The sequence below is a fragment of the Trachypithecus francoisi genome, unplaced genomic scaffold, assembly GCF_009764315.1.
Source record: "Trachypithecus francoisi isolate TF-2019V2 unplaced genomic scaffold, Tfra_2.0 Lachesis_group0, whole genome shotgun sequence".
NCBI lineage: Eukaryota > Metazoa > Chordata > Mammalia > Primates > Cercopithecidae > Trachypithecus > Trachypithecus francoisi.
The window spans coordinates 79,590,518-79,662,606 of NW_022681453.1; positions in this window are offsets into that span (position 1 = coordinate 79,590,518).

Genomic DNA, 72,089 nt, shown 5'->3' on the forward strand with positions numbered 1-72,089 from the left:
TATTCCCATTTTGAGTAACAGTGGCTGTGTTTTTCCACCAGACCACTTTTTTCCTGTCCATGTGAATCTGCCCCCAAGTTTTCTACCCACTTGGAGCATCTGTGAACTATCGAGTATGCTTTTTTTTTTCTTTCTTTTTTTTGAGATAGAGTTTTGCTCTTGTCACCCAGGCTAAAGTGCCATGGCACAATCTCGGCTCACCTGCAACCTCCACCTCCTGGGTTCAAGTGATTCTCTTGCCTCAGCCTCCTAAGTAGCTGAGATTACAGGCACTCCACACCATGCCCAGCTAATTATTGTATTTTTAGTAGAGATGGGGTTTCACCATGTTGGCCAGGCTGGTCTCGAACTCCTGTCCTCAGACGATCCAACTGCCTTGGCCTCCCAAAGTGCTGGGATTACAGGCTCCAATATGCTTTTAATAAATCCCTTTTCTGTAACTTGTGACAATGAACTCTGATTAATAAATTTGGGTTTGGAAGAGTCATCTTAGTAGTTTAAAAAATGTTAAACTATTATTTATCAAACTGGGCATGCTCTTCTATCCTTTATTAAAATCTCTGCCAAAAGTCACCTTATCAGAGAAACCTTTTCTGACCAACCTTTCTAAAATGCACTCCCTACCAATTGCACCCCCTTGTGCACTGCTGGACTTTCCTTGATATTATTTGTCTCTGACCTGATATTATTTTATTATGATATTTTCTCACTGATACATAAGACCCATGAGAGCATGGACTTGGTATGAGACAGTTTTCTATGAGTTCCTCCACTGCAGCTTTTTTCCTAAATTTATTATAATTTTTATTTCAACAGGTTTTTGGGGAACAGTAGGTGTTTGGTTACATGAATAAGTTCTTCAGTGGTGATTTCTGAGATTTTGGTGCACTTCTTACCCTAGCAGTGTACACTGTACCCAATGTGTAGTCTTTTATTCCTCACCCCCCTCACATCCATTCCCAAAGTCCCCAAAGGCCATTGTATCATTCTTATGCCTTTGCATCTTCATAGTTTGGCTCCCATTTGTAAGTCAGAACATACATGTTTGGTTTTCCATTCCTGAGTTACTTCACTTAGAATAATAGTCTCCAATTCCATCCAGGTTGCCACTAATGCCATTATTTCATTCCTTTTTATGGCTAGAATACCTACCATATCCTATGGTATGTATATATATACCACAATTTATTTATCCACTTATTGACTGATGGATATTTGGGCTGGTTCCATATTTTTGCAATTGTGAATTCTGCTGCATAAACGTGTGTGCAAGTATCTTTTTCATATAATGACTTCTTTTTCTCTGGGTAGAGACCCAGTACTGGGATTGCTGAATCAAATGGTAGTTCTACTTTCAGTTAAGGAATCTCCACACTGTTTGCCATAGCGGTTGTACTAGTTTACATTCCCACCAGGTTAAAAGTGTTCCCTTTTCACCACATCCACACCAACACCTATTATTATTATTTTTTTATTATGGCCATTCTTCCAGGAGTGAGGTGGTATCACATTGCAGTTTTGATTTGCATTTCCCTGATCATTAGTGATGTTGAACACTTTTTCATCTGTTTGTTGGCCATTTGTATATCTTCTTTTGATACATATCTATTCATGTCCTTAGCCCACTTTTTTAGACAATGGGATTATCTGTTTTTTCTCTCGCTGATTTGAGTTCCTTGTAGATTCTGGATGTTAGTTCTTTGTCAGATGTATAGATTGCAAAGATTTTCTCCCACTTTGTGGGTTGTCTGTTTACCCTCCAGATTGTTTCTTTTGCCGTGCAAAAACTCAAATTTGCATGGCAAAAGAAACAATCTGCAGGGTAAACAGACAATCACAAAATTTTGCTGTGCTTAATTTAGTTTAATGAAGTCCTCATCTATTCATCTTTGTTTTTGTTGTATTTGCTTTTGAGTTCTTGTTCATGAAATCTTTGCCTGAGCCAATGTCTAGAAGGGCTTTTCCGATGTTACTGTCTAGAATTTTTATGGTTTGAGGTCTTAGATTTAAGTCCTTGATTCATCTTGAGTCAATTTTTGTGTAAGGTGAGGGATGAGGATCCAGTTTCATTCTTCCACATGTAGCTTGTTAATTATTCTAGCACCATTTGTTGAATAGGGTGTTCTTTCCCCAATTTATGTTTTTCTTTGCTTTGTCAAAGATCAGTTGGCTGTAAATATTTGGCTTCATTTCTGGGTTCTCCATTCTGTTCCATTGGTCTTCATGCCTATTTTTATACCAGTACCATGCTGTTTTGGTGACTATGGCCTCCAGATTGGTTCTTTTGCCTAGTCTTTCTTTGGCTATGCAGGCTCTTTTTTGGTTCCACATGAATTTTAGGGTTTCTTTTTTTTTCTAGATCTATGAAGAATGATGATGGTATTTTGATGAGAATTGCTTTGAATTTTTAGATTGCTTTTAGTGGTATGGTCATTTTCACAATATTGATTCTACCCATCCATGGGCATGGGATGTATTTCTATTTATTTGTGTTGTCTATGATTTCTTTTAGCAGTGTTTTGTAGTTTTCCTTCTAGAGGTCTTTCATCTCCTTGATTAGGTATATTCTTAAGTATTTTATTTTTTGCAGCTATTATAAAAGGGGTTGAGTTCTTGATTTGATTCTTAGCTTGGTCACTGTTGGTATATAACAGAGTTACTGATTTGTATACATTAATCTTGTATGCTGAAACTTTGCTAAATGATATCAATATGGAAATTTAAAACTTCTTCAAACTGGGATACAGCACACGATTGCTAAGAGGAAAGTTCATAGCCCTAAATGCCTACATCAAAAAGTCTGAAAGAGCACAAATAGACAATCTAAGGTCACACCTCAAGGAACTAGAGAAACAAGAACATACCAAACCTAAACCAGCAGAAGAAAAGAAATGACAAAGATCAGAGAAGAATTAAATGAAGGGGGCAGAGCAAGATGGCCGAATAGGAACAGCTCCAGTCTCCAACTCCCAGCGCGAGCGACACAGAAGACGGTGATTTCTGCATTTTCAACTGACGTACTGGGGTCATCTCACTAGGGAGTGCTGGACAATCGGTGCTGGTCAGCTGCTGCAGCCTGACCAGCGAGAGCTGAAGCAGGGCGAGGCATCGCCTCACCTGCAAGCGCAAGAGGGAAGGGAATCCGTTTTCCTAGCCAGGGGAACTGAGACACACAACACCTGGAAAATCGGGTAACTCCCACCCCAATACTGCGCTTTCAGCAATCAGGCACACCAGGAGAATATATCTCACACCTGGCCGGGAGGGTCCCAAGCCCACGGAGCCTCCCTCACTGCTAACACAGCAGTCTGCGTCAATCTATCGGCAAGGCAGCAGCGAGGCTGGGGGAGGGGCGCCCGCCATTGCTGAGGCTTAAGTAGGTAAACAAAGCCGCTGGGAAGCTCAAACTGGGTGGAGCTCACAGCAGCTCAAGGAAGCCTGCCTGTCTCTGTAGACTATACTTCTGGGGACAGCGCACAGCTGAAGACCAATAGGGCAAAGAGCGGGGGCGGTGCAGACGCGAACGACTCTGTCTGACAGCTTTGGGGAGAGCCGTGGATCTCCCAACGCGGAGGTTGAGATCTGAGAACGGACAGACTGCCTGCTCAGGTGGGTCCCTGACTCCTGAGTAGCCTAGCTGGGAGACATCCCCCACTAGGGGCAGTCTGACACCTCACACCTCACAGAGGGGAGTACACCCCTGAGAGGAAGCTTCCAAAGGAAGAATCAGACAGGTACACTCGCTGTTCAGCAATATTCTATCTTCGGCAACCTCTGCTGCTGATACCCAGGCAAACAGGGTCTGGAGTGGACCTCAAGCAATCTCCAACAGACCTATAGCTGAGGGTCATGACTGTCAGAAGGAAAACTATCAACAGGAGGACACCTACACCAAAACCCCATCAGTACGTCACCATCATCAAAGACCAGAGACAGATAAAACCACAAAGATGGGGAAGAAGCAGGGCAGAAAAGCTGGAAATTCAAAAAATAAGAGCGCATCTCCCCCTGCAAAGGAGCGCAGCCCATCGCCAGCAACGGATCAAAGCTGGTCAGAGAATGACTTTGACGAGATGAGAGAAGAAGGCTTCAGTCCATCAAACCTCTCAGAGCTAAAGGAGGAATTACGTACCCAGCGCAAAGAAACTAAAAATCCTGAAAAAAAAGTGGAAGAATTGACAGCTAGACTAATTAATGCAGAGAAGATCATAAACGAAATGACAGAGATGAAAACCATGACACGAGAAATACGTGACAAATGCACAAGCTTCAGTAACCGACTCGATCAACTGGAAGAAAGAGTATCAGCGATTGAGGATCAAATGAATGAAATGAAGCGAGAAGAGAAACCAAAAGAAAAAAGAAGAAAAAGAAATGAACAAAGCCTGCAAGAAGTATGGGATTATGTAAAAAGACCAAATCTACGTCTGATTGGGGTGCCTGAAAGTGAGGGGGAAAATGGAACCAAGTTGGAAAACACTCTTCAGGATATCATCCAGGAGAACTTCCCCAACCTAGTAGGGCAGGCCAACATTCAAATTCAGGAAATACAGAGAACGCCACAAAGATACTCCTCCAGAAGAGCAACTCCAAGACACATAATTGCCAGATTCACCAAAGTTGAAATGAAGGAAAAAATCTTAAGGGCAGCCAGAGAGAAAGGTCGGGTTACCCACAAAGGGAAGCCCATCAGACTAACAGCAGATCTCTCGGCAGAAACTCTACAAGCCAGAAGAGAGTGGGGGCCAATATTCAACGTTCTTAAAGAAAAGAATTTTCAACCCAGAATTTCATATCCAGCCAAACTAAGTTTCATCAGTGAAGGAGAAATAAAATCCTTTACAGATAAGCAAATGCTTAGAGATTTTGTCACCACCAGGCCTGCCTTACAAGAGACCCTGAAGGAAGCCCTAAACATGGAAAGGAACAACCGGTACCAGCCATTGCAAAAACATGCCAAAATGTAAAGACCATCGAGGCTAGGAAGAAACTGCATCAACTAACGAGCAAAATAACCAGTTAATATCATAATGACAGGATCAAGTTCACACATAACAATATTAACCTTAAATGTAAATGGACTAAATGCTCCAATTAAAAGACACAGACTGGCAAACTGGATAAAGAGTCAAGACCCATCAGTCTGCTGTATTCAGGAGACCCATCTCACATGCAGAGACATACATAGGCTCAAAATAAAGGGATGGAGGAAGATCTACCAAGCAAATGGAGAACAAAAAAAAGCAGGGGTTGCAATCCTAGTCTCTGATAAAACAGACTTTAAACCATCAAAGATCAAAAGAGACAAAGAAGGCCATTACATAATGGTAAAGGGATCAATTCAACAGGAAGAGCTAACTCTCCTAAATATATATGCACCCAATACAGGAGCACCCAGATTCATAAAGCAAGTCCTTAGAGACTTACAAAGAGACTTAGACTCCCATACAATAATAATGGGAGACTTCAACACTCCACTGTCAACATTAGACAGATCAACGAGACAGAAAGTTAACAAGGATATCCAGGAATTGAACTCAGCTCTGCACCAAGCGGACCTAATAGACATCTATAGAACTCTCCACCCCAAATCAACAGAATATACATTCTTCTCAGCACCACATCGCACTTATTCCAAAATTGACCACATAATTGGAAGTAAAGCACTCCTCAGCAAATGTACAAGAACAGAAATTATAACAAACTGTCTCTCACACCACAGTGCAATCAAACTAGAACTCAGGACTAAGAAACTCAATCAAAACCGCTCAACTACATGGAAACTGAACAACCTGCTTCTGAATGACTACTGGGTACATAACGAAATGAAAGCAGAAATAAAGATGTTCTTTGAAACCAGTGAGAACAAAGATACAACATACCAGAATCTCTGGGACACATTTAAAGCAGTGTGTAGAGGGAAATTTATAGCACTAAATGCCCACAAGAGAAAGCAGGAAAGATCTAAAATGGACACTCTAACATCACAATTAAAAGAACTAGAGAGGCAAGAGCAAACACATTCAAAAGCTAGCAGAAGAGAAGAAATAACTAAGATCAGAGCAGAACTGAAGGAGATAGAGACACAAAAAACCCTCCAAAAAATCAATGAATCCAGGAGTTGGTTTTTTGAAAAGATCAACAAAATTGACAGACCGCTAGCAAGACTAATAAAGAAGAAAAGAGAGAGGAATCAAATAGACGCAATAAAAAATGATAAAGGGGATATCACCACCGACCCCACAGAAATACAAACAACCATCAGAGAATACTATAAACGCCTCTATGCAAATCAACTAGAAAATCTAGAAGAAATGGATAATTTCCTGGACACTTACACTCTCCCAAGACTAAACCAGGAAGAAGTTGAATCCCTGAATAGACCAATAGCAGGCTCTGAAATTGAGGCAACAATTAATAGCCTACCCACCAAAAAAAGTCCAGGACCAGATGGATTCACAGCTGAATTCTACCAGAGATACAAGGAGGAGCTGGTACCATTCCTTCTGAAACTATTCCAATCAATAGAAAAAGAGGAATCCTCCCTAACTCATTTTATGAGGCCAACATCATTCTGATACCAAAGCCTGGCAGAGACACAACAAAAAAAGAGAATTTTAGACCAATATCCCTGATGAACATCGATGCAAAAATCCTCAATAAAATACTGGCAAACCGGATTCAGCAGCACATCAAAAAGCTTATCCACCATGATCAAGTGGGCTTCATCCCTGGGATGCAAGGCTGGTTCAACATTCGCAAATCAATAAACGTAATCCAGCATATAAACAGAACCAAAGACAAGAACCACATGATTATCTCAATAGATGCAGAAAAGGCTTTTGACAAAATTCAACAGCCTTCATGCTAAAAACGCTCAATAAATTTGGTATTGATGGAACGTACCTCAAAATAATAAGAGCTATTTATGACAAACCCACAGCTAATATCATACTGAATGGGCAAAAACTGGAAAAATTCCCTTTGAAAACTGGCACAAGACAGGGATGCCCTCTCTCACCACTCCTATTCAACATAGTGTTGGAAGTTCTGGCTAGGGCAATCAGGCAAGAGAAAGAAATCAAGGGTATCCAGTTAGGAAAAGAAGAAGTCAAATTGTCCCTGTTTGCAGATGACATGATTGTATATTTAGAAAACCCCATTGTCTCAGCCCAAAATCTCCTTAAGCTGATAAGCAACTTCAGCAAAGTCTCAGGATACAAAATTAATGTGCAAAAATCACAAGCATTCTTATACACCAGTAACAGACAAGCAGAGAGCCAAATCAGGAATGAACTTCCATTCACAATTCCTTCAAAGAGAATAAAATACCTAGGAATCCAACTTACAAGGGATGTAAAGGACCTCTTCAAGGAGAACTACAAACCACTGCTCAGTGAAATCAAAGAGGACACAAACAAATGGAAGAACACCATGCTCATGGATAGGAAGAATCAATATCGTGAAAATGGCCATACTGCCCAAGGGTATTTATAGATTCAATGCCATCCCCATCAAGCTACCAATGAGTTTCTTCACAGAATTGGAAAAAACTGCTTTAAAGTTCATATGGAACCAAAAAAGAGCCCGCATTGCCAAGACAATCCTAAGTCAAAAGGACAAAGCTGGAGGCATCACGCTACCTGACTTCAAACTATACTACAAGGCTACAGTAACCAAAACAGCATGGTACTGGTACCAAAACAGAGATATAGACCAATGGAACAGAACAGAGTCCTCAGAAATAATACCACACATCTACAGCCATCTGATCTTTGACAAACCTGACAAAAACAAGAAATGGGGAAAGGATTCCCTATTCAATAAATGGTGCTGGGAAAATTGGCTAGCCATAAGTAGAAAGCTGAAACTGGATCCTTTCCTTACCCCTTATACAAAGATTAATTCAAGATGGATTAGAGACTTAAATGTTAGACCTAATACCATAAAAACCTAGAAGAAAATCTAGGTAGTACCATTCAGGACATAGGCATGGGCAAGGATTTCATGTCTAAAACACCAAAAGCAACGGCAGCAAAAGCCAAAATTGACAAATGGGATCTCATTAAACTAAAGAGCTTTTGCACAGCAAAAGAAACTACCATCAGAGTGAACAGGCAACCTACAGAATGGGAGAAAATTTTTGCAACCTACTCATCTGACAAAGGGCTAATATCCAGAATCTACAAAGAACTCAAACAAATATACAAGAAAAAAACAAACAACCCCATCAAAAAGTGGGGAAGGATATGAACAGACATTTCTCAAAAGAAGACATCATACAGCCAACAGACACATGAAAAAATGCTCATCATCACTCGCCATCAGAGAAATGCAAATCAAAACCACAATGAGATACCATCTCACACCAGTTAGAATGGCAATCATTAAGAAGTCAGGAAACAACAGGTGTTGGAGAGGATGTGGAGAAATAGGAACACTTTTACACTGTTGGTGGGATTGTAAACTAGTTCAACCATTATGGAAAACAGTATGGCGATTCCTCAAGGATCTAGAACTAGATGTACCATATGACCCAGCCATCCCACTACTGGGTATATACCCAAAGGATTTTAAATTATTCTACTACAAAGACACATGCACACGTATGTTTATTGCAGCACTATTCACAATAGCAAAGACTTGGAATCAACCCAAATGTCCATCTGTGACAGACTGGATTAAGAAAATGTGGCATATATACACCATGGAATACTATGCAGCCATCAAAAAGGATGAGTTTGCGTCCTTTGTAGGGACATGGATGCAGCTGGAAACCATCATTCTTAGCAAACTATCACAAGAACAGAAAACCAAACACCGTATGTTCTCACTCATAGGTGGGAACTGAACAATGAGATCACTTGGACTCGGGAAGGGGAACATCACACACTGGGGCCTATCATGGGGAGGGGGGAGGAGGGAGGGATTGCATTGGGGAGTTATACATGATATAAATGATGAATTGATGGGTGCTGACGAGTTGGTGGGTGCAGCACACCAACATGGCATAAGTATACATATGTAACAAACCTGCACGTTATGCACATGTACCCTAGAACTTAAAGTATAATAAAAAAAAATTAAAAATTAAAAAAAAAGAATTAAATGAAACAACAACAAAAAAAATACAGAAGATAAATGAAACAAAAATTTGGTTCTCTGAAAATATAAATAAGATTGATTAGCCCATTAGTGAGATTAACCAAGAAAACAGAAGATTCAATTAAGTTTAATTAGAAATGAAATGAAGATATTACAACCCATAATACAGAAATACAAAAGATCAGTCAAGGCTACTATGAATGCCTTTACATGCATAAGCCAGAAAACCTAGAGGAGATAGAAAATTCCTGGAAATATACAACCCTCCTAGAATAAACTAGGAAGAAATAGAAACTCTGAATCAACCAATAACAAGCAGTAAGATTGAAATGGTAATTTAAAACTTGCCCAGAAAAAAAAGTCCAGTACCCGACAGATTCACAGCTCAGTTATATTATAAATATATCAGACATTCAAAGAAGAATTGGTACCAATCCTATTGACACTATTCCACCAAAAAAAAGTCCAGGACCAGACAGATTTACAGCTGAATTATATTATATTAGACATTCAAAGAATTGGTACCAAACCTATTGACACTATTCCACAAGATAGAGAAAGGGGGAATCCTCCCTAAATCATTCCATGAAGCCAGTATCAATCTAATACCAAAACCAGGAAAGGACATAACAAAAAATTGAAAAGTACAGACCAATATCCCTGATGAATATAGATGCAAAAAATCCTAAACAAAATACTAGCTAACCAGATCCAACAGCATATCAAAAAGGTAATCCACCACGATCACATGGGTTTCATACAAGGGATGCAGGGATGGTTTAACATAATGCAAGTCAATAAATGTGATACACCACATAAAAAGAATTAAAAACAAAAATCACATGATCATCTCAATAGATGCAGAAAAAATATTTGACAAAATCTAGCATCATTTTATGGTTAAAACCCTCAGCAAAATCAGCATAGACGGGACATACTTTAATGCAGTAAAAGTCATCTATGACAAACCCACAACCAACATTACACTGAATGAGGAAAAGTTAAAAGCATTCCACTTGAGAAGTGCAACAAGACAAGGACACCCATTCTCACCACTTCTATTCAACATAGTACTGGAAGTCCTAGCCAGAGCAATCAGACAAGAAAAAGAAATAAATGGCATCCAAATCAGTAAAAAGGAAGTCAAACTGTTGTTGTTTGCTGATAAGATCACATACTTAGGAAACCCTAAAGACGCCTCCAAAAAGCTCCTAGATTTATTATTTTAAGTTGATGGATAACATTGTATGTTTTGTCATGTGTAACATGATGTTTTGATGTATGTATACATTATGGAATAGCAAAGTCTAGCTAATTAACAAATGCATTACCTCATGTAGTTGTTGTCGTGGCAAGAGCACATAACATCCACTCTCTACATTTTTTAAGAACACTATAGATTGTCACTAGCTATAATAACCTTGCAGTATAATAGATCCCCTGAACTTTATTCCTACTATCTAACTATAACCATGTATCACTTCATCAACATCTCCGTACTCTCCCTCTCAGTAACTACCCCGCCTCTGATAACCACCATTCTCCTCTCTACTTCTGTAAAATCAAGGTTTTTAGATTATACATATGAGTGAGATCCTGTGGTATCTGTCCATCTGTGCCTGACTTATTTCACTTCACATAGTAATTAAAGAAATTGAGGAAGACACAAATAAATGTAAAAATATCACATGTTCATGGATTAGAAGAATTAATATTGTTAAAATGTTCTTACAACCCAAACTGATCTACAAATTCTGTGCAATTTCTATCAAAATACCATTCACATTCTTCACAGAAGCATTAAAAAAAAAAGAACAAGTCTACAACTTGTATGGAACCACAAGAGACCCTAAATAGCCAAAACAATCTTGAGCAAGAAGAGCAAAGTTGGAAGTATCACACTATCTGACTTCAAAATATAATGCAAAGTTATAGCAAGCAAAACAGCATGATACTGGCATAAAAACAGGTAGGCCAATAGAACAGTACTGCTTTTAAAAAATTCTTTATAATTAGAGCTTGTAGGAAAATTAGACAATTATATTTTAATATACTGCATGGCCCCCTACTTATATCAGCTAATCAAGTAGCCACTGTAATTTGTAATTTCCTTGAAAACCAACATTGAGATATACTATGGGAAATTAAACATTATGGAAGCAATTTGACATAATTGTAAGATCAGAAAATGTAATGACAATGCACTGCTGGAATATGGAATATTAGTATATAAACATCCATTTTTTTAAAAAAAAAGGACAATATAAGTGTTAGACTTTCTCCTCCATTATTGTAGTGCCATTTTTAAATGTACATAATTCAACATGCTATTACGCTGAATTACTAAAGCAAAAAGATCACTGCTAGCATCTTGTGTTAAAAGTTTTTTAGGTTATTTCACATATTAAAGAATATTAGTGGTGGCCCAATAGTTTTATAGTGAAGAAAAGTTTTCATCCCATGTAATTTCCCTGGTAAGAATAGTGTTTTGCAGTCCCATACGCTGATTATCCAGTCTATTTCTTGAACTTGAAGGGCTTTATCACTCTGCATACTTTTCTGAGGACTTCTGATATTTTACAGAGAATTTTTAAATTGCAAAAATGTAACAGAAACTCCAAAAAACACAGGAAATGTGACATGCCCTCATCTCAAACCTTGAACACTCCTCAAGAGTCATAATATCTAAGTCTCTTGTCACTGTCAGGTAAGTGCTTTGAAGCAGTTCAAGGAACACTAGGTATGAAGACCCTGTATTTCAAATCAAGGTCTCAAGTTGTTCCAAGAACAGCAGCTGTAGTGGTGGAAAGAGCTCTTTGTCAGTGTTAGGAGGTCTCAGTTTAAATCCTAGCTCTTCAACTAACTAGCTTTGTGAATATGGGCCTCGGCATCTCATCCGGAAAATAGGGGAGTTGAATTTCTTCTTATTCTAAAATTCTACAAGATTTTTATAATCTGGAGAGAAGACCAGGTGTTTGCTCTAAGAATAATAATACCAAAACTGATTCCCGACCAGTGAATCCAAGCTAGTTGTACAGAAGAGCCTTGTCTATGTTTGGCAATTCAATGGCACTTAAACTTCAGTCACTGAGTGCAATCATGGTGATCAAACACAGAGCTCTTGCAGGAGGTAGGAGATGAAAAGGAGCAATCCTATTTTGCTCATCCTTGCCAGGGACCTGTGTGGCTATCTCCTAAATAAAAGATAATAATATTGTTGGCAAAATGGAGTGAGAAAAAAGCAATGACCTGGCAAAAGTTTCTGGGAGCTCTAGAGTACGTGGGATATCACACGTTCCCATGATCTCTAGTTTCCTTTCCAAGTACACTATCTATGATTGTGTTCAGCTTGCATTTTCTTGTCACTGGTAGCAAACACAAAGAGGGGCTGGGAGGAGATATAATACATTTGTGGTTTACCTGAATTGAAAATGGTAGGTTAAAAAATCGAGGATTTGCATTTCTCATATTAAGTTATTAAGTTCAAAAGCTTTTCTCTCCTCAGGCAAAGATCTAAATGTACCACTGTGCACAGTGATAAATGGGTATGAGTACAGAAACCTCAAAAACCTTATCGGCCTCAAATATCTATGTCCACAGGCAGGTTATAGGGTCAAATATTCCAACTGACGGCTGGGGCTGGGATTACAAATTATTTTTTAAAGTCACATGATAGTCCTCAAAGCTTTCAACTAGGTATTCAAAAGAACTAATATGTATCATTAATCTACTACAGGTCTTACCTTACTGGGACATAAGTGACGTAAACACTTTCACCATAAGTTGTGATTTACTGCAAAGCTATCTTGAAGAAATGCATGTTAAGGGGGGGAAAGTGTTGCTTTTGGCTTTTGCTTCCTATGGAGCAGTGGCTGAAAATATGACTGTACATAGGAATCAACCAGAGTTATTTAAAAAGAAAAAACAAAACTGATCCTTCTGTCCCAGTTTTGGAGATCCCAGTTTAATTGGTTTGGGTGCTGCCTCGGCGTCTGCAAGTTCAGTGCTGTTCAGTGCTGATGTATAGCCAGGGCTAAGAATCACTGCTTATCAAGGCTGCCAGCTAAGGGGCCAGTTGGTCCTTTTTGTGATTGTTAGCTTGGATGTAGAACACCTGTTTACTGAGAAATTGAGCAGAGGAGGCAATTCATTCTGTTCAGAGCACAAAATCACATTCAGTTGTTAATGGCTTTTTCACTGCACTGACCTTTGTTGGATTCAAACCAGCAATGACCTTCGCTTTCCACTGCCTGTAATTAAGGATGTCTACAACCACCATAATCCAGTTTGGGGCTTGATTAATTCTCATAATTACCAAAATGCATTTTTGCAGCTGTAGAAAAAGAAGGTCTAGGCCACTGAAATGAGATAGTTCCACAATGGGAAAAAAATAAACTACAATAATGTTTAGCCTTTATTTCATGTTTAATCATTATTTTTTAAATTCTTGACATTCATTAACTAGCTATTCCATATAGTGTTCCTGGGGAAGTAATGCAGAATTATTATTTGCATTTTATTCCAGTCAGTGGGACAGAAAAGTATTTTGTCAGGTCTTGGGAGTTGTAATTTTTAAATCCTAGTGCATGATTAAGCTTGCTGCCTCCCTTTAAAGAAAAAGCAAAATCAGAGCTGTGGTTACTCAGAGACAGTGAAACATGCACTCATCTCAATAAATAACCTCTATCAGAATGGACAAATTAATGACGCATTTTTATGACTAGCTCATCATTATGGTCTACTTTTCCTTGCAGGGTCCACTAGTAATCACTGAGGGATTTTTGAAAACTCTATGCTCAGGATAAAAATCCAGAATCTTTTCATCTAAATAATAATTCAAATGTCATACTCAAAAAGCAGATAGTATTATTTTTAAAATTCCAAGCCTCAGAGAAAGAGGAAGAGAGGAAAATTCCTAATGTATCCTGCTTCAGACTCCCTTTTTCAACTTTCCCCAGTACTCACAAAGGATTGAATATGTAATATTTTTATCAGGTTCCACCTATTGGGACCTACTATGCCTAATATTGAGAAATACCTTTACGTCCTATAACACATTTATTCCCCACACGTTATCTAATAGGTAGTTTATTATCCATTCCCTCCCCATATTATGGATAAGAAAACTAAAACTTGGTGAAATGTAGAGACAATTACAAAATGTAACTGATAGGAACAAGGTTAAAACACAGTTCTTTCTTCCTGACTCTAGAAAACTAAAAATAAAATTTAAAAACAACAGTAGAAATTATTGAAGTTTTTCTTTGGGTTTTCTTATCTCTCTTTCTAAATATTCCTTCAGTGAATTTCCTCCACTGTGATGACTCATCCGGTGTCTAAAACTTAGCCTTCCTCTCCTCCCAAAGAAGTTTACTTGACATGTTTTTCTGTCAGATCCTCACCAGCTACCCAAATCCAACCTGTTAACATCTAGAAAGGTACCATCTTAGAATCCCTCCTTTACTCCTGGATTCCAGCTGATCACTAATGTGTATCAAGTATTTCCTTTTAATACGTTTTCTATTTCTGCCATTACTGCTTTTAGTGGGTGCTCTAGAACAACAGGTTCCCCTCACTCTCATCTTTCCCTGCCGTGTCAGTAATTGCCACTGAATCAATAATCCCCTAAACGCTGGGCTCATGGTACAGTTTTCCGACTCAAAATCTCCACTGGATCCTCATTTCCTATCATAGCAACTCTAAAACTTTATATCCTGCTTTTAGTGCATCTCATATTATTTCCTCACATTATTAACATGATTTCTACTTCCTATTCAATTTAAGCTCAGTTTTATTGAGATCTCATAATTGTAATTGGATCTATTAATTAGTCACTATTAGATCTGATTAACTAAATATTAATTTTAAAATCTAATAATTAACTGGCTGCTAATTTTAGATCTCACAGTTAAGTAATTGTTGCTGGCACATGGGATTGTCCAATGAATTATCATAGGGGATTTTCTCTCAATTGCCTGGCAATGAGCTAGAAGGGACCAATAGCTCCTACTAACAGCAGAAAAGTCTTCTCATGATTTCTATTTCCCCCAGAGTTTTCAGGTGCTGGGTAGTGGGCATTCTCGGGCTCTCTTAAATAAATCTTGCTTAAGCTTAGATGGCTTGGCACCCAAACTCAGACTGTTCCCCTTACAAGCTACTCCCACAATTGTCCTACAAAATGAGAGCGGCATAAGGTGTGGGTTACTCCCCTAAAGAGCAGTCTCACTGCATGCAGCTGTCCCTGATCTAAACATTGCTCTGAGCAGGACACTAGGAGAATGAACAGTGCTGGCAACAGTAGAATTTTTAATGGAGAGAGGGATATGGTCTCTTTCAACAATTCAAAACATCAGATGGTTAATATTAGGCTGGTAAAAAAGTAATTGCGGGTTTTGCCATTGAAAGTAATGGCAAAGCTTAAATGTGAGATCAAAAACTGCAATTGCTTTTATGCCAGCCTAACAGTTGAAGATCTCAGAAATTTTATATGATCTAAGGACTAACTAAAATAAATTTAAATTAGAACAACGGGAAGATGAACACTATTGGTTTATAAGTTGTGTAGTCTCTATAGTTATTTCCAGTACTTCACACAGGTGGCAGCTTCTGACTTACAGCAGATCTACTTTCCATTAAGTTCAAGTACACGGTCACCAATTCAGGAAATCAAAAATAAAGGCAATGAGTAGTCCACAAAAAGAAAGGCAAAGAAATAAGGAAATGGAGTTCAAGGTTACCTTAAACCTAAAACTCATAGGAACTACAAAAGCTGAAGTAACAAGAGACCCAGAGAGAGAAAAAAGAGAAGAAGATTCATTTCAGACCATATTGAAATGAATGAGGCAGAAAAGTTGATATTGAGCTGTAAAATGGTCTATATACTGATGACACAGAGTCATACAATGGATTATAATACAAAAGTCACACAGAAAGAATAGGAACAACAGCAAGAATAGCAAACACATTTTTATTGAGGACAAACTACACTAGACAGAGTGTAAATACTTTATATGGATTATTTTATTCAATCCTTAAATCTGTATGGTAGATACTGCTGTTTTCCTTTTTTGCTAGTAACAAAATTGAGTTCCAAAGAGCTTAAGTCTCTTGTGTGTCTTTTAATCAAGAAAAAGGACTAAAGGGAAGTGCAGCAGGTAAGTAATTCCCCTGCAGTCACACAACCAGCAAAGAGCAGAGGCAGAATTCGAATCCAGCTCTGCTCAATTCCAGGTCTCAAGCTCCCAACATACAAACACGTGTTAATGGATGGGACCACAATGCAACAACTACCCCAGAGATGGTAATTTCACCCTCTACTGTAGACATCCACACAGAGGTGTCTCTGATCCTCTAGTTGACAAGATGTGTGAGGAAAATAGATAAATGGATTTCACATAAGAGGCAGCATTGCCGCAGTCCTTCACCTTTGGTTAATTAGGAGCAAGCATACAGGACAAAAAGAGTGTTGGAAAGAAATCGGGCTCCACTGCTGGGAGTTACAGAACCCCTGTCATGCAGATGGGCTGTGACAGAGGCAGCATAGAGAGGGCAAATTGGCAATGCTCATGGGACATTTGCTGATCTAGCATCACAAGCAGCTTTGAAATCCAGATGCTTTTCTTCCTGACCCATGAATACAGGAAAGCTAAAAAAAAAAAAAAAAAAACCAAAATGAAGACAGTAAGATGGATGAAAACTAAGGTTTTATTTAATGTGTTCACTCCAATGGGCAGACTACTGGTTTACAAACAGGTATGTACAGCTTGCAATAGATGAGGATCATAAACATGTAGAATATAAAAATATATAGGCCGGGCACGGTGGCTCAAGCCTGTAATCCCAGCACTTTGGGAGGCCGAGACGGGCGGATCACGAGGTCAGGAGATCGAGACCATCCTGGCTAACACGGTGAGACCCCGTCTCTACCAAAAAACACAAAAATCTAGCCGGGCGAGGTGGCGGGCGCCTGTAGTCCCAGCTACTCGGGAGGCTGAGGCAGGAGAATGGCGGGAACCCGGGAGGCGGAGCTTGCAGTGAGCTGAGATTCGGCCACTGCACTCCAGCCTGGGTGACAGAGCGAGACTCCGTCTCAAAAAAAAAAGAAAAAATATATATATATATCTATATATATAAAATACAGTCTGTCTTCAAGGAGCTTACAGGTAGGGAGACATTACATGGCACAATGTACCAAACCACGTGCAGTGCAAGAACCTCACCATCCAATGACGTTCATGAATCTTTTAATTCTTCAGCTCTTAATATCATACTTAGTGTGAATACACTACTGCCTAGCTTCATGTAGTGTTTGTTGAACACACCAAAAGCTGAGATACCTTTGTTTCACAGGAAGAAATAACTATAAAATCATACTAAGATATAATCTTTTTTTTTTCGTTGCCTTCTCTAACATGGCAGAGATGAAGGAAGGTCACTTTAAGTGAAACTTAAATCAATCTTGCAATTAGTCTAAAATTTTTCAGGTCACTGATGTACCATCTTGATGCATTTTTATCAGCTATATGCCATACAGTTTTTACAATCAAATCACTTTTTCTACTCCTTAAATCATAAATGATTTATGAAAAGTCCCGTGAGCATTGTCACTTTTTTATTTATAAGAAAAGGGATATTCATATGCTGAAAATACTCTTACAGTTTCCCTTGTAAATAAAAAATATGAAATCTCAAAATTTGTTAAATCTAGAAGGGCAAGGGATGGTTTTTGACTGCTTGACTTTTACTAGAGTCACACTGATTTATTTTAGATGGTGGGCATTTGAATGAGAGCATAATTTCATGACTCTCACTAGAAAAGGGAAGATTTAGCCAAGAATTCAAACTACTACACACTTGCACAAGCATACAGAATCAAAGCTCAAAGGAAATAAGGTTACCAGGTAAACTTCACCTTAAAGAACCGGTATGGCCAGGTGCGGTACCTCGCACCCGTAATCCCAGCACTTTGGGAGGCTGAGGCGGACGGATCACGAGGTCAGGAGATCGAGACCATCCTAGCTAAAATGGTGAAACCCCATCTCTACTAAAAATACACAAAATTCGCCAGGCATGGTGGCGGGTGCCTATAGTCCCAGCTACTAGGGAGGCGGAGGCAGGAGAATGGCGTGAACCTGGGAGGCAGAGTTTGCAGTGAGCTGAGATCATGCCAGTGTACTCCAGCCTGGGCAACAGAGCGAGACTCCGTCTCAAAAGAAAAAAAAGAACTGGTATACTCCTGAAAACAGATAAACCAAAACCATAAGAAATTTAATTATAAGAGAAATTAAAATTTATCCTATAATTAAAGCTATCAATAAAGATTTTAAGCTATCAATAAAGATTCCCAGTTAATTATGCATCTACTGTATGTCAGAGACTGAGTTAATTGCTTTGCATACTGTTGAGCACATTTCAGACTCTTTATAAGTATTGGTTGATTTAACACCTTATTTTTATTATTTTTTATTTTTATAGATTTAGGGAGTAAAAGTGCATTTTTTTTTTTTTTTTTTGAGACAGGGTCTGACTCTGTCACCCAGGCTGCAGTGTTGTGTCACAATCACTGCTTGCTGCAGCCTCGAACACCTCAAGCAATTCACAAGTGCATTTTTGTTACATGGGTATATTGCATAGTAATGAAGTCTGGCTCTTAGTATAACCATCACCCAAATAATGTAAACTGTACCCAACTGGTAATTTTTTATTCCTCACCCACCTCTTACCATCTCATCTTTTGGAGTCTTCAATGTCTATTATTCCACCCTATATATCATGTGTACACATTGTTTTAGCTCCCACTCAGAAGTAAGAACATGTGGTATTTAACTTTCTGTTTCTGAGTTACTTCATGTAAGATAATGACCCCCAGTTCCATCCAGAGAGGCGCAAAAGACATGATTTCATTTTTTTATGTTTGAGTAGTATTCCATGGTGTATATATACCATGTTTTCTCTGTCCATTTTCTCTATCAACTGACAGACTCTTAGGTTGATTCCATGACTTTGCTGTTGTGAGTAATGCAGTAACAAACAAGTGCAGGTGTCATTTTATCTAAAGATTTATTTCTCTTTGGGTAAATACACAGTAGTGAGATTGCTGCATCAAATCATAGTTCTATTTTTAGTTCTTTGGGAAATCTCCATACCATTTACCATAGAAGTTGTGCTTACTTACATTCCAACAAATAGTGTTTAAGCAGCTATTTATTTTTAGAATTTTTAATAATAGCCATTCTGACTGGTGTAAGATGGTACCTCACTGTGGTTTTCATTTGCATTTCTCTGATTATTAGTGATATGGTTTGGCTGTGTCCCCACCCAAATCTCATTTTGAACTCCCATGTGTTGTGGGAGGGACCCGGTGGAAGGTAATTGAATCATTGGGGCAGGTCTTCCCCATGCTGTTCTCGTGATAGTGAATAAGTCTCATGAGATCTGACGGTTTTTAAAAAGCGAGTTTCCCTGCACAAGCTCTCTTTTTGCCTGCTGCCATCCACGTAAGACGTGACTTGCTCTTCCCTGCCTTCTGCCATGTCTGTGAGGCCTCCCCAGCCACTTGGAACATGAGTCTTTTAAAACTCTTTCATTTGTAAATTGCCCGGTCTCAGGTATGTCTTTATCAGCAGCATGCAAATGGACTAATACCGTAAATTGGTATCAGTAGAGTGGGGTGCTACTGTAGATACCTGAAAATGTGGAAGCAACTTTGGAACTGGGTAACAGGCAGGGGTTGGAACAGTTTGGAGGGCTCAGAAGAAGACAGGAAAATGTGGGAAAGTTTGCAGCTCCCTAGAGACTTGTTGAACGGTTTTGATCAAAATGCTGATAATGATATGGACAATGAAATCCAGACTGAGGTGGTATCAGATGGAAATGAAGAACTTGTTGGGAACTGAAGCAAAGGTGACTCTTGTTATGTTTTAGCAAAGAGACTGGCAGCATTTTGTCCTGCTCTAGAGATCTGTGGAACTTTGAACTTGAGAGGGATGATTTACGGTATCTGGCAGAAAAATTTTCTGAGCAGCAAAGCATTCAAGAGGTGACTTTAGTGCTGTTAAAGGCATTTAGTTTTATAAGAGAAGGAAAGCATAAACCTGGGAAAATTTGCAGCCTGACAATGTGATAGAAAAGAAAATCCCTTTTTCTGAGAAATTCAAGCTGGCTGCAGAAATTTGCATGTGTGACAGGAGTCAAATGTTAATCACCAAGACAATGGGGAAAATATCTCCAGGGCATGTCCGAAGTCTTCACGTCAGCCCTTCCCATCACAGATTCTGAAGCCTAGGAAGAAAAAATATTTTCATGGGCTAGGCTCAGGGTACCCATGCTGTGTGCAGCCTAGGGACTTGGGGCCCTGCATTCCAGCCATTCCAGCTGTGGCTGAAAGGGGCCAACATAGAGTTCCGCCATGGCTTCAGAGGGTGCAAGCTCCAAGCCTTGGCAGTTTCCATGTGGTGTTGAGCCCATGGGTACACAGAAGTCAAGAACTGGGGTTTAGGAACCTCTACTTAGATTTCAGAGGATGTATGGAAACGCCTGGAGGCCCAGGCAGAAGTTTGCTATAGGGCCAGAGCCTTCATGGAGAACCTCTGATAGGGCAATGCAGAAGGGAAATGTGGGGTCAGAGCCCACACACAGGGTTCCTACTGGGGCACTGCCTACTGGAACTATGAGAAGAGGGCCCCTGTCCTCCAGACCCCAGGATGGTAAATCCACCAACAGCTTACACCGTTCACCTGGAAAAGCTATAGACACTCAACACCAGCCCATTAAAGCAGCCGGGAGGGAGGCTGTACCCTGCAGAGCCATGGGGTGGAACTGCCCAAGACCATGGAAACCCACCTCTTGCATCAGTGTGACCTGGATGTGAAACATGGAGTCAAAGGAGATCATTTTAGAGCTTTACGATTTGACTGACCTGCTGTATTTCAGACTAGCATGGGGCCTGTAGCCCCTTTGTTTTGGCCAATTTCTCCCATTTGGAATGGCTGTATTTACCCATTGTCTGTACCCCCACTTTATCTAGGAAGTAACTAACTTGCTTTTGATTTTACAGGCTCATAAGTGGAAGGGACTTGCTTTGTTTCAGATGAGACTTTGGACTGTGCATATCCAAACTAATCCTGAAGTGTGTGAAGACTTTAGGGCACTGTTGGGCAGACATAATTGGTTTTGAAATCTGAGGACATGAGATTTGGGAGGGGCCAGGGGCGGAATGATATGGTTTGGATGTGTCCCCACCCAAATCTCATCTTGAACTCCCACATGTTGTGGGAGGGACCCGATGGGAGGTCATTGAATAATTGCGGCAGGTCTTTCCCATGCTGTTCTCGTGACAGTGAATGAGTCTCATGAGATCTGATGGTTTTAAAAGGGGGAGTTTCCCTGCACAAGCTCTCTTTTTGCCTGCTGCCATCCATGTAAGACGTGACTTGCACCTTTGCCTTCTGCCATGATTTTGAGGCCTTCCCAGCCCCTTGGAACTCTAAGTCCACTAAATCTCTTTCTTTTGTAAATTGCCCAGTCTCAGGTATGTCTTTATCAGCAAGCAGCATGAACACAAACTAATACAATTAGTGATGTTGAGCATTTTTTCATATGTTTGTTGGTTAATTGTGTATCTTCTTTTGAGAAATGTCTGTTCATGCCCTTTGTCCACTTTTAAATGGGGTTGCTTTTCTTTTTTGTTATTTGAGTTTCTCATAGATTCTGGATATTAGTCCTTTGTCACATGCATAGTTTGCAAATATTTTCTCCCATTTTATAGGCTGTCTCTTTACTCTGTTGATTATTTATTTTGCTGTGCAGAAACTTTTAGTTTAATTAAGTTCCATTTATATTTTTCTTGTATTTGGTGCATTTATTTTAGAGGACTTTGTCATAAATTCTTCACATAGGCCAATGTCCAGAATAGTTATTCCTAGGTTTTCTTCTAGGATTTTTACAGTTTCAGATCCTACAGTTAAGTCTTTAATCCATCTTGCATAATTTTTGTATATGGTAAGAGATATGGGTCCAGTTTCATTCTTTTGCATATAGCTATTCAATTTTCCCAGCCCCTTTTCCTGAATACAGTGTCCTTTTCCTGTTGTTTATTTCTGTTGACTTTGTCAGAGATCACTTAGTTGTAATTATGTAATGCCTTATTTTTAATAATCACAAAATAAAAAGGCATGTAGATTTTGTTAATTCCAGGTGATAACATTTGGTTAAATAGCTAATAAATGGTGGAGCCTAAGCACCTTTTTCTATCCTGAGATGCCCCTTACCTAGTAAAAGAAATATAATGATTCTTCATTGATTATAATTCACAAAAAATTGACTTTGTTTTCTATAATTTACACATACTTATACTGGGCAATTGAAAAGACTCTTCTAAATAGCAGACATATGGTAAATACAGATACATCATTCTACATGCATAACTCAGTGATTAAAAATGCCATTAACCTTTCGTTACTATGAACTTGCCTATACCCGATATTGAGATCTTTGAATGGGACAGAGTAGGACACTGAAAATTTACTTAACCTAATGATAATTACGAAAGCAAACATAATAGTATATAATGTATAATTGACTTTCTATGTGAATTAATTTTCTCCAATTATTAATAAAATTTTAATTTTCTCTGACTCTTTTAGTTTATTATTAAAATTAAATTTGATTTATTCTTTGTTTTTATCAGTTATCTAACATATACATGTATATATACACAGAGAGACAGAGAAAGAGACAGAAGAAACACTTGATAAAGGGATATTCTATACTGCAGAAACAGAACAAGTGGATTTGAACACAACCAATATTTAGTGTCTTTAGTGTTTTCCACCTCTAATTTTTAAATATAAATTACCAATAATGAACAATTATACAGACGTTTCCTTTATTTGAAACAAACTTAATATTCTTTTTTATTTTTATTGCTATTGTTATATATCTAGCACTCTACATTCCCCAAATCATATTATCATCAATCTAAAAATCAGCTTAATTGATGGCAAGTCATTTTACTGGTACTTTCAAATTGGAAATGGAGAAATTACAACAGAGAAAATTTGAGATTGATGAAGATCCTGAATCAAATGAGGAAAATAGAAACAAAAATACTTGCTTCCACTCCAAGATATGTATCCTAAAGGCTAAAATAAGAAATGTTACTGATTATTCTTACTTTAATGCACTGTCATACCTGTGAACTGCCAATTGCAAGTAATAATATTTAAGAGTAGATGTTTCAAATATAAAGCAATTATATATATATCTTATTTCTACAAAAGTTTAATTTTAAAATATTTGTATTAAATTTAAACAAAAGCAAGTCAGATATTAAGCATGATATAATATTAGATTATCTGTATTTGGATTTTATTTACCAGTAATTGAACTAGAAAGAACACACATCAATAAAATCTGTTTATATTCTCTCTACATTATTTGTGGGATTTGGACTGACCTTAATAAATGAAATATTATGAATACATTGGCCCTTGGAATCAAGAATGAAGAAGACGAAAGCATTCCCTTGCAAATCTATGACCTTGCTTGCCTGAGAGATTCAGTAACTGCCATGGCCATGCCAATCTCAATGATGGATATTTTTAAATGTGCCAGGGAACACACAACAGAGTCCTCTACTGAAAGCAACAATGGCTTTACATAAAATCTGCCCCACGCAGAGTTCTTGAAACTTAACAGACAGGAAGGAAGAAAGATAAAGAATTCAGGAAAGCTGGTCATGAGTTTAAAGTTCTTTCTATACCTTAGTGAACATCAGATCTTAAGCAAGTTATTTCATTGCTTTAAGCCACAATTCCCTCTTCAGAAAAGTGAGACTAATAATGCTAGACTTAAAGAGTTATGATAAGAAAGAGAGTCAATTGGCATAGACGGACTTGCTGATTTCATTCATTGTACAACTGAACCCTCAGGATGGGAATCTGTAAACTACAGCTTAATTGTTTATATGACACAAGCTTAACATGTGTCCTCGGTCAAGTCATTGCTGAGTTTCTCCATCTAATATGTCACTTCCCTCATAAGTATTAGGCAAGAACTTCTTGGGGTAATAATCTATAGAAGAAGATTTCTATTACATCTGACAATAGTTGCTTTTTTTATTATTTATATTTTAATAGGGATTATAGTTCTTTTCTTCAGGAGTTTGGTTAGGCTAAAAAGAAGTCTATGAGATTTGCCAATTGAATTTTTTGTAAGTTTAAATTTTATATGATTTATCCAAATCATACCTAATGACTTACAGCAAATATCCAGGGCTTTATCATTATCAGCTATCAGTAGGAGGTGGCAGCCCTTTGCTAATATATCCAACACTTTTAGACAGTCTTTTGGCAAAGGTTTAATTCCCTATTATAAATAAAATTATTTTCATCTCAAAATCTGAGAAACATGTGATGTGCATCTAATTTTGGTTCACAAACACAGTGATCAACTAATATCTCTAATCTAAATGTTGAGCATTTTACTTTTTCCTGTGTGTTTATTTGTTTGCCTCTTTGTTTACATATTTCTTTCATTATTTTCTTCCTCCCTAGGAGTGAAAATTGGCAGCTCATTAAAACTGAGAAGCCAAAGCCATTAAATGCAACAACAACAACAACAAAAAGGAATAATTATTCACACTAAACAAAAAGAGTTTTCTCTGAGAGTACATTGAACAGTGTATAATGTTAACTTTTGATTGTTTTCTTTTCTTTTTTTTTTTCTTTTGCTGTCAACTTCCAGGCAAGCCATTAGAGGAAGAAGGAGGGGAATGAAGGCAAAGGAGCCTGAAAGCACTTGGCTGGTTTTCTATGTTGAGCTCTGCTCCCTTCCTGTCTGACTCTCCAATAAGGACCAGCTCCAGTAATGGGCCCCTGAAAAACTATGAGATTCCTCAGTCACAAGTGTTGCTCCACACAGCTGCATGAAGAACAAAGGAACCAAAAGTCACCCTGGCCTTCAATACAGTTCCTTGAAGACAAAAGTCCAAGACTTATCATTCATCACCATACTCCCAGCTCCCAGTCAGGACTCGCTGTTTGTAGAATCAATTTGAATATAATTATATATTTTTGGGGTGTTAGGCAACAAGATCCTTTAAATGCTTTAAAATTTATAAAGCATATTTTTTTCCTGACCAAACTACATCAAATCCACTGACTGTGTTAATTGATCCATGAACCTCCCCCACCAGATACATATGCATTTGCTGTAATCAATTCTTGTTTCTCACCTACTTATCTCCATCTTTAGCTCATTAATCATCTACTGTCAGATGTCCTTGCCTGTCCAGATGCTTTGACAGGTTTCAGTCTTACCTGGGATATTCCAGTGCCCAGCCTCTAAGATTATCTTTGATCCTCTCTTCCTAAATGGTACAGGAAAGTGAACCTAAGAACATTCTTCCAATAAACTGGTGGCTGGGTTTGCTTTCTCTAGCCAACCCCTGCTACCTCCAGCTGGCTGTTTAATGACAGCACCGTCAGTAGGAACTCAAATCTCTCCACAACAGCCTTCTCCGGAGACTCACCTGCCCGACTTCCACCAATTCACTACCAATTCACTACCAAATTCACTTCCACCAATTCACTACCAAAGCTCTGAGAGAACTTTATGACCTCCAAACTCTGGGTTTTGACTTAGGGTTGAGTTTGAGGTTTGTTTGCTCAATTTGCAGCAGTGTGGCTTTTGAGCAGTGACAGTAGTAATGGAGTCAATAATGTCCTAACACGGCAAGTTCTAAGCAGCATCACTGCAACTCTGGTATTGAGGATTTAGTAGCATCTTCTTGTTAAAGGTGCTAAAGACTACAGCATACAGTATCTGTGAGCTTCCCATCAACCTGCCACAAGACAGAAAGTGTTTCAGAAAGTTGAAGTTCAGACCTGACGCTAAGCGATTTGAGTCAGTGACTACTGACTACATTGTTTGTATCAACAAATTCTCTCAACAGGCTGGTGGCCAGGCAAGCACCTGCTACCACCACAGATGTCACTGCAATGAAGCATTCTGCTCAACAATTACATATCCAAGACCCAGAATGAAGCTCTCCTGCAAAAGTGACATTCTAAGTAGACTTGATTCTTTTTGAGAAATAATGCAGTAAGATAAATTCTCCCTTTGCCGCCCATCCTTAAAGTCATCATTCTAAGCCAAAATAACTTTTAAAAAGGAAAACAAAATTAGAGGGCTAACATTCTGATTTCAAGATTTATTATAAAGATACACGAATCCAGACAATATGGTATTGGTATAAAGATAGGCACAGGGGCAAAGACAACTTAGTAGAACAAAAGAGTGTGTTCAACAAATGGTGGTAGAAGAGTTGGATATCCATAAGCAAAAAAATAATAAACTTTGGTCTAAACATTATACCATGTACAAAAATTAACCAAAAATGGTGCACAGGTATAAATACTAAACCTAAAATTGTAACAAAACTTATCTAAGAAAACATAAGAGAAAGTCCTTGTAACCTTTAGATAGCCCAAGAGTTTTTAGATAAAAAACAAAAGTTCATATTTTATGTATAATAATTCATTTATTCTTGCTAATATTTATATAAGGTGGCATCATTACTTTCCCCTGTCTTCAGATGGTTTCATAAGAAGAGGAAAAGAAGAGCGATCTCTCCCCTTCCATGTGCACATGCCAAAGAAAGGCCATATAAAGACATAGTGAGAAAGCAGCTGTCTGAAGGTCAAGAAGAGAGCCCTCATCAGAAACCAAATGTGCCAGGACCTTGGTCTTGGACTTATCAGGTTCGGTCCTTTAAGTTACCTAGTCAATGATATTTTGTTATGACAGCCCAAACAGACTAATACATAACCCAAATGCCCATCAACAGGTGAAGGGATAAACAAATCATTGTATGTCTACACAATGAAGTCAGAAACAGAAAAAAATGAACTATTGATACACGCAAAATTATGAATGAATACATAAGTAGGCTGAGCAAAATAATCTGTCAAAATAGAGTGCATGCTATATAATTCTGTTTATATAAAATCTAGGAAGTCCAAACTACACTATAATGACCAAAGCAGATCAGTCATTGCCTGGGAGGGATGAGTGAGGAAGAGTGGAAGTAAAGGATTACAAAGGCACATGAGAAAACCTCAGGAGTGAAGAATATGTTCACTGTCTTGATTGTGGTGATGTCTTCACAAGTGTATACTTATATCAAAACTCACCAAATTTCGGCCAGGTATGGTAGCTCACACCTGTAATCCCAGCTATGTGGGAGGATCAGGCAGGAGGATTACTTGAGCCCAGGAGTTTGAGACCAGCCCTGCCAACATGGTGAGAGACTACCCTTCCACTCCCCATCTCTTTAAAAACAAATCCAATTTTATACTTTTTTGAGTTTTTCTTATTTTTTTTTTTTTTTTTTTAGATGGAGTCTCACTCTTTCACCCAGGCTGGAGTGCAGTGGCATGATCTTGGCTCACTGCAATCTCTGCCTCCTGGGTTCAAGCGATTCTCCTGCCTCAGCCTCCCACATAGCTGGGATCAAGGCGTATGCCCTCACACCCGGCTAATTTTTGTATTTTTAGTACAGACGGGGTTATGCCATGTTGGCCAGGCTGTTCTCGAACTCCTGGCCTCATGTGATCTACCTGTGTTGGCCTCCTGAAGTGCTGGGATTAAAAGTGTGTGCCATGCGGCCCAACTTAAATTTTATACTTTAAATAAGTGCAGTTTCCTCACAAAAGAAAGTAGATGAGAAGGGCAGAAAGACTCCCACTATATATTGCTAAGTGTAAAAAGCAAAGTCCAGGGTCATAATACTACTACTAATAGTAATTCACATAGCACTTACTTGTGGCAGATATTCTTCTAAACCAAATGCTTTATGTATAATAATTGATTTATTCTTGCTAATATTCACATTCACATAAAGTGGTATCATTACTTTCCCTTTTGCAAATGAGGTAATCGAGGCTTACTGCAATCACACAGCTAACAACTCATGAATCAGGACTGCTATCCCTGCAGTTGGATTCTAACCTGCTCTGCTCCACCTCCTGGGTTCACGCCATTCTCCTGCCTCGGCCTCCTGAGTACCTGGGACTACAGGCGCCCGCCACCACGCCTATAGAGATGCGGTTTCACTGTGTTAGCCAGGATGGTCTCGATCTCCTGACCTGGTGATCTGCCCGCCTCGCCTCCCAAAGTGTTGGGATTACAAGCGTGAGCCACCCCACCTGGCCATCTAATCTGCTCTTAATCACCACACTTGACTGCAAGATCTTACTATGTAAAATAAATGTGCATGCAAGGCAGATGTATTTGGAGTGGGGAAGGAGATGGAACTATGGAAAGGAGTCTGGTGAAAGGGAAATTTATTCTTTAAGGCAAATACTCTTTTCTTGTTTAATTATAGCAATCAGCCCTGTGTCAATTGGTCCTTCTGGAAGCATATGCCAAGATGACAAGTGAGAAGTACAAGTGTTTTATTGGGAAATAATGCCTGTGAAAGGTAAAGCAAAAAGCAAGATTGGTCAGGGAGAGCCTCAGATAATCAAACAGATCAGCCTAAATCTCAGCCAACCCAGTGGGGCACTCTGAAGCAAAGATCGCCCTTTAGAGGTGTTTCATCTCCTGTTGAATAGGAATGACCAGACCCTGGTAATTCTGTGATGCTGTCATTGCTGTGGACTACTTACAAAGTGTGCCCTCAGCTTGAACAAAAGCTGAGGAGGATCCAGAAGATACTGCAGAGGAAGGGTGCCAATTTCCCACCCTCTCTGTAGCAGAATAGCAAGTTCTCTCTTAAAGGGAGATCTGAACAGCTCTCCTTCTTGGTTACCACACTATCAAACAGGAAGAATATATTTTCTTACAGAGGTCTTAATGTGTAGTAAGTTACCCAATTATTGATCAAAATGGTTGAGAAAATATCCATTTCTTTAATATGTTTTTTCCCTTTGGGAGAAGGAAAAACAAATGATATGCCCAAGTGATATGCTGAATCTTCTGCAAAAGACATTGCTTCTTTAACTCAGGAATGGAAAACCAAATATCGTATGTTCTCACTGATATGTGGGAGCTAAGCTGTGGGGACGCAAAAGCATAAGAATGATACGGTGGACTTTGCGGACTTGAAGAGTGGGAGGGGGCCGAGGGATAAAAGACAAGCTATATGGTGCAGTGTACACTGCTCAGGTGATGGGTACACCAGGATCTCACAAATCATGACTAAAGAACTTACTTATGTAACCAAATACCATCCGTACCCCAATAACTCATGGAAAAATAAAATAATAAATTTTTAAAGACTGCTTCTTTATATCATGTGTGGAAAATGACTCAACTGTCCTCTCAAATTCTACTCAAATAGGCCTTATGTGTTGCTGATTATACTATCTCAATTAGGAACAATATACTGGTATTTATTTACTATTAGTATTATCACAGCACAATAACAGTTTCCATGCAAAGGGGAACAAGTCAAGGTGGAATCAAAAGTCATCAATGCAAAAGATTCCACTTTTACTTTCAAATTTGATTGAAGTAGATATACAAGTCAACATTCCAAAAAGGAAATAAATTTGCTATTTTGCTACTTTCCCAAACAAGAGAAAGGAGATAAATCCCCAGCATATTGAGTGAAAAGGATCTAGTGAAATATCCTGGCAAGTCAGTCCTATTTGAGAAGTGGTTGCATTACTAAGTCATATGAATAATTAAACAACTCTTACCACCTGCAGGAAACAGAAAATGAAGGATAATATCAAGTACCTCTCAACTCTAACTGCAAAAAAAAAAAAAAGTCATTTTCCCTGAAAATCAGTAATTCCCACTTGATAAACTGGTACAAAATTATTAATTCCCTGTATTTGAGAAATTAACAGATAGTACTTTTTAAATTTTACCTGCTTGTCTTTGACAGTTATATATTCCTTTCCCTATGGTTCTCTCTTTCCTTTTTCAATAAATTCTTCTCTCAACACACACACACACACACCACACACACACACACAGACATTCACCTATAACACTACATTTTAAACTTGTAATGTGATTATGGAAATAGACTGTTAATCAGAAGGACAAGGTTTCATATTCATATCTGCTAGCGAATGTTCTGCCTTAGGTTAGTCAGCTAATTTTTCATTTAAATTGATTTTTAATTCAACTTTTGCAAATGCCCAAGTAATGATTAACTAAAATATAAATAAGCAAACAAAGATAATTGTTCTGTGAAATGGAAATATATTCAGCCTCCAAAACACCAGAGTCTCTCTACTCAAGTATCATTTTTTCTTAGTCTAAGAAAGCAAGAACAAATAGAAAGTCTGGGGGAAAACACTAGGGAAAAGGGAAACATCTAATGAAGAATGTTGAGCTTCTTGCCCGTATAACTGCAATGGCAATAGCCAGGTCACAGTTTGAAATGCCTGCTGAAGAGGAATTTGATTGTGCCTACATCAAAAAACAAACAAGAAGTTCAAGAATCAGATCACACCGAGTTTTTGCTGTGTTTCAGACTGTGCTAAGAACTTTACTGGCATTATTCTATTGATGGCCTAACAACAATCTTAGGAAGTAGATATTAAAATCCTCATTTTAGAGATAAGAAAAAAATCAAACCCTAAGGATTAAATAGTTGACACAATGAAAAAAACCCAGAATTCAAAAGTAGGTTTTTTTACTTTTTTTGGTTTTTTCGTTTTTTTTTTTTTTTTTTTAATTCCTCAGCCTGTACTATATTAAGCCACATAAAACAGAGGAACCATCATGTTGACTCTCAAACCTTAGTGTGCCTCAGAATCACCTGGCAGACTTGTTAAAACAGACATCTGGGCCCCAACCCCAAAGTTTCTGATTTGGTAGGTGGGGCCAGAGGATTTACATTTCTATCTAGCTCACAGGTAATGTTGATTCTGCTAGTCTAGACACCACATTTTGAGAAGCAGTGTTCTAAACCAATGGTTCCCAAATCTTTGGATTCCAGGCAGCAATTTTTTTTTAATGAAGTTTGAGTGGGCAAAGAACATGAATTGACTTTTTTTTTTTAACAAAAGACATACAAATGGCAATAGTATATTTTTTTTTTAAATGCTCAACATCACTAATCATCCCGGTCAGAGTGGCTATTAATAAAAAGACAGAAAATAGCAGATGTTGACGAAGATGCAGAGAAAAGGGACATTTTCTACACTGTTGGTGGAAATGTATGCTATTTGTAGTAGTACAACCTCTATGAAAAACTGTATGGAGATTTCTCAGAGAGTTAGAAATAGGACTATCATTCAATCCAGCACTCTCACTACTGTATATATACCAAAACGAAAAGAAATAAATTTATCGAAAAGATACCTGCACTCATTTGTTTATTACAGCACTATTCGCAACAGCAAATATATGGAATCAACCTAAGTGTCCATCAGTGGAGAATTAAAGTGTGGTAAACATACACAATAGAATAATATTCATCCATTAAAAAGAATGCAATCAACAATATGGATAGAACTAGAGGTCATTATCATAAGTAAAACAAGCCAGACACAGAAAGTCAAATATTGCATTTTCTCATCATAAATGGGTACTAAACAATGTGTAGAGACGTGCAGAGTGGAATGATAGACAATGGAGATTCAGAAGGGCGAGAGGATGAGGGGGGTGGAGGACGATAAATTACTTTTTTTTTTTTTTTTTTTTGAGACGGAGTCTCGCGCTGTCGCCCAGGCTGAAGTGCAGTGGCGCGATCTCGGCTCACCGCAAGCTCCGCCTCCCGGGTTCACGCCATTCTCCTGCCTCAGCCTCGCTTGTAGCTGGGACTACAGGCGCCCGCCACCGCGCCCAGCTAAATTTTTGTATTTTTAGTAGAGACGGGGTTTCACCGTGTTAGCCAGGATCGTCTCGATCTCCTCTGACCTCGTGATCCGCTCGTCTTGGCCTCCCAAAGTGCTGGGATTACAGGCGTGAGCCACCGCCCTGACTTAACCCCCATGCAACCTATGAATGTAACAAACTTGTAGTTGTACCTCATAAATTTATACAAATTAAAAAATAAAAATAAAGTTTAACAGACCACCAAATTTTATTGTGGTTGGTTGTTACATAAATAACACAAAAAAGACAAGAAAATTATACTATAATACCTCTATAATTTATTTTTGTTTTTTGAAAATTAAGGCATAACTTACATACAGTAAAACTGACCCTGAAAGTTTTGACAAACATATATAGTCATGTAACGAACACTACAATCAAATCAAGATATAAGAGGCAGGAGCAGGGGCTCACACCTCTAATCCCAGCACTTTGGGAGGTCAAGGCAGGTGGACTTCTGAGGTCAGAAGCTCAAGACTAGCCTGGCCAACATGGTGAAACTCCATCTCTACTAAAAATAGAAAAGTTAGCCAGATGAGATGGCCCACATCTGTGATCCCAGCTACTTGGCGGGCTGAGGCCAACTCGGGATGCAGAGGTTTCAGTGAGCTGAGATCACCCTGCTGCACCCCAGCCTGGGCGACAGAACAAGACCCTATCTCAAAAAAAAAAAAAAAAAAAGATACAGGACACCTACATCATTCCAAAAAATACCCCATGACTTATTGTAAAGAAAAGAAGAAAAAAAAGAAACCCTCCTCCACCTCTAGACTATAACCACCACCAATGTTTTCTGTTTCTATAGTTTTACTTTTTCCAGAATATCATATAAACGAAGTCAGACAGTATGTAACCATTTGAGTCTGGCTTTTTTCTCTTAGCATAATGTACTTGAGACACACCTGTTTTGTTTTGTGTATTTGTTTCTTTTTATTGCTAAAGAATATTCCATTGTATGGATATATCACCATTTGCTTAACTAGTCCCAAGTTGAGGAGCATTTGAGTCGTTTCCACTTTGGGACAATTACCAAAAAGAAAGCTGTTATAAACATTCATAACATTCATATACAGATTTTTGTGCATGTAGCTAAGAGTAGGACTGCTGAATGATATAGTAAGTTTATGTCAAACTATATAAGAAACTTCCAAACTATTTTCCAAAATGGTGGCACTATTTTACATCCTCACCAGCAATGTATGAGTTATTCCACATTCTCACCAAGACTTAATAATGTCAGTTTTTTTATTTGTTTGTCTTTAATCCTAGCCATTCTAATATATAAACAGAAAAATCTCATTGTAGTTATCATTTGTATTTCCCTAATGACTAATGATTTCAGAATCTTTTCATGTCTTCCAACTTGGTTCTTTTTCAAAATTGTTTTGTCTACTACACCCCCTTTGTTTTTCCACATAAATTCTAGAATCAGCTTGTTAGTTTCTATAAAAACATCCTGTCATAATTTTGATTGTCATTTCATTGACTCTATAGATCAATTTGGGAAGAAATAAGATATGAAAAATATCGGGTCTTCCAGTACATGAATACGGCTTATCCTTCATTTATTTAGGTCTTTGATTTTTTTCAACAGTATTTTCTTGTTCTCAGCATGTAGATCTTGAATATATTTTGTAAGATTTACAGGTAAATAGTTTATATTCTTGTAGTGGTACTTATTAAATTTTAATTTCTCATTTTTCATTGCTAGCCTATCAATAGTTTAATTTTCAAAGATGTTTTAGCACTAAAATTGGGAATGGTGCACAGTAAACTGTTAATATTTTTGGTTTAGTGAATAATGAATAAGTAAAATGAGAGAAAAACAGAATAAAAAAAGCAGTGTCCAGTTCTAGAGAAGAAAGTAAACCTAAGGAAGTAGACAGTCACGATGCCCAACTTGTATCTTGATATTACTCAAATATCCTGTGTATTTTATCTCATGTTTCTTAGACCTTCAGATAAGCACCTCCTTCTTGACATTCAGGTCACAACTTACATGAAACTTACTCAGACAACCCAATCTTTGCCACTGCCTTAGTCATTTTCTGTCAGTTCACCTTGTTTTAACTTTTTCATAATGCTTTTTATTACTTGACCTTTTCTTTTTATTGACTTATTTGATTATTTTTGGTCTTCCCTCACTAGTTTTCTTTATTGCTATATCAAAGCACTTATAACAATGTCTGATACACAGATGGCATCAATATTTGTTTATATAATGAAAGAAGGAGATGCATGGATACAGGGATGAGCTGCAAAAATAACCTTTTATAAAAAGAACAAAAAATAAAACTCACTCAAAAGAGCAAGAAACATCTATCATAAGGTACTTGAAATACATTTTTAAGTATGCAAGACCTTCAAGGAAAAAATACAAAGTACTGCAGGACATAAAAGATGTAAGTAAATACAATATTCATAAATGAGAAACTTAAAGTCATACAAGATATTCATTTTTCTTTTAAAAAACTATAAATATATTGTACTTTTCAGAACCAGCCCTAGGGTGAGGAGAGTGAGGTAAGTGAGGGCCTTGGCTGGGGTGCAAAATTTTAAAGTCCACCAAGAAATACAGACATCAAGATAAGCAATATTTTAATGCATTGTTTTCAAAAATCAAAATTAATGCAAAAAGTCATTGATTAACAAAATATAAAAATTTTCAGGAAATAATAAAAGACATGGTCAGTCCTGATTTTCCATTTCACCTCTGCCTCCAATATGGTTTAGCACAATGCTATGACAGATCCTGTCTTTCTCAAAATTGTTGATATATTGTTACTTAAAGACTTTGTGCATTAAATTTCATTTTTAAAATGTTGCATTAAAATATTATTTATTAGCCAGGCATGGTGGCTCACGCCTGTAATCCCAGCACTTTGAGAGGCCAAGGCAGGCAGATCATGAGGTCAGGAGATCAAGACCATCCTGGCTAAGACGGTGAAACCCTGTCTCTACTAAAAATACAAAAAAATTAGCCAGACCTGGTGGCAGGCACCTGTAGTCCCAGCTACTTGAGAGGCTGAGGGAGGAGAATGATGTGAACCCAGGAGGCAGAGCTTTCAGTGAGCCAAAATCATGCCACTGCACTTCAGCCTGGGCAACAGAGTGAGACTCCATCTCAAAAAAAAAAAAAATAGTATATATATTATTTATCTTGATTACTGAATATTTCTGGCAACTCCTTACATTTTGGACCTGAGGAAAATACCTCATTCACCTCCATTGACTCACCCTAGTTTGGGTTCAGATAATTTCTACGAAAATTACCTAGGATTTTCTTTAACTTATTAAACTGATCCTAAAATCTATACAAAAGAATGCAGGTATTAAAATAATCAAAAGGGGCCGGGCATGGTAGCTCACACCTGTAATCTCAGCACTTTGGGAGGCCAAGTCTGGAGTCAGGTCCAGGAGTTCAAGACCAGCCTGGACAACATACAGTGACCCCACCTCTACGAAAAATAATAAAATTACCCAGGTGTGGTAGTACTTGACTGTGGTCCCAGCTACTCGGGAGGCTGGAGGACTACCTGGGCTCAGGGGGTTGAGGCCACGGTAAGCTATGATCACACTCCAGCTTGGGAGACAGAGCAAGACCCTGTTTCATACAAAATAATAATAATCAAAAGACATTGAAATCTAAGAGCCGGCAATCGTTAAAGAACCTAGTAATTTGCCATCACTATAGGTCAGAGTATACACAACTCCCTCTTCTCAGAAAAGACAGAGCTGGAGTATGTAGCCAAAGGAATGGACAGGAGCAGCGTATTGATCAGAGTTCTCCAGAGAGACAAAATCAGGATATATGGAAGGGGATATATTAGGGGGAATCAGCTCACACAGAGATGGAGTAGTCCCGATAGGACAACTGCAAGCTATAGAGCTGGAGATGCCAGCAGCATTGGCTAAATACTGGTAGCATGGATCAGTCCAAGTCTGAGGCCTCAGAACCAGGAAAGCCTACAATGTAGTCCCTAGTCAGGTCCAAGAAACCCCTGAGAGGCTGCTGGTTCAAGTCTCAGAGTTCAAAAGCCAAAGAACCTGGAGTCTGACGTCCAATGGCAGGAGGAGTAAAAGTGTCCTGTTCTAAAAGGAAGAGAGAAAGTAGAAAGAGAAAACTCCCCTTCCTCTGCAGGTTTGTTCCAGCCAGACCCCCAATGTGAGGGCAAGTCCTCCTCTCTCAGTTCACTGACTCACATGTTCATCTCCTCTAGAAACACCCTCACAGACACCTAGAAACAATGCTTTGCCTCCATCTACCTATCCCTCAATCCAGTCGACACCTTAAATGAACCATCACAAGCAGCAAGGTCAAGAAAATAAACTCTGAAGCAGCTGCTGCTGTCAATCGGCCATATAAATCCCACTGGTGGCACAGAAAACCAATGAAGAGACCTGAGTCACCCAGAAACAGAGTGGACAAAGGATGAAACGGTGAGCCTGGAGTCCCAGTTACTTCACTAGGCGATATCGAAAATACAAGGGATGTCTTCAGAGTCATATGGGAACAAAGCTATCTGTTCATGGATCAGCTGAGAACTACCAACTAGATTTACATCCCTCACAAATCCTCTTGGACACATCCTCGCTATGTGGTAGCTGCAGATGGTTCGTTTGGATTTGACTCATTTTATTTTTTTTCCTTCTATTCTGAATTCACTCCCATTCCCATGATAGCCTGAATCATAGATTTATCCCTTTTGACTTTCAGGTTGCCCCTGCCACCTTAACTAAGCAATTCACTCCACTCACTCCCTCACCGCCCACTGACATCTCCCAGTTGGTTTCTCTCTCCCAATTGTAATCTTCACCTATTCCTACTTCTAGTTCCTCAAAAATAGACCCAAGGCTGTATGGCCTCAAGAGTGAGAACTGTTAAGTATTTTCCTATTCAGTCAGTGAAATGTAAAAATGAATTAACAGAAAAATATAGACTCTTACTTATTTTTATATTATGGGACATGAGTTACTACTAAAAAAAATGAATAAGGCTAAACTAAAAATTTAAAGAAAAAGACCAATTTTATCTGCTATTAAATTGAATATGAACTTGAAAAGGGATGTTAGGATAGAGAATTCCCACTGATTATTTTTAAAAAGGGATGTTAGGATACAGAATTCCCACTGACTATTTTATCAGCACCTAACGCTAATACATTCTGAGAAGTGACCATGTACAAGTACACCAATCATCGCAGAATTGAATAAAAATCTCTGCAGTAAAGAGAAGATTTTTTAAATCTTCTTTGGCCCCAACCCTTTTCTAAAGCCTCTTGTAAACATGAGAAAGACAAGCAGATTATGCCTCTTCTACTGTCAGATGAAACTCTGATTTTCTAAGTGTAGCCACATCTCTATCATAACCAGACAAAGTTCTTGCATTGTGAAATTTAAACCATGTCAGCAAAACTGATACAGTTAGTACACTTACAATTGCCTATACTTGGGAACAACAAGGTAAAAAAATGAATATTTGATGTCACCTATTAACCCTCTCAGCTGTAATTTTACCTACTTCCTATATTCCCAAAACAATAATAATCTCATTTCTCAGCTATTATACATTTATATCTAGTAGATTTCTCTTTGATTAAATTAACATTGTCAAACCAGTGGTAGTTTAAGAAATGCAAGTTACATAGTGAGTGTAGTTACAAGGTAATACCCAAAAGACATTTATTGTCCAATGTTAATTTTTTGCTTAACATAAATTGCTAGCACAAGCCACATAATATTGCCGCACCTAAGCATGCTGGAGGCTTTATGATGCCTTATTCATGGTGTCCTGAATACATTCTAGAGCTTATTATCTTTTTCCCTATTTCTGATCCCCCAAAAGAGGGGTTGTTTTTTATCCTCCACTTTGTGCTGCTTCATTTGCTTGATATTATCAAGAGGAAAATGATAATGCATTCTATAGGTCACTGACTCCTTTATTTCTTATGCTGTGTTCAGAACAGAGAGTCTGCAGATTTTCAATTAAACAATTCCAGAATCACAAGACGAGGTAACATTGTTTATGTAGAGACTGGGCTGGGAATACTAACAAGTTTGGCACATCAATTCATGGTAACTTCCTGCATATCCAGTAATTCTAAAGTTCACCTTGAAGTTTGTATTGCATTTTGTCGTTCTGTTTAAACGTGTGTCTTTACCAAAAGAGAGCAATGGAACTTTTTACTGCATTCTATTAGTAATCCTTAAAGACCAAATATTAAAGTCAGTACAAAGCCATAGCTTTGTCAAATGCTAAATTTCAGTGGTATTTTTTTTTTTTTTGGTCCAGAACATTTTTTTTTCATAATTTTTTTTCTTTACTAATGCATTCTAAAATTGCATGCATGTCCACTTTCTTTAAAAGGTGCAAAAACTAGTCTCCCAGAAAGTATTTCAATAGGTAATATTTTAGCTTCTTTTCTAAAACAGTTTTAAGGGATTCACAATGACCATGGTAGCTCTATATTCTGATAGATGGTGGATATAGCAACTTCCACAATTATAAATATTATTTAAATTTGGCAATATGATACAGCTTTATTATTGCAAACACATGTAATTTTCAATTCAATCTAACTTCCATATTGTAAAATCCAAGTCTTAACCATATCAAATTGGCATCTTGGTGCAGATTCTCATGCTTTTCTAGAATTTGAAATTACAAATCCATTTTCATTTATTGTAAGGCAGGTCAAATCTTCACAAAGAATGGAAATAGCAATTTAAGACACTATTCTCTATAATCAAAAGTACAAAATATGTATTGGTCACTTACTATATATTATGCACAGCTCCAGGTATTTGAGCACACGACTGATGAACCAGACGAAAAACAAAAACAAAAACAAAAAAAAACCTTTTTTTTAGTAGATTGGGAGGAGGCAAGAAAATACATAATAAGTTAACATATAGTGTGTTATATGGTATTAAGTGCCATGAAAAAAAATAAGGTAGGGAAAAGGGATTGGGACCACAGGAAGAAAGACTAGATGCATTTTTAAATAGGCCAGGGAAAGAATTACTGAGATGATACATTTAAGTAAAAACCAAATCTGTACAATGCACAGAAGAAGCCATACATATATCTAAAGGAGAATAAGAGAGAACAGCAAGGTCAATGGCCTTGAAGTGTATTTAGCATATTTGAGGAATAGCAAGCAGACCAACGGGATTGGGACAGAATAAATGAAATAAAAGGAATAGGAAGGAAAGTCAGAAAGATAAAAGGAGGAGTGGTGGGCTTAGAGTTGGCATGTGACACATAATTTTCTACATGAATGACACCCTCTGAAGTGGTGCAGCTGTGTGTGACAACTGCAGGCAGGCGGAACTATATAGGGCTTGGTGGGGTATTGTGATGATTTTGGTTTTTACTCTGAGTAAAATGAAAAGACACTGGAAAATTTTGAGCAGTACAGTGAAATGCTCAGACTTAAAATTTGGCAAGATTACATTGACTGCTTATATTTAAAAAAAAAAATAGACTAAAGAGGGACAACAGAGGAAGCCAGGACTTCTAATAGGAGGTTTTTGGAATAATCCAGGCAAGAGATGACGGTGGTGTCGGTAAGGGGGATAGAAGTAGAGGTCATGAGAAGATATTAGAATTTGATTATATTTTCAAGATTCACTGAAGGCTTGACAGTAATTTGTTCTCCTAGCATCGGTTGAATCCACTTTGCAGTGGTCCAACACTTGCAAAACCAGCCTTATTATGTGCCATCAAAGACCCTCATGGACAGCTAGCCACCAGCCAACTCCCCAGTGGGCTAAATACCAGCCTCACAGACCCCTCCTCTGAGCCCAGAGATAGCACCACCTGAGAAGCACGCTTCTCAGGATTTCAGTTTTATGAGCCCCTTCTCTAACCTTCTAAGTTTTAATCCTTGTATCGTCTTACTTTCAGTCTCTCAACTGTAGGAATGGTAGCTACTTTCTGCAATTACTATTTCCATATCATCATGTTCTTTTTGTTGTCTAGTTTTAGTTCCAAATATCTAGTCAATAATTCTTACATTGAATTCTCTCTATTAAAATAACTGATATGGTTTCTGTCTCCTGATGACCACTGACTTTTACAATGCATGAAAACATTGACTTGGAGACAGCAGACTCAAAATATTTTAAATAAACAAACACACAGAGGAATTTCTTTTGAAGAATTGTACTTTAAAACAGATCCTTTAAAATAACATGCATAGTTGGCTGCAGTGACACATGCTTATAATCACAGCACTTTGGAAGGCTGAGGCAGGAAGATTGCTTGAGGCGAGGAGTTCAAAAATGACATGCATATTCATCACAATGTCCTAATAAATTAACATTACATTTTTAAATGAATCCATAAAAACAAGGTAATTAAGGGAAGATGCTAAACAGAAAATTTTGAAAAACTGGAAAGCAGATAAATAGCAACTGACCTTGAAAACCTAAGAATGCTCAAATTTAAGCCCCTAGGGAAGAGAAAGCACAGAAGAAAACCAATTTAAAATGTGAAGCAAAGAAATGTTTCCGTAATTGGAAGGATGGGTACTTCTGAGCAATGAATTATCTACTTATTTGTTTTGCCATACACATCACAGACTAAGTGTTGAAGGATACTTCCTTAAAAAATTTCCCTTTCCAGCCAAATAAGGAGATACCTAGCAAGGTAGGAAAAACAATTAGACAATAACCACTATACACCAGCCAAACACCACAGGAAAAAAACAAAAACAAAAAACTAAAAACTATAACCCCTTCACACTTCCACCACCAAAGAAAACTGACTAGGCTCCTACCTTCACTAAACTGTAACAAGTCACCCCCATCCTTCTGCCAGGAAAACATCAGTGAAGGCCAAAAAAAACTGGCACTTTCTCCTCCACTGAGTGACCTTTTACTATGGGGTCAATGGAGTAGTGGAGACCACATGGGAAGTCTTCACTTTCACCCCACCCAGAGGTATTGAGATGCCCCTCACCCTCCCTGCTGAGTTGGTATCAGAGAAGGCCTAATGGAGAGTCAAGACTTTCTCCCACACTCACTGGTAACAAAGTAACCTTCTCCCTGCTGAAAGTGTCAGGTAGACCACAAAAGAAGTAAAGAGAAATCCCTCATACTCATAGACAGAGTGGTATTAGTGGATGTATAGTAAAAAGCCTGATCCCCTACCCTTGCGCAGCAGTAACAAAGAGCACCCCAGAGCCACTGTCAGTGGGGATCAAGTATAGGCAAGCTGGACTTTTACCCACACTTGGCAGTAATGATATGATGCCTTTCTTTCCCTTCTAGAAGGTGTTAGAGAATGCCTGCTATACCAAAGATTTAAATAAGCTCAAAATAACCAATATTTCCAGAATTCAATTGAAAAAATTACTCATGATACTAGAAAATTCTCAACTAGAATAAGAAAAGACAATCAACAGATGCCAACACTGAGACACAGACATTGGGATTATCTTGCAACAATTTTAAAGGATCCACAATTATAATACTTCACCAATTATGAATATGTTGGAACAAACAAAAAAAATACAAAGTATTAGCTAAGGAATAAAATATATAAAGAAGAAGAAAATGATATTTTTAGAACTAAAATATACAATAACTAAACTTAAAAAAAAAAAAAAACTTAATAAACATGCCCAAAAGTAGAATGGAAAGGATAAATGAAAGAATCAGTGAACTGGAAGATAAAACAATGGAAATTAACCAATCTGATCAACAAAGAGAAAATAGAAAGAAAATCAGAGACCTTTTGGACTTAACAAAAGTTTAACATTTATGTCATGAACACCTGGAAGGAAAGGAGAAAGATGGTGTGGCTGAAAAGGTATTCAAATAAAGAATGGCTACAAATGTCCTGAATTTATCAAGAAAACATAAGCTTACAAATTTGAGAAGCTGAGTAGATCCCAAACAGAATAAGCCCAAAGAAATCCCACCTAGGCACATCATATTCAAATTCTGAAAACTACAAAATAAAAAATATCATGAAAGCAAGAAGAGAAAAATGACACCTTATCTACAGGAGAAAAATAATTCAAATGACAACAGATTTCTCATTAAAAATCATGAAGGCCAGAAGGAAGTAATACAACATTTTCCAAATGCTAAAATAAAAGAAATGCAAATTCAGAGATTTTTAGCCAGCCAAAAATATTTTTCAGAAATGAAGGAAAAAGACATTTTCAGATTAAGAAAAACTAAAATAATTTGTCACCCTCAGAGTTACCCTAAAGAATGGCTAAATAAAATTCTCCAAACAGAAAAGAATTGATAAACCAAAAATTTTAGAACATCAGAAAGGAAGAATAAGAGAAAAAGAAAAATTGTGGGTACATATTATAGATTGTTCCCATCTTCTATATTTTCTAAATTATGTTTGACAGTTAAACAAATATAATAATTTATGATACATTATAAACTGTCTCAATGTATTAGAAAATAAGTAAGTTAATTATACTATGCATGAGTGAGAGTAAAGAGACATAAAGGAAGGAAAGATTGCTATACTTCACCTGAACACCAATAAACAGCAGTCGACTATGATAACTGATGTATATTTAATGTGATACCTTAAGCAACCATTTAAAAATCTATACAAGATACACTTAAAAACACCACAGATAAATTAGTATGGAATTCTAAGAGATGGTCAAGTAACTATAGAAAAGGAGAGAAAAGAAAATGAAAAAATAAGAAACAGAAAGTACACACAGAACGCACAAGTAAAATGGCAGACTTAAGCCTTAGCTTATCAAAAATTGCACTAAATATATAAGGTTTAAATACATAAATCAAAAATTGGTAGACTCAACTATATGCTGTCTATAAGAAACTCACTTCATACATAATAACATAGGTAGGTGGAAATTTTTCTTTCTTTTTTTTTTTTTTTGAGATGGACTGTTGCTCTGTCGCCCAGGCTGGAGTGCAGTGGCCGGATCTCAGCTCACTGCAAGCTCCGTCTCCCGGGTTCACACCATTCTCCTGCCTCAGCCTCCCGAGTAGCTGGGACTACAGGCACCCGCCACCTCGCCCGGCTAGTTTTTTGTATTTTTTAGTAGAGACGAGGTTTCACCGTGTTAGCCAGGATGGTCTCCATCTCCTGACCTCATGATCCGCCCGTCTCGGCCTCCCAAAGTGCTGGGATTACAGGCTTGAGCCACCGCGCCCGGCCAATGGAAATTTTTCAAAGATGGAAAATGATATACCATGCAAATATTAATCAAAAGAAAACAGGAATGTTAATATGAATATCAGATAAAGTAGACTTTAGGGCAAAGAAAATTAGGCCTAGGATACAGAGTAATATTACATAATGATAAAAGGATAAATCTACCAGGAAGGCATAGAAATCCTAATTATGTATGCACCAAACAACAGAATATCAAACTACATAAGGCAAAAAACTAATAGAGCTAAAAAAAAAAAAAAAACAGAAATGAAATAGATGAATCCACAATTATAATTAAGGATGTCAGCACTATGTTCCGAAGCAAATGATAGAACTACCAGACAGAAAATCAGCAAGGATATAGAAGAACTCAACATCATCAACTAACAGGATCAAATTAACATGTATAGAACAATCCACCCAATAACAGCAAAATACACATTCTCTTCAAGTGTCCACAGAACATATACCAAGATTGACCACATTCTGAACCATAAAACACACCTCGAAAAGTTTTTAAAAAGTAAAATCATTTTTCAAACATGAAGGAAAAAGACATTCTCAGATGAAGAAAAGCTAAAAGAATCTGTCACCAGCAGAATTATCCTAAAACAATGGCTACAGAAAATCATCCCTGACAACAATAGTCAAACTACAAATCAATAAGTGAAAGATAATGGGAAAATCTTCAAACACTTGAAAACTAAATATGTTTCTAAGTAATCCATGCATCAATGAGGAAGTCTCAAGGAAAATTTTAAAAATACATTGTATTGAATGAAAATGAAAATACAATATGTTAAATTTTGTGGGACACAACTTAAGCAATGATAAGAGAAAAATTTTAAGCATCAAATGCTCACATGAGAATAGAGAAAAGATTACAAGTCAATAATCTAAGTTTCTGCCTCAAGAAACTAAAAGAAAAGAGCAAGATTAACCCAAAGTCAGCAGAAGAAAGGAAATAATAAAGAAAACAGCAGAAATAAATACAATTGAAAACAAAAAATAGAGAAAAGTGATGAAACTGAAACCTGTTTTTTGAAAGCTTTTTTGTAAATGACAAATATCTAGCGAGAACATCAAAGAAAAAGAGAGAGAGAAGACACAAATTAGCACTCAGGAAGAAAACAGGTACTACTACAAACCCTGCAGATATCAAAAGATTAAAAGAATGCTGTGAACAATTACACACACATCATTTTGACATAGATTACAGACTATTTTCTCAAAACACGCAATCTACCACAATTCATGCAAAGTGAAATCAGTAATGTGAATAGGTTCATGACAGTTAAATAAATTCAATTAATAATTTTTTAACTCTTCAAAAAGGCATACCCAGGCCCAAATGGTTTCACAGGAGAATACGACCAAATGTTTAAATTAAAATTAACACCAATTCTACACAATTTCTTCTGGAAAACAGATGAGAGGGCAACATGGCCCAATTCATTTTGTGAAGCCAGTGTCACCCTTATTCCAAAGATAGTACAGAAAATGAAAACTGCAGACCAATATTCTTCATAAATATACCTGCAAATGGATTTCAGCAGTATGTAAAAAGAATTTTATAAGACCATGTTGGATGTTTATTCCAGGGAGGCAAAGCTAGTTCAATATTATAAAATTTAGTGTAGGCCAGGCATGGTGGCTCATGCCTGTAATCCCAGCACTTTGGGAGGCCAAGGCAGGTGAATCATGAGGTCAGGAGTTCAAGACCAGCCTGGCCAGCATGGTGAAACCCCATCTCTACTAGAAATACAAAAATTAGCTGGGCATGGTGGCGCATGCTTATAGTCCTAGCTACTCGGGAGGCTGAGGCAGAAGGATTGCTTGAACCTAGGAGGCGTAGGTTGCAGTGAGCCGAGATCACACCACTGCACTCCAACCTGGGTGAAAGAGCGAGACTCCACAAAAAAAAAAAAGTGTAATCCACCATATTAAGAGGCTATAAAGAAAAACTGCACAATCATTATCAATTGCTGGAGAAAAAGCATTTGACAAAATTTAAAATTCAACATCTATTCAAAATTAAAGCTTTGAGAAAAATTAAGCATAGAGGAGACCTTCCGCAGTTTAATAAAGGGCATCTACAGCTAACATCACATTTAATCATGAAAGACTGAAAGCTTTCCTCTAAGACTGCAACAAGGCAAGGATGTTTGCTCTCATCACTTCTAGTCATCATAATTATGAAATTCTCATTCATGTAATAAGGCAAGTAAATGCAGGAAAAGACATACAGATTGAAAAGGAAAAAACAAAATTGTCCCTATTTACAGATGACATATCATCTATGTATAAAACTTAAAGGAATCTATTGACTACTTTAGTGATTTCAGCAAGGTCAGATCAACATACAGATGTAACATCAACATATAAAAATTAATTGTATTTTTATATACTAGCAGTGAACACATGGACATCAAAATTGAAACTTACGATTTCTTTAAAAAAATAAATTCTTAGACGTGTATTTAACAAAACACACACAGGATCTAGATCCAGAAAAATCACAAAATTCCAATGAAAAAAAAACCAACCAAGACCTAAATAAATGGGAAAGCATACTGTATGTATTAATCAGGTTCTCCAGATAAGCAAAATGAATATAGAATAGAATAGATAAATAGATAGAGATATAGAGATCGACTGATAGATTAGATAGAGATTTAAGTATATATTTAAGAGGAGATCTGTTATGTGAATTAGCTCACATAATTATAGAGGCTGAGAAGTTCCATTATTTGCAAGCTGGAGAACCATGAAAGCCATTAGTGTAAGTTTCAATCCAGTTCTGAAGAACTGAGAACCAGGAGCATAGATGTCTGAGGGCAGGAGAAAGTAGATAATCCAGCTTAAATAGAGATAGTGAATCCACTCTCCCTCCACTTTTTTGCTTTACTCAGGCACTCAATAGATTGGACAATGCCCATCCACATTGGTGACAATAATTTTTTTTACTCATTCTGCCTATTTTAATGTTAGCCTTTTCTAGAAACATCCTACAAACACGCCTAGAAATAATATTTCAGCAGCTATCTGGGTATTCTTTAGCCCAGTAAAGTGGACACATAAAAGTAACCATCACACTGTATCATGGTTGGAAGACAACATAGTAAAGATATACATACTGATAAATGTTTATCACTATTCCTGTCAAAGTCTCAGCAGGATTTTTTGTGGATACATAGAAGATTATTCTAAAATATGTGGAATGGTAGTGGAACTTGGACATATAAAACAATTTTGAAAAAGAATAAGGTGGGAAGAATTATTTTATCAAGGTTTATTATATAGCCACAATAATCAATACTATGTGGTTTTCACAGATGTATAAACACATAGATCAAGGGACCATCATAGAAAACCCAGAAATAGACCCATACAAGTACAGCATACTGATGATATACAAAGGGGTATTAGTTTGTTTTCACACTGCTATAAAGAACTACCTGCAACTGTGTAATTTGTAAAGAAAAGACATGTAATTTACTCACACTTCTCCAGACTTAACAGGAAGCATGACTGGGAGGCCTCAGGAAACTGAAAATCAAGAAGATGAAGTGCAAGCACGCACATCTTCACAGTGATGGAGGAGAGAGAGAGCAAAGGGGGAAGTGTCATATGCTTTCAAACAACCAGAAGTGGTGAAAACCCACTCACTGTCATGACAACAGCAACAGGGAAGTCCACCCCTATGATTCAACCACATCCCACCAGGCCCCTCCCCGACACATGGTGATTACAATTGGAGATGAGATGTGGGAGGAGACACACAGCCAACCCTACCAAAAGGTGCACAAAGAATTAAATGGAAAAAGAAGAGTATTTTCAACAAATGGTGCTGGAGCAATTGGATATTCATAAGCAAAATAATAATAACAAACCTTGACCTAAACTTCACACCTTACAAAAATTTAAAAGGTTTTAGATTTAAGTGTAAAATGTATAAAAATATAGAAGATAACTTAGAAGAAATCTTCAGGACCTAAGTCTTGGTAAAGAGTTTTTCTTTTTTTTTTTTTTTTTTTTTTTTTTTTTAATTTTTTATTATACTTTAGTTCTAGGGTACATGTGCAAACGTTTATATCATGTATAACTCCCCAATGCAATCCCTCCCTACTCCCCCCTCCCCATGATAGGCCCCAGTGTGTGATGTTCCCCTTCCCGAGTCCAAGTGATCTCATTGTTCAGTTCCCACCTATGAGTGAGAACATGCGGTGTTTGGTTTTCTCTTCTTGTGATAGTTTGCTAAGAATGATGGTTTCCAGCTGCATCCATGTCCCTACAAAGGACGCAAACTCATCCTTTTTGATGGCTGCATAGTATTCCATGGTGTATATGTGCCACATTTTCTTAATCCAGTCTGTCACAGATGGACATTTGGGTTGATTCCAAGTCTTTGCTATTGTGAATAGTGCCGCAATAAACATACGTGTGCATGTGTCTTTGTAGTAGAGTAATTTATAATCCTTTGGGTATATACCCAGTAGTGGGATGGCTGGGTCATATGGTACATCTAGTTCTAGATCCTTGAGGAATCGCCATACTGTTTTCCATAATGGTTGAACTAGTTTACAATCCCACCAACAGTGTAAAAGTGTTCCTATTTCTCCACATCCTCTCCAACATCTTTGTTTCCTGACTTCTTAATGATTGCCATTCTAACTGGTGTGAGATGGTATCTCATTGTGGTTTTGATTTGCATTTCTCTGATGGCGAGTGATGACGAGCATTTTTTCATGTGTCTGTTGGCTGTATGGATGTCTTCTTTTGAGAAATGTCTGTTCATATCCTTTCCCCCTTTTTGATGGGGTGTTGTTTTTTTTCTTGTATATTTGTTTGAGTTCTTGTAGATTCTGGATATTAGCCCTTTGTCAGATGAGTAGGTTGCAAAAATTTTCTCCCATTCTGTAGGTTGCCTGTTCACTCTGATGGTAGTTTCTTTTGCTGTGCAAAAGCTCTTTAGTTTAATGAGATCCCATTTGTCAATTTTGGCTTTTGCTGCCGTTGCTTTTGGTGTTTTAGACATGAAGTCCTTGCCCATGCCTATGTCCTGAATGGTACTACCTAGATTTTCTTCTAGGGTTTTTATGGTATTAGGTCTAACATTTAAGTCTCTAATCCATCTTGAATTAATTTTCGTATAAGGGGTAAGGAAAGGATCCAGTTTCAGCTTTCTACTTATGGCTAGCCAATTTTCCCAGCACCATTTATTAATAGGGAATCCTTTCCCCATTTCTTGTTTTTGTCAGGTTTGTCAAAGATCAGATGGCTGTAGATGTGTGGTATTATTTCTGAGGACTCTGTTCTGTTCCATTGGTCTATTTCTCTGTTGTGGTACCAGTACCATGCTGTTTTGGTTACTGTAGCCTTGTAGTATAGTTGAAGTCAGGTAGCGTGAGCCTCCAGCTTTGTCCTTTTGACCTAGGATTGTCTTGGCAATGCGGGCTCTTTTTTGTTCCATATGAACTTTAAAGCAGTTTTTTTCCAATTCTGTGAAGAAAGTCATTGGTAGCTTGATGGGGATGGCATTGAATCTATAAATACCTTGGGCAGTATGGCCATTTTCACGATATTGATTCTTCCTATCCATGAGCATGGTATGTTCTTCCATTTGTTTGTGTCCTCTTTGATTTCACTGAGCAGTGGTTTGTAGTTCTCCTTGAAGAGGTCCTTTACATCCCTTGTAAGCTGGATTCCTAGGTATTTTATTCTCTTTGAAGCAATTGTGAATGGAAGTTCATTCCTGATTTGGCTCTCTGCTTGTCTGTTACTGGTGTATAAGAATGCTTGTGATTTTTGCACATTAATTTTGTATCCTGAGACTTTGCTGAAGTTGCTTATCAGCTTAAGGAGATTTTGGGCTGAGACGATGGGTTTTTCTAAATATACAATCATGTCATCTGCAAACAGGGACAATTTGACTTCTTCTTTTCCTAACTGGATACCCTTGATTTCTTTCTCTTGCCTGATTGCCCTAGCCAGAACTTCCAACACTATGTTGAATAGGAGTGGTGAGAGAGGGCATCCCTGTCTTGTGCCAGTTTTCAAAGGAATTTTTCCAGTTTTTGCCCATTCAGTATGATATAGCTGTGGGTTTGTCATAAATAGCTCTTATTATTTTGAGGTACGTTCCATCAATACCGAATTTATTGAGCGTTTTTAGCATAAGGGCTGTTGAATTTTGTCAAAAGCCTTTTCTGCATCTATTGAGATAATCATGTGGTTCTGTCTTTGGTTCTGTTTATATGCTGGATTACGTTTATTGATTTGCGAATGTTGAACCAGCCTTGCATCCCAGGGATGAAGCCCACTTGATCATGGTGGATAAGCTTTTTGATGTGCTGCTGAATCCGGTTTGCCAGTATTTTATTGAGGATTTTTGCATCGATGTTCATCAGGGATATTGGTCTAAAATTCTCTTTTTTTGTTGTGTCTCTGCCAGGCTTTGGTATCAGGATGATGTTGGCCTCATAAAATGAGTTAGGGAGATTCCCTCTTTTTCTATTGATGGAATAGTTTCAGAAGGAATGGTACCAGCTCCTCCTTGTACCTCTGGTAGAATTCAGCTGTGAATCCATCTGGTCCTGGACTTTTTTTCGTGGGTAGGCTATTAATTGTTGCCTCAATTTCAGAGCCTGCTATTGGTCTATTCAGGGATTCAACTTCTTCCTGGTTTAGTCTTGGGAGAGTGTAAGTGTCCAGGAAATTATCCATTTCTTCTAGATTTTCTAGTTGATTTGCGTAGAGGATTTATAGTATTCTCTGATGGTTGTTTGTATTTCTGTGGGGTCGGTGGTGATATCCCCTTTATCATTTTTTATTGCGTCTATTTGATTCCTCTCTCTTTTCTTCTTTATTAGTCTTGCTAGCGGTCTGTCAATTTTGTTGATCTTTTCAAAAAACCAACTCCTGGATTCATTGATTTTTGGAGGGTTTTTTTGTGACTCTATCTCCTTCAGTTCTGCTCTGATCTTAGTTATTTCTTGCCTTCTGCTAGCTTTTGAATGTGTTTGCTCTTGCCTCTCTAGTTCTTTTAATTGTGATGTTAAGTGTCAATTTTAGATCTTTCCTGCTTTCTCTTGTGGGCATTTAGTGCTATAAATTTCCCTCTACACACTGCTTTAATGTGTCCCAGAGATTCTGGTATGTTGTATCTTTGTTCTCATTGGTTTCAAAGAACATCTTTATTTCTGCTTTCATTTCGTTATGTACCCAGTAGTCATTCAGGAGCAGGTTGTTCAGTTTCCATGTAGTTGAGCGGTTTTGATTGAGTTTCTTAGTCCTGAGTTCTAGTTTGATTGCACTGTGGTCTGAGAGACAGTTTGTTATAATTTCTGTTCTTGTACATTTGCTGAGGAGTGCTTTACTTCCAATTATGTGGTCAATTTTGGAATAAGTGCGATGTGGTGCTGAGAAGAATGTATATTCTGTTGATTTGGGGTGGAGAGTTCTATAGATGTCTATTAGGTCCGCTTGGTGCAGAGATGAGTTCAATCCTGGATATCCTTGTTAACTTTCTGTCTCGTTGATCTGTCTAATGTTGACAGTGGAGTGTTGAAGTCTCCCATTATTATTGTATGGGAGTCTAAGTCTCTTTGTAGGTCTCTAAGGACTTGCTTTATGAATCTGGGTGCTCCTGTATTGGGTGCATATATATTTAGGAGAGTTAGCTCTTCCTGTTGAATTGATCCCTTTACCATTATGTAATGGCCTTCTTTGTCTCTTTTGATCTTTGATGGTTTAAAGTCTGTTTTATCAGAGACTAGGATTGCAACCCCTGCTTTTTTTTGTTCTCCATTTGCTTGGTAGATCTTTCCTCCATCCCTTTATTTTGAGCCTATGTATGTCTCTGCATGTGAGATGGGTCTCCTGAATACAGCAGACTGATGGGTCTTGACTCTTTATCCAGTTTGCCAGTCTGTGTCTTTTAATTGGAGCATTTAGTCCATTTACATTTAAGGTTAATATTGTTATGTGTGAACTTGATCCTGTCATTATGATATTAACTGGTTATTTTGCTCATTAGTTGATGCAGTTTCTTCCTAGCCTCGATGGTCTTTACATTTTGGCATGTTTTTGCAATGGCTGGTACCGGTTGTTCCTTTCCATGTTTAGGGCTTCCTTCAGGGTCTCTTGTAAGGCAGGCCTGGTGGTGACAAAATCTCTAAGCATTTGCTTATCTGTAAAGGATTTTATTCTCCTTCACTGATGAAACTTAGTTTGGCTGGATATGAAATTCTGGGTTGAAAATTCTTTTCTTTAAGAACGTTGAATATTGGCCCCCACTCTCTTCTGGCTTGTAGAGTTTCTGCCGAGAGATCTGCTGTTAGTCTGATGGGCTTCCCTTTGTGGGTAACCCGACCTTTCTCTCTGGCTGCCCTTAAGATTTTTCCTTCATTTCAACTTTGGTGAATCTGGCAATTATGTGTCTTGGAGTTGCTCTTCTGGAGGAGTATCTTTGTGGCGTTCTCTGTATTTCCTGAATTTGAATGTTGGCCTGCCCTACTAGGTTGGGGAAGTTCTCCTGGATGATATCCTGAAGAGTGTTTTCCAACTTGGTTCCATTTTCCCCCTCACTTTCAGGCACCCCAATCAGACGTAGATTTGGTCTTTTTACATAATCCCATACTTCTTGCAGGCTTTGTTCATTTCTTTTTCTTCTTTTTTCTTTTGGTTTCTCTTCTCGCTTCATTTCATTCATTTGATCCTCAATCGCTGATACTCTTTCTTCCAGTTGATCGAGTCGGTTACTGAAGCTTGTGCATTTGTCACGTATTTCTCGTGTCATGGTTTTCATCTCTGTCATTTCGTTTATGATCTTCTCTGCATTAATTAGTCTAGCTGTCAATTCTTCCACTTTTTTTTCAAGATTTTTAGTTTCTTTGCGCTGGGTACGTAATTCCTCCTTTAGCTCTGAGAAGTTTGATGGACTGAAGCCTTCTCTCTCATCTCGTCAAAGTCATTCTCTGACCAGCTTTGATCCGTTGCTGGCGATGGGCTGCGCTCCTTTGCAGGGGGAGATGCGCTCTTATTTTTTGAATTTCCAGCTTTTCTGCCCTGCTTTTTCCCCATCTTTGTGGTTTTATCTGTCTCTGGTCTTTGATGATGGTGACGTACTGATGGGGTTTTGGTATAGGTGTCCTTCCTGTTGATAGTTTTCCGTCTGACAGTCAGAAGGACTGTCTGTTGGTCTGTTGGAGATTGCTTGAGGTCCACTCCAGACCCTGTTTGCCTGGGTATCAGCAGCAGAGGTTGCCAAAGATAGAATATTGCTGAACAGCGAGTGTACCTGTCTGATTCTTCCTTTGGAAGTTTCCTCTCAGGGATGACTCCACCCTGTGAGGTGTGGGTGTCAGACTGCCCCTAGTGGGGGATGTCTCCCAGCTAGGCTACTCAGGGGTCAGGGACCCACCTGAGCAGGCAGTCTGTCCGTTCTCGGATCTCAACCTCCGCTTGGGAGATCCACGGCTCTCCCCAAAGCTGTCAGACAGAGTCGTTCGCCTCTGCACCGCCCCCGCTGCTTTCCCTGTTGGACCTCAGCTGTGGCTGTCCCCAGAGGTGGAGTCTACAGAGACAGGCAGGTTTCCTTGAGCTGCTGTGAGCTCCACCCAGTTCGAGCTTCCCAGCGGCTTTGTTTACCTACTTAAGCCTCAGCAATGGCGGGCCCCTCCCCCAGCCTCGCTGCTGCCTTGCGGATAGATCGCCGCAGACTGCTGTGTTAGCAGTGAGGGAGGCTCCGTGGGCGTGGGACCCTCCCGGCCAGGTGTGGGATATATTCTCCTGGTGTGCCTGTTTCCTTAAAGCGCAGTATTGGGGTGGGAGTTACGCGATTTTCCAGGTGTTATGTGTCTCAGTTCCCCTGGCTAGGAAAACGGATTCCTTCCCCCTTGCGCTTCCAGGTGAGGCGATGCCTCGCCCTGCTTCAGCTCACGCTGGTCAGGCTGCAGCAGCTGACCAGCACCGATTGTCCGGCACTCCCTAGAGAGATGACCCCAGTACCTCAGTTGAAAATGCAGAAATCACCGGTCTTCTGTGTTACTCGCGCTGGGAGTTGGAGACTGGAGCTGTTCCTATTCGGCCATCTTGCTCCGCCCCTCCAATTCTGGTAAAGAGTTTTCAATGACATCAAAAGCATGATTCATAAACGAGGGAAAAAAATGGTAGAGTTTCATCATCACAGTTAAAAATTTTTATTCTGTGAGAGGATCCAGAGGAGAGGGTGAAAAAAAAATACAAATATTTGCAAATATTAACAAAAGATAAATCCAGAATATATAAAGAACTCTCAAAACTCCTCAGTTAAAAAGAATTCAAAAAGAAAATGGCAAAAGACATGAAGAGACATTTCACCAAAGAGGATCTATAAAAGGCAAATATGGCTGGGCGTGGTGGCTCATGCCTGTAATCCCAGCACTTTGGGAGGCCAAGGCAGGCTCAGGAGATCAAGACCATCCTGGCTAACCCGGTGAAACACCATTTCTACTAAAAATACAAAAACAAAATTAGTCAAGGGTGGTGGCGGGCACCTGTAGTCCCAGCTATTCAGGAGGCTGAGGCAGGAGAATGATGTGAACCCGGAAGGCAGAGCTTGCCAGGAGCTGAGATCGCGCCACTGCACTCCAGCCTGGGTGACAGAGCAAGACTCTGTCTCAAAAAAAAAAAAAAAGGTAAATACAATAACACTTTAATTAAACCCCCTTTATAAGAAATGGAGAGAAAAGTGAAATAGAGTACCACCACAATCCAACTAAAAGATATTAGCAATACGATTAAATGATCAAAAATATAATTTATGTTTACTTACCTCCTTCAGTAACTTCCACTCACAGCACCTGGTCCAAAATATTGTAATCAGTTTTTAATTAATTAACACATCAACCCTGGGAAAATGAATAACATGACTTTATGTCTATTATGAGTAAGTCATATACATACTGCTAGCTTCTTTCTCATTTATTATTTAAGTTTTCCAGCAATGTTGTGAGAGATATATTATTATACTCATTATAAGGATACAAAAATTGAGATTTTGGAAGTCTAAAATAACTTGGTACATCCATAAAGTTAATAAAATTAAGAATTCTTAATATGTTTGATTCTGTACAAATAAGCTATTTTTATTTCTATTTATAAGAGAAAAAGATAGTACAATCTAATTAAAAAACATAATACGATAGGAGCAAGATGGTGGACAGGAGGCAGGGCTAATGTGCATCTCCCATTTGGGTGGACAGAACAGAGTGTAGAGAGTCTCACTGTGAACTTTTCTTCCAAGAACCACTGCAGGAATGGACGAGGAAAATCAAAAGAATTCACAGATCCTTTGAAAGGAGTAGCATGTCACTGCAAACTTCACAAGACAAACGAAAAACTGTGAGTTCCTGAAGCGTGAGAGGAGGAAACGTTTGCCTCTGAATACATATTCCCTACTGGCGAATCTGAAAATCCAAATCACAGGAGAAGAATTTGACCTTACCTAGAGCTGGAATAAATTTAGAAAGCTATGTGAAATACAAAAGTAGAAGCAGCAGTGGGAAGAGCCTTATAGGTACTCCCAGTCTCTGGCTTGAGCCCAGGGAAGCCATCCTTGACTATATCTCACAGAGGCCCTCAGAGAAGGCAGCCAGCAGAATTAGGAAGGGGTCACAGGATGAAAGAAGCATTCAACTGAATTTTGTGATAATTTCGAGTAGGCACAAACTTCCTTGAGCAGAATCCAGGGAGCAAACAGGAACTGCTCCAGATAAGAGCACAGAAGCCGCCAATGTTGTGGGCAGACAGACAGGCGCATGGCCTGAAAGCTGTGCTTACTTTCTTGGTCAGGAAGCTTATGGTGGGACAGGTCTGACTTCTGTACCCGGGCTTCCTGAATCTAAACTTGATGCTGTTTGCAGGCATGCAGAAGTGAGACCAGCCTCACCAACTGCATTGGAACTGGGTGAGGCCTTTCACTACCAGCTATCCCCCCACTTCTTTGGCGAACTATACTGCACAGCAGAGGCAGCCATAATCCCCTCTATAACATAACCCCATTGGCCTGAGAACCACTCCCCATGCCCTACAGTGGCTGCAGCAAGCCCAGCCTAAGGAGAGTCTGAGCTCAGGCTCATGTAACCCTATCCCCACCTTATGGTATTTCTCTACGTACCCCAGTAGCTGAACACAAAAGACATACACTCTTGGGAGGTTAATGGCCCTGCCCATCCCCTGAGAAACCAGAATACTTCCACTGGCCAATTTAGGGCAACCTTAAATTCCACTGCTAATACCACAGCTGGTGCTCTCTTGAAAGTGCTACCTCCTGGCTGGAGGTTAACCAATTTAGGCCATTACAGCAACTCATGACAGAATAACACTGCTCCCAGGAAGGAGAAAACAACAGCTAATACAACTGTCTGCAACATCCTGGCCAACCAGAGGTCCTGAGTCTGTCCACATGACAACTTCACTGCTAGCATAACCAGCATTCAAGAAAGCACATTAAACCTATGACCAAGGATCCTCAGAGTTTACACCAGTCCCCTGTCACCTCCACCAGAGCAGGTGCTGGTATCTACATTTGGGAGATCTGAAGACTGATCACATCACAGGACTCTTTGCAGACATTCCCCAGCACCAGCCCAGAACCTGGTAGCCCCACTGGGAGGCTGGACCCAGAAGAGCAATAACAATCATTCCAGTCTGGCTCTCAGGAAGCCCCATCCCTGGGGGAAGTGGGAGAGCACCACATCAAGGGATCATCCAACAGGACAAAAGAATTTGAACAGCAGCAGGTCTTGTGTTCCAGACCTTTCAGCTAGTGGAAAGTTTCTCATAGCAGAAACAAAATTGCAGTGCTAGAGGCAGTAGTGAGTATCTGTACATATACTTCAACAGGCAGGCAGTCTCTGTGATCATGAAGGACCTTAGGGAAGGGGTCCTTGTACCCCCTAGCACTCCCACATAGACACAGTTGGAGTTTCCTTCTTAGGAATGCAGCATGGAGACACCTATAGACAGCCTTTCTGGAACAATCCAGGGTGAGTGCAGCCACACAGGAGGAGCACACCCCAGAGTCAGGTCTGCATTAGAGGCAAAGTTACAATTCCTCCCTACTTGAAATATCAACATTCATATAGATAAAAAGAGGTTCCTCTCTGATCTGAATAGCTGAAACACTAAGAGAGGAGTGAGGTTGTGAGGTGAATAGCTTTCCTGCTGACCTGGCAGAGGAGCTGAGGTAACTCCCACTCTTCACTCTGATAAAACCCCAGTATTTCTGAGAGCCCCTCCAGGCACCCTCATCAAGGCTGGGACCTAAGCCCAGCATTAGGTATTGCATCTACACACCTGCCTTAGCCACAGCTTGTGCCTACCTAGGGATACCTCCCCTATTGGCCTGAAGCCTGAATCATCAACTCAGTAAACGAAACACTGGGGACAAATTAAATAAATAAAGTGTACACCACAAGAGAATGAGATAAGCTTCACGACATCCCTGCCATTCAACTCCATAGGAGACAATGAACTCATCCACACACTAAGAATATAACTATTACCATCACCATTGGGGAAAGTCAAGGCACAAAGACTCTATAACAAAGGATCTCATACAGAGTTTTCACACATACTGACACCAAGAATCAAATTAGGCTAAAATGAACTTTAAAGTCTGATCCTTAAGAGGGAAAAAAAAAAAAATTTAAATTAAAAAAACACAATTCAATCAAAAATAAACTCAAGAAAAATTTGAAGAAATACTCTACCCAAATGAGAAAGAACCAGAAAAGTAATTCTGGTAATACGACAAAACAGTGTTCTATAACACCCGCAAAGATCACACTAACTCTCCAGCAATGGATCCAAACCAAGAAGAAAACTCTGAATTACCAGAAAAAGAATTCAGAAGGTTGACTATTAAGCTACTAAAGGAAATACCAAAGAAAGGTGAAAATCAACTTAAAGAAATTTTTTTTTTTTTTTTTTGAGACAGAGTCTCGCTCTGTCACCCAGGCTGGAGTGCAGTGGCCGGATCTCAGCTCACTGCAACCTCCGCCTCCTGGGTTCATGCCATTCTCCTGCCTCAGCCTCCCGAGTAGCTGGGACTACAGGCGCCCACCACCTCGCCTGGCTAGTTGTTTTTTTTTTTTTTTTGTATTTTTTAGTAGAGACGGGGTTTCACCATGTTAGCCAGGATGGTTTCGATCTCTTGACCTCATGATCCGCCCATCTCGGCCTCCCAAAGTGCTGGGATTACAGGCTTGAGGCACCGTGCCCGGCCCTTAAAGAAATTTTAAGAACAATACAGGATATGGATGAAAAATGCTCCAGAGAAATCGATATCATAAAGAAAAAACAATTACAACTTCTAGAAATGAAAAACAAACTTAGGGAAACATAAAATGCAATGGAAAGTTTCAACAATAGACTCGAACAAGTAAAAGAAAGAACTTCAGAGCTCACAGTCAAGGGTTTCAAATTAACCCAATCAAACATTTTTTAAAAAAGAATTTAAAAAATTAAAACCTCCAAGAAATCTGAAATTATGTTAAATGACCCAACCTAAGAATACTTGTTCCTTCTGAGAAGGAACAGAAATCTAAACGTCTGGGAAACTTATCTGAGGGAATAATTGAGGAAAACTTCCCGAGCCTTGCTAAAGTTCTAGCTATCCAAATACAAGAAGCTCAAAGGACTCCTGGTAAACTCATCACAAAAAGTTCATCACCTAGCCACGTAGTCATCAGGTTATGTAAAGTCAAGATGAAGGAAAGAATCTTAACAGCTGTGAGACAAAAGCAACCTATAAAGGAAAACGTATCAGATTAACAGCTGATTTCTCAGAAGAAACTTTACAAGCCGGATGGCAGTGGGGTCTTAACCTTTAGCCTCCTTAAACAAAGTAATTGTCAGCCAAGCATTACATTTCCAGCAAAACTAAGCTTCATAAATGAGGGAGAGAGAAAGTCTTTTTCAGACAAACAAACGCTGAGATAATTTTTGTATTAGTTCATTTTCACGCTGCTGATAAAGACGTACCCGAAACTGGGAACAGGAAAAGGTTTAACTGGACTTACAGGTCCACATGGCGGGGGAGGCCTCAGAATCATGGCGGGAGGTGAAAGGCTCTTCTTACATGGCGATGGCAAGAGAAAATGAGGAAGAAATAAAAGCAGAAACGCCTGATAAACCCATCAGATCTTGTGAGACTTATTCACTATCACAGGAATAACATGGGATAGACTGGCCCCCATGATTCAATCACCTCCCCCAGTCCCCTCCCACAAAATGTAGGAATTCTGGGAGATACAATTCAAGTTGAGATTTAGATGGGAACACAGCCAAACCATATCAATTTACCACTACAAAACCAGTACTACAAGAAATCCTAAAAGGAGTTCTACATTTTGAAACAAAACCACGAAATACACCAAAATAGCATAAATCTTAAAGCATAAATCTCACAGGTCCTATAAAACAATAATACAATAGAAAAAAATAAGGTATTCAGGCAACAACTAGCATGATGAATAGATCAGTAACTCACATCTCAATACTAGCATTGAAAGTAAATGGCGTAAATGCACCACTGAAAAGATACAGAATGGCAGAATGGATAAAAATCCACCAACCAAGCATCTGCTGTCTTCAAGAGACTCATCTAATTAATAAGGACTTATATAAACTCAAGGTAAAGGGTTAAAAAAATATATTCCATGCAAATAGAAACCAAAAGTGAGGAGGAGTAGCTATTCTTATATCAGACAAAACAAACTTCAAAGTAACAATAGTTTAAAAAACAAAGAGGGACATTATATCATGATAAAAGGATTAGTCCAACTGGAAAATATCACAATTTTAAATATATATGCACCTAACACTGGGGTTCCCAAATTTATAAAACAATTACTACTAGACCCAAGAAATGAGGTAGACAGCAACATGATATCAGTGGGGCACTTATGATAGGCCACAAAACAAGTCTCAATAAATTTAAGAAAACCAAAACTATATCAAGTATCTTCTCAAGCCACCATGAAATAAAACTGGAAATTAACTCCAAAACGAAACCTCAAAACTATACAAACACATGGAAATTAAATAATCTGCTCTTGAATGATCTTTGAGTCAACAAAGAAATCAAGATGAAAATTAGAAAATTTTTTGAACTGAATAATAATAGTGACACAACTTATCAAAACCTCAAATCAAAATCTACAGCAAAATCTACAGGTGCTAAGGCGAAAGCCCAGGGCATTAAATGCCTATATCAAAAAGTCTAAAAGAGCACAAATAGACAATCTAAGGTCACACCTCAAGGAACTACAGAAACAAGAACAAATCAAACCCAAACCCAAACCCAGCAGAAGAAAAAAATAACAAAGATCAGAGCAGAACTAAATGAAATTGAAACTAAAAAATACAAAAGATAAATGAAATGAAAAGCTAGTACTTTGAAAAAATAAATAAAATTGATAGACTGTTAGTGAGATTAACCAAGAAGAGAGAAGATCCAAATAAGCTTAATTCAAAATGAAACAGTAGATAATACAACCAATAGCACAGAAATACAAAAGATAATTCAAGATTACTATGAACATCTTTATGTGTACAAAGTAGAAAATCTAGAGGATATGGATAACTTGCTGTAAATATACATCCCTCCTAGATTAAATTAAATCATGAAGAAGTAGAAACTGAACAAATCAAGAACAAGTAGAGAGATTGAAACTAATTTAAAAAATTGCCAACAAAAAAATGTCCAGGACCAGATGGATTCACAGCTAAATCCTATTAGACATTTAAAAAAGAATTGCTACCAATCCTACTGAAACTATTCTAAAAGATAGAAACGAGGGAATCCTCCCTAAATCATTCTGTGAAGCCAGTATCTCCCAAATACCAAAACCAGGAAAGAATATAACAACAACAACAAAAAAAAAAAACTACACACCAATATCCCTAATGAACATAAATTCAAAAATCCTCAACAAAATACTAGCTAACCAAATCCAACAGCATATCAAAAAGATAATACATCATGAGCAAGTGGATTTCATACCAGGGGTCCAGGGATAGTTTAACATACACAAGTCAATAAATGTGGTATATTACATAAACAGAATTAAAAGCAAAAATTATATAATCATCTCTACAGAAGCAGAAAAAGCATTTGACAAAATCCAGCATCCCTTTATGATTAAAATCCTCAGCAAAATTGGCATAGAAGAAGCATATCTCAAAGTAATAAAAGCCATCTATGACAAACCCATAGCCAACATCATATGGAACAGGGAAAAGTTGAAAGCAATCCCCTTGAGAACTGGAAAAAAACAAGGATGCCCACTTTCGCCACTTGTATTCAACGTAGTACTGGAAGTCCTAGCCAGAGCAATTAGGCAAGAGAAAGAAATAAAGGGCATCCAAATTGGAAAAGAGAAAGTCACACTGTCACTGTCACTGTTCTCAGATATGATCATATACCTAGAAAATGCTAATGACTCATTCAAAAAGCTCCTAGATCTGATAAATGAATTCAGTAAAGTTTCAAGATACAAAATCAGTGTACACAAATCAGTAGCACTTCTACACCAACAACAACCAAGCTGAGAATCAAACAAAGAACTCAATCTTTATTACAACTGCAAATAAAATAAAATAAAATAAAGTATTTAGGAATATACTTAACCAAGGAGATGAGAGATTGCTACAAGGAAAACTACAATACACTGCTGAAAGAAATCATAGAAGATGCAAAGCAATGGAAACACATCCCACGCTCCTGAATGGGTAGAATTATTGTGAAAATAACCATAATGCCAAAAGCAATCTACAGATTCAATGTAATTTGCATCAAAATACCACCATCATTTTCAACAAACTAGAAAAAAAATCCTAAAATTAATATTGAACCAAAAAAGAGCCTGCATAGCCAAAGCAAGACTAAGCAAAAAGAATAAATTTGGAGGCATCATATTAGCTTATGTGATAGACTTCAAACTATACTACAAGACTATAGTTACAAAAGCAGTATGGTACTGGTATTAAAAAAAAAAAAAAAAAAGACATGAAGACCAATGGAACAGAATAGAGAACTCAGAAATAAACTCAAATACTTACAGCCAACTGATCTTCAACAAACCATCCAAAAACACAAAGTGAGGAAAGGACACCCTCTTCAATAAATGGTGGTGGGATAATTGGCAAGCCACATATAGAAGAATGAAACTGAATCCTCATCTCTCACCTTATACAAAGATCAACTCAAAATGGATCAAAGACTTAAATCTAAGACTTGAAACCTTAAAAATTATAGAAGATAACACCAGAAAAACTATTCTAGACATTGGCTTAGGAAAAGACTTCATGACCAAGAACCCAAAAGCAAATGCAAAATAAATAAATAAATGAGACCTAATTAAACTAAAAAGTTTCTGCACAGCAAAAGAAATAACCAGCAGAATAAACAGACAACCCACAGAGTGGGAGAAAATATTCACAAACTATGCATCTGACAAAGGATTAATATCCAGAGTCTACAAGGAATTCAAACTAATCAACAAAAAAAAGCAAATAATCCCTTAAAAAGTGGGCAAAGGACATGAATAGACAATTCTCAAAAGAAGATATACAAATGGCCAACAAACATATGAAAAAATACTCAACATCACTAATAATCAAGGAAATGCAAATAAATCAAAACCACAATGTGATACCACCTTACCCCCTAACGTGTATGAGGAGAGCCCTCATCCCATCAGTCGAAGGCCCAAATAAAACAAAAAGTCTGATGCTCCTCTGCATAGGAGAGAATACAACTACTATCCTTATAAAACAGGCCCAAAGGAGACCCCTTGCCTTTCCATCTTGCAAGGTTAGAGTGAGATGACTGGAGCTGAGAAAGCTGGCCCTCACCACACACAATCTTCTGGTGCCTTGATCTTGGACTTCTGTGTCTCTGGAACTGTGAGAAATACATTTCAGTTGTTTATAAGCCTCCCTGTCTACGGCTTTTTTAATCATAGCTGCCTGAACAAACAAAGGCACTCACCAAACAACTTCTGGTTTTAATTTAACTTTCCAGGTACAACTTCTCACCTTGAAAAATGCTCCCTCTTCAGGCTAAGTATTTTAGGCTGTGTATCAGATTATGTAGATATCTGTTATTTTTGCTAGCGGCCAATCATTCAGCCTTCTTTTGAAGAGAACATTTTCATTTCCCTCAGTTCATGTTTGTGAATATTATTCATCTTTCCAGATATAGGAATAGGAATGTGATTTAGGCCTAGATAAGGCAAAGCTACTCTGATTGGTTTCATGATGGATGTGATCAAATATAGATCAATGAGAATCAGCCACAGGAGTTTTGCTGGAACCATTTGCAAATATTTGAAGTGAGACGTGCTCGTCCTGACAGAGTTGCTAAACTGCTAGAATATAAGCCTGAAGTTCTATATGGCCAATTTTGCCATATTTGGTTGCCTAAGTGTAAAGCTAATGCAGGTGAAAACAATGCCAGAAGACAGGTTAGAATCTGTGCCACCTAATCTAAATATCTGAGACGATTTGTCTCTAAAGATAGCACTGCTCTTTCTCATTATGAAAGCCAGCCACTTTTATCTTGCTTTATTTTGTTTTGCATAAGCCAGCCTGAGTTGGGATCTTGTAATTTTCCATAGAAAAATATCTGAACCATGCAAATGGAAAATTTAAAAACTAAAGCCTGAGCCTACACGGGTCAATTTCTTCTGGCTTATGCATTGGTCTCTGTGAACCTAGTTAGTAAGCTTATTCTTGGTGTGCTAACAGTTTGTGTTTTTGAGTGTATAGAACTGAGAACCAAACCCTGGACTAGATAAAATTCACCAATCCAAATGCTGGTTTGTGAAGCTGTATAGCGTATGAATTAAAAGCATATACTTTACCAGAATAAAGACTTAGCATTACATTTTAGCTTCCTCATTTACTCAATGAGATTTCTTGGGCAGGCAAATTATTTAACCTCTATAAGTCTCAGTATCCACATCTCTGCAACGGGTCTTTCAGTTCCACTTCTAGTACCCCATACATATACATCTGTATATTATGCTCATTGCATATATTACTCTCAATAATTCATATGTAATAGTTTGTATTCTTTTATCCATGCATGTGTGCACATGTGTGTTTCTATGTGTGGATGAGCATGTGTGTATATACATTTGTGTGTGTCTATATAAATTTGAGTTTGTGTGTATTTGTGCAAAATATATTATCCTGGGACAATATCATGTTCTTCTATAGGTTTTGAATTCGGATAAAGTCACAATAAAATCCTAGATCTCTTACCTACTAAATGTAAGTAAGCTAGTAATTAAAAATTATTTTAATAATCAAGACATTAAAAATTTAGTATGTGAACATTTATGTCTAAGTGCTCGGTCATTTAACTTGCAAGACAACACTGAGTTAAGAATGGCATAGGCGGGCCGGGGGCGGTGGCTCACGCCTGTAGTCCCAGCACTTTGGGAGGCCGAGGCGGGTGGATCATGAGGTCAGGAGATCGAGACCATGCTGGCTAACACGGTGAAACCCCATCTCTACTAAAAATACAAAAAATTAGTGGGGCATGATGGCAGGCACCTGTAGTCCCAGCTACTCGGGAGGCTGAGGCAGGAGAATGGCGTGAACCTGGGAGGTGGAGGTTGCAGTGAGCCGAGATGGCACCACTGCATTCCAGCCTTGCTGACAGAGCAAGACTCCATCTCAAAAAAAAAAAAAAAAAGAATGGCATAGGTGAGGAAGCTGAAACTCAAAGAACATAAGGGGTTTGACTGTCATCGTACAATTCAAGGGCAGCAAAGTTATGATTTGACTCAGTTCTATGAAAAGTTAAAATCACTTGTTCTCACCTAAACTTCTATGCTACTTTCCTAATAAAGCAATACAAACAATACAGAGGAAACTGAGGACCTGTCTTTTCATGCAGATGGAATCTACTGAATGAGTAACTTAGGAAGTAACCTTTCATGCCTAAGGGATTATCTGTGTCTTCTGTATGTGAATGCCTCTGATCCAAGAATTAAACAACAGACTTCCATAAGATTGATAGGAATAGAGTGATCATCTCTTTTCCAAAACTACCCATTGCACTTTGGCAGATATTTATGTTTTTCTCAAACAGGAGAATGCCCACAAGCATAGCCATGAATCTAAATGCATAGGACTTTTAGCAGAAATCTTAGGGGGTAACTTTACAAGTGCCTGAAATAATGACCAAAGCAATTTTTAAAATGTGTTCAAATAATAGTTGTGAACACAGTCAAATTGTTCCACCTAAGATGCAAAGGAAAAGTAATTACCTGTAAAACACATAAAATATATATTGTTTACTCATCATTAACTCTGAACACCTTTATGCTAATGGATAGAATAAGACATGCTCCCAGCAATAAGGTGACATAAACAGCCAAAGTCGGGGGGCACAAAGACCTCCCAGATGAGTGAATGACATCCCAGTAACCTTGAAGAATCCCTGTTACCAGCCGCAGACTTCAATCACCTGTGGAAGCAATAAATTATGTGAGAAAACCCAAATAGGCACTGCAGATTGCTTTACAAACATGATCTTATCTTTACACAGCCTCTAGCAAGGTGACAGAAAACCACCTTGTAGGTGAAGAAATAGAGCATCGAGGAAGAAGACAAATGAAAGACCCAATAGAACAAAGCCCCAGTTCTCTGAAGCCCAAAAATATGTTGCCGTTATTGATACTTCTCCAAAGTTTCTATCATGTGGGGTTCCTTTAAGTTCTTCATTTTAAATGTTAAGAAAGCATTTCTGGAAAAGTTTTAAATTATTGCACTAGAGTCTTGCTTTTACCTTCTATTCATTTTTCCTCCTCCACATTCTTAGGGAAGCACAGAAGTTAACTAATGTTTATGAGTTCCTTCACTGTGCCAGGCAACTTATATGAATTATAAATAGAAACACGTGTTCTCAATAAACCTTTTAGTACTTTTCCTCTTTTATAATCCACTGTTCCTTCCTGGAAGCAGAAATTATCAGAGGAACTGTTGCATAACTGTAAGCAGAGTAAAAGGGCAGTACCAGTCATTCCTGATCCTGACAGTTTTCTTTTTAATGTGGTGGCTTTAGTCCATTCTGAAAAGAATTTTGAGAATAAGAGTCTGTGATTTTTATCAAGGACTTTTACTCAGCTCATGGTAACTTCAGTAATGGAGAAAGAACTAGGCTGCCAATAGCACAAACAATGTCAATGGAATAATTATAGATGATGGAAGAATAGATGAATAGACAGATAAACACAGATGATAGATATAATAGATAGATGATAGATGGATAAACAGATAGATAATAAATAATTTCTACTTTCAATCCTCTTTTTTTCTATCTAAACATTTCTATCTAAATGTTAATGTAGGAAACATTAAAGTGAGGCAAAGGTTTTCTCTTTCAAAGTTTCCAATGGAAGGTTAAACTTGAAATTAAAATACATTTCTCTAGCAGAGTGAAGAAATTAGAACACTTTTCCAAGTGTCCAGTGCAGGCTCAAGTGAGAATTGGACTTAATTCCCAATTTCTGATCCATATCTAAAATGTTTCATATGTATGCCCAAAAACATTTCTTGCTAAATCACAAACTACCTTTGATTTTAGTAGCTGGTATGAGAGAAAATACACAAAAATGTTTATGACTACAAATACTTGAATCAACTGCCTGGGGTTCAACTCTTGACTCTACCACTGAGTAGCTCTGTGATTTATCACAACATTTAACCTTTTATGCCTCAAACTCCTTATCTATAAAATGTGGGCAAGGGGAGTATCTACCTCACAAGTTGTTGTAAGGATAAAGAAATTTTAAAAGAAAGAAACTTTGAACAGTTCCTGGTACATTTTATGCACTCAGTAGAAGTTAGCTAATATAATTATAACCAAATTTCAAGATGTTAAAACTGTAGCAAGATAATTTTAAAATATTAGTTTATGTGTTGTTTTTCTCTTTGATGCAACTGAAAGCTACTATATTCTTCTTTCCTTTCTCAAGAAAAGATCCAAGATTTTGAGTCCTAGGGTGCAAGTATTTCTTTTGAGAGAAATTAGAATCAACAGCCTCTGTTTTCCAAACATTTTCATAAAGGAACATGGCTAAATTTCATTAAGAAAGGTGGGGGAAGAGGGCAAAAAGATGAAAGATGAGAATGTGGCCTGGAAGAAACGAGAGGGTGAGCATCCCGCAGACTTAGAGCTGGATAGGGTTGAATTTTCAGCAAGTGGAGGAGACCCATGTTTCAGCTGCACCCAGGACCACAGATTGAGGATGGGGAGGAGTAACTAACTGATGTTGGCCTCTAAGGACCTAGGCCTTGAGAGCAGCATCAGGGGCCTCTGTGTACCAATGAGTAGGACCACTCAGACATATCTGAGATGGCCCAGTACAACTCTACCAGAAAAATAACAGAAGACAAGTCTGTGCAAAGTATTGTGCAGCAGAATAAACTGTGGTAATATAAAGACACACTGGGCTATGGATCAGACCACTTACTCATCACAACTTGCCCCAACTCAAGTCTTATAGAATCATATAGAGGAGCCCCAAATAAAAACTAATTCTGTTTTCCTTACTGCCCTGTTAATTGAAGACTAGACCCACAATTAATTTGTCTTAAAATGGTGAAACTTTATCTCAAGCAATGTAGGGCACAAGCATAGGTTTTGAAGTTATTTTGACCTCAGTTTAAATACTAGCTATGTCTGTGACCATGAGTAAATGACTATTTCACTAAACTTTAGTTACCACATTTGTAAAATTATAGCACACTTACCTGGAAGAGTGTGTGCAAAAATTACTAAAGTTAGTATATCATTAATTAATAGACACATCATGTAGTATATAGTAAGTTCTCGGTAAAGGGAAACTACGATTATTATAATATAAATGTGCTTCTTTATGCAGAAAAATAATGATCAATGAAAGATGACCCTCATATAAAAGAGAGCCTATAGCAGGTCCTGTGGCATGCAGCTCAGATCCCCTTCAGGACCAAGGCGCTCTTGAAGTAGGTTGCCTAGAATACGGGTTATATGACACATTCAATAGCAGGAGCGTGGAGAGCGTATGTAGAACTGGATCTAAAGGGGCTAGAACAAGGAGTGTTGGAACATACAGCTGGGTAAGAGAGAGTTTATCAATATGGGAGTACTATCCTGTGACGCAGGATTTAACATCCTGCAAGAACACTGGGAGATGGTCTAACATGCCACTCAGATGGCCTGAGATGCACAAGAAAGCAATACATTAGATGAATTAGAAATACTAGAAATTCTTCATGAATAGACTGACTCAGTATGTGAGTACAAGTTGAAAATTGACAGCTGCTACATCTCACTCAGAGATGACTTTGGGGGAAAAAAAAGTAAAAAGAAAATTTCTCACAATGAGCAGAGCTTCAGCAGGTGTACCCAGCCATCTGCTTTGTGTGGAATGAAAAGCAGCCCATATACATATGTACACATTAGTTTCATGAGCAATGGCAAAGGACTTTACTGGTTAATCAATACACAGAAGGAAAAAACCCCGGGAGGTCTGGCACAGGGAAGTCTGGAAAAGAGGCATGTGGATTGACACAGAGGAATGAACATAATGTGTGAAACTCTTTGTATTGCATGATAATATGCTTGTGAATCATTCTGTAATCTGACACACAGATGATCCCCTGAAGCATCCTTCATACTGGCCTGCTCAATGTGAAAAACAGTCCTACTCTCCTCAGACTCAGTCACAAATTTTGTTGCTGAGGGTACTTCCCTATAAATCTCCTGTGTGCAGATCTCTCTCAGAGTGAGAGAGAGATTTTCTGTTTCTCAAAAAATCCAGTCCAAGAAAGGGCCCAACAAAACATGTATAGCTTAAAAGGAAAGACAATGGAAATTTTATGTGACAGATAATTAACACTTTCATCATAAAATGTATATTTTAAGACTTGAGCATGAACATTTTAAAGAAGATCGAAGCAAGTGGCTAAAATTATCACCACCACCCACCCCGCACCTGCCAACCATACAGACATACACTCACAGACATACCCACACACATATACTACTCATTCCTTGGAACACAAAAGGACAGAACATTGGGCTTTCTTAAAAAATCAGATTTAAGACTGAAAAAAAATCAGAATAGAAAGAATCTAGAATATGTATAATATACATATCAGCAAATAAATGATTAAATACATTATTTGTATCTATATGATAAAATATTATTCCACAAATGAAAACTAACTTGTTTAGAAAAGTTAAGTAACATGTAATTATAAGGTATGACTTTTTTTTGTTGTTGTTGTTTGGTTGAGACGGAGTCTCGCTCTGTCGCCCAGGCTGGAGTGCAGTGGCCGGATCTCAGCTGACTGCAAGCTCCACCTCCCGGGTTTACTCCATTCTCCTGCCTCAGCCTCCCGAGTAGCTGCAACTACAGGCGCCCGCCACCTCGCCTGGCTAGTTTTTTGTATTTTTAGTAGAGACGGGGTTTCACCGTGTTAGCCAGGATGGTCTCGATCTCCTGACCTTGTGATCCGCCCGTCTCGGCCTCCCAAAGTGCTGGGATTACAGGCTTGAGCCACCGCACCCGGCCGGTATGACATATTAAAAAGTGAACAAAATATAAAACAAATGTGGTACCACCTTATACTCATTAGGATGGCTATTATCAAAAAACAGAAAACAACAAGTGTTAGCAAAGATGTGTAGAAAATTAGAATTTTTATGCATTGCTGTTAGAAATGTAAAATGATGCAGCTGCTGCAGAAAATGATGTTCTCTCAAAAATTAAACACAGAATTGTAATATGATACAATAACTCTACTTCCGGGTATATATATCATGAAACTGTAAGCAGGGACTCAAACAGATCTTTGTGCAGCAATGTTCATAGCAGCATTATTCACAATAGCCAAAGGACAAAAACATACTAAATTGTACCAGATGAATAAAGAAAATATGGCATGGCATATATATATACACACACACACGCACACACACACACATACACTCACGTATACATGTATATGTATGTATACACACACACACACACACACACAATATTATCTTACTGTAGAAAAGATAAAAAGTGAAATTTAGGCCAGGCATGGTGGCTTATACCTGTAATCCCAGCACTTTGGGAGGTCAAGGCAGGAGGATTGCTTGAGTCCAGGAGTTCAAGATCAGCCTGGGCAATACAGCAAGACTCTGTCTCTTAAAAAAAGAAAAAAAAAAGTGAAATTTAGGTACATACAACAAGGATGAATCTTGAAGATATTAAGTGAAGTGAAATGAGACAGATACAAAGTAAATATTCATGGTTTCACTCATAAGATATACCTAGAATAGTCAAATTCATAAAGAAAGTAGGGGCAAAGAGGGCATTTTTATTTAATAAGTATACAATTCCAGTATGGATGATTTGAAAGTTCTGCAGATAAATAGTGGTAATGGTTACTCAACAATGTGCATGTACTTAATGGCTCTAAAATGTTCAAAATGGTAAATTTTATATTATTATATATTGCCACAATAGAAAAATTACTAAAAAGAAAACAAAAAGAACAAAATATGGAACACTAGAATATCATTTAAAATATACACATACCTAGGTACTGAAGTGAGCATCTATTGTCTGTGATTGTCCACTACACTATCTTCTCCTTCTTCTGATAAAATCACATTTTTTTTTTCAGGACTTACAGTTCTATTCCTTTTGTTGAGACTATTATCTCCCTTCTCTTGCCAATCTAAGATGAAGGTATTCAAACTTTTCCTCCTGGAAATGTGAATTCAGAGTAAAGCCACAAATACTGAATATTCCTTCAAGGATTCTAAACACTTACTCATATGGTATGTATATTAAAAAGAAAAAGCCTGGAAGAATTTTAATAGGTAAGATTAAAAACCTTTGGTAGGAGAGATTAAGAATTATTTTCTTTCCCAAAATTGACAAATAGGATCTAATTAAACTAAAGAGCTTCTGCACAGCAAAAGAAACTACCATCAGAGTGAACAGGCAACCTACAGAATGGGAGAAAATTTTGGCAATCTACTCATCTGACAAAGGGCTAATATCCAGAACCTACAAAGAACTCAAACAAATTTACAAGAAAAAAACAAACAACCCCATCAAAAAGTGGGCAAAGGATATGAACAGACACTTCTCAAAAGAAGACATTCATAAAGCCAACAGACACATGAAAAAATGCTCGTCATCACTGGCCATCAGAGAAATGCAAATCAAAACCACAATCAGATACCATCTCACACCAGTTAGAATGGCAATCATTAAAAAGTCAGGAAACAACAGGTGCTAGAGAGGATGTGGAGAAATAGGATCACTTTTACACTATTGGTGGGATTGTAAACTACTTCAACCATTGTGGAAAATGGTGTGACGATTCCTCAAGGATCTAGAACTAGAAATACCATTTGACCCAGCCATCCCATTACTGGGGATATACCCAAAGGATTATAAGTCATGCTGCTATAAAGACACATGCACACGTATGTTTATTGTGGCACTATTCGCAATAGCAAAGACTTGGAATCAACCCAAATGTCCATCAGTGACAGACTAGATTAAGAAAATGTGGCACATATACACCATGGAATACTATGCAGCCATAAAAAAGGATGAGTTCGTGTCCTTTGTAGGGACAGGGATGCAGCTGGAAACCATCATTCTCAGCAAACTATCGCAAGAACAGAAAACCAAATACCACATGTTCTCACTCATAGGTGGGAACTGAACAATGAGATCACTTGGACACAGGAAGGGGATCATCACACACCAGGTCCTATTGTGGGGAGGGGGGCGGGGGGAGGGACAGCATTAGGAGATATACCTAATGTAAATGACGAGTTAATGGGTGCAGCACACCAACATGTCACATGTATACATATGTAACAAACCTGCACGTTGTGCATATGTACCCTAGAACTTAAAGTATAATAAAAAAAGAAAGAATTATTTTCTTTCAATGTGGGACATATACACCATAGAATACTACACAGTCATAAAAAAGAATAAAGTCATGTCCTTTGCAGCAACATGAATACAGCTGGAGGCCATTATCGTAAGAGGCCATTATCGTAAGTGAATCAATGCAGAAACAGAAAATCAAATTAAATACTGCAAGTTCTCTTATAAGTGGGAGCTAAAAAGGGGGTACATATGGACACAAAGATGAAAACGATAGACACTGGGGACTTCAAAAGAAGAAAGAGAGGGTTGGGGCAAGAGTTGAACAATTAACTATTGGATACTATGTTCACTATTTGAATGATAGGTTCAATAGGAGCCCAAACCCCAGCCTTATGCAACGTATTCATGTAACAAACCTACACAAGTACCCCCTGAATCTAAAATTTAAAAAGTTTTTAATAGAATTATTTAAATGTAACACCTCAAACTATAAAAATTCTTGAAAACAATCTAGGAAATACTCTTCTTAACATCAGCCTTGGCAAGGAATTTTTGGCTAAGTCACGAAAAGCAATTGCAACAAAAATGAAAATAGAGAAGTGAGACTTAATTAAACTAAAGAGCTGCTGCACAGCAAAAGAAACTCTCAACAGAGCAAACAGACAACCTACAGAATTGGAGAAGATAGTCACAAACTATGTATCTGACAAAGACATAAAATCTTTGGGCATATAGAACTATACGGAACTTAAACAAATCAACAAGCAAAAAACAACCCTGTGAAAAAAAAAGCACAAAGGACAAAAAAAACATACAAGTGGCCAAAACAAATGTGAAAAAAATGCTCAGCACCGCTAATCATCAGAGAAATGCTAGTCAAAACCACAATAAGATAACAATTTCCACACCAGTCAGAATTGCTATTATTAAAAAGTCAGAAAACAGCAGATGTTGGCAAGGATGCAGAGAAAAGGGAATGCTTATAAATTGTTGGTAGGAATGTAAATTAGTCC